The sequence below is a fragment of the Lactuca saligna genome, chromosome 6, assembly GCF_052625555.1.
Source record: "Lactuca saligna cultivar CGN05327 chromosome 6, ASM5262555v1, whole genome shotgun sequence".
Taxonomy (NCBI): domain Eukaryota; kingdom Viridiplantae; phylum Streptophyta; class Magnoliopsida; order Asterales; family Asteraceae; genus Lactuca; species Lactuca saligna.
The window spans coordinates 10,017,799-10,088,114 of record NC_136422.1 but is presented as its reverse complement, the minus strand read 5'-3'; the positions used below and the strand labels follow the sequence as shown (position 1 = coordinate 10,088,114).

At 36.3% G+C, this 70,316-nt stretch overlaps 6 protein-coding genes, 2 long non-coding RNA genes and 1 pseudogene across 16 annotated transcripts; 5 read left to right on the top strand and 4 right to left on the bottom strand.

The window, feature by feature from the left end:
* Positions 1-16,847: 16,847 nt before the first annotated feature.
* On the top strand, positions 16,848-19,144 carry LOC145001801 (uncharacterized). The gene is made up of 2 exons (XR_013661720.1): positions 16,848-17,120; positions 18,954-19,144. It is a non-coding gene; the product is annotated as an uncharacterized LOC145001801 (long non-coding RNA).
* Positions 19,145-28,369: 9,225 nt separating this feature from the next.
* LOC145000887 (UDP-glucuronate 4-epimerase 5 pseudogene) lies at positions 28,370-30,122 on the top strand (annotated as a pseudogene).
* A 1,890-nt stretch (positions 30,123-32,012) lies between these two features.
* Positions 32,013-34,530, top strand: LOC145001931 (alpha/beta-Hydrolases superfamily protein). 2 transcript variants are annotated; one of them, XM_078961261.1, is made up of 8 exons: positions 32,013-32,365; positions 32,744-32,869; positions 32,967-33,065; positions 33,140-33,282; positions 33,377-33,485; positions 33,589-33,696; positions 33,804-33,926; positions 34,052-34,530. In XM_078961261.1, the coding sequence occupies exons 1-8, from the start codon at positions 32,294-32,296 to the stop codon at positions 34,457-34,459; spliced, it is 1,188 nt and encodes a 395-aa protein (XP_078817387.1). In that variant the 5' UTR covers positions 32,013-32,293; the 3' UTR covers positions 34,460-34,530. The 2 variants fall into 2 exon arrangements, with proteins under 2 accessions (XP_078817387.1, XP_078817386.1); XM_078961260.1 differs by having other exon boundaries at positions 32,020-32,365; positions 33,804-33,944.
* A 4,046-nt stretch (positions 34,531-38,576) lies between these two features.
* Positions 38,577-41,218, bottom strand: LOC144999974 (uncharacterized). 3 transcript variants are annotated; one of them, XR_013661069.1, is made up of 7 exons: positions 40,912-41,218; positions 40,601-40,835; positions 40,299-40,401; positions 39,726-39,983; positions 39,464-39,576; positions 38,958-39,031; positions 38,577-38,796 (listed from the first exon to the last, which is right to left on the bottom strand). It is a non-coding gene; the product is annotated as an uncharacterized LOC144999974 (long non-coding RNA). The 3 variants fall into 3 exon arrangements; XR_013661071.1 differs by having other exon boundaries at positions 40,613-40,835; positions 40,912-41,217; XR_013661070.1 differs by lacking the exon at positions 38,958-39,031.
* Positions 41,219-43,954: 2,736 nt separating this feature from the next.
* LOC145000788 (uncharacterized) lies at positions 43,955-48,865 on the bottom strand. 5 transcript variants are annotated; one of them, XM_078960067.1, is made up of 8 exons: positions 48,295-48,747; positions 47,980-48,039; positions 47,784-47,866; positions 47,626-47,690; positions 47,495-47,528; positions 47,350-47,420; positions 47,178-47,278; positions 43,955-44,213 (listed from the first exon to the last, which is right to left on the bottom strand). In XM_078960067.1, the coding sequence occupies exons 1-7, from the start codon at positions 48,572-48,574 to the stop codon at positions 47,188-47,190; spliced, it is 684 nt and encodes a 227-aa protein (XP_078816193.1). In that variant the 5' UTR covers positions 48,575-48,747; the 3' UTR covers positions 43,955-44,213; positions 47,178-47,187. The 5 variants fall into 5 exon arrangements, with proteins under 5 accessions (XP_078816193.1, XP_078816194.1, XP_078816192.1 ...); XM_078960068.1 differs by having other exon boundaries at positions 43,955-44,204; XM_078960066.1 differs by lacking the exon at positions 43,955-44,213 and adding an exon at positions 44,808-45,010.
* Positions 45,216-47,106, top strand: LOC145000790 (beta-amyrin 6-beta-monooxygenase-like). The gene is made up of 3 exons (XM_078960070.1): positions 45,216-46,246; positions 46,443-46,630; positions 46,777-47,106. Exons 1-3 carry the CDS (start codon positions 45,298-45,300, stop codon positions 47,104-47,106), a joined length of 1,467 nt encoding a protein of 488 aa, XP_078816196.1. The 5' UTR covers positions 45,216-45,297.
* A 2,339-nt stretch (positions 48,866-51,204) lies between the features above and the next one.
* Positions 51,205-53,618, bottom strand: LOC145002127 (uncharacterized). The gene is made up of 6 exons (XM_078961420.1): positions 53,420-53,618; positions 52,367-52,983; positions 52,200-52,280; positions 52,023-52,098; positions 51,797-51,883; positions 51,205-51,707 (listed from the first exon to the last, which is right to left on the bottom strand). The coding sequence occupies exons 2-6, from the start codon at positions 52,964-52,966 to the stop codon at positions 51,562-51,564; spliced, it is 990 nt and encodes a 329-aa protein (XP_078817546.1). The 5' UTR covers positions 52,967-52,983; positions 53,420-53,618; the 3' UTR covers positions 51,205-51,561.
* Positions 53,619-60,379: 6,761 nt separating this feature from the next.
* LOC145000401 (SNARE-interacting protein KEULE-like) lies at positions 60,380-65,573 on the top strand. Of its 2 annotated transcripts, XM_078959622.1 has the most exons (21): positions 60,380-60,628; positions 61,007-61,068; positions 61,144-61,225; positions 61,412-61,490; positions 61,576-61,626; positions 61,733-61,829; positions 61,917-61,949; positions 62,028-62,153; positions 62,444-62,632; positions 62,730-62,813; positions 62,899-62,997; positions 63,088-63,158; positions 63,408-63,504; positions 63,614-63,736; positions 63,827-63,922; positions 64,038-64,154; positions 64,229-64,306; positions 64,399-64,592; positions 64,671-64,764; positions 64,854-64,943; positions 65,446-65,573. In XM_078959622.1, the coding sequence occupies exons 1-21, from the start codon at positions 60,556-60,558 to the stop codon at positions 65,515-65,517; spliced, it is 2,007 nt and encodes a 668-aa protein (XP_078815748.1). In that variant the 5' UTR covers positions 60,380-60,555; the 3' UTR covers positions 65,518-65,573. The 2 variants fall into 2 exon arrangements, with proteins under 2 accessions (XP_078815748.1, XP_078815749.1); XM_078959623.1 differs by lacking the exons at positions 60,380-60,628; positions 61,007-61,068 and having other exon boundaries at positions 61,165-61,254.
* A 15-nt stretch (positions 65,574-65,588) lies between these two features.
* On the bottom strand, positions 65,589-67,828 carry LOC145000402 (photolyase 1). The gene is made up of 8 exons (XM_078959624.1): positions 67,406-67,828; positions 66,756-67,340; positions 66,524-66,681; positions 66,418-66,454; positions 66,258-66,316; positions 66,091-66,172; positions 65,941-66,012; positions 65,589-65,850 (listed from the first exon to the last, which is right to left on the bottom strand). The coding sequence occupies exons 1-8, from the start codon at positions 67,763-67,765 to the stop codon at positions 65,677-65,679; spliced, it is 1,527 nt and encodes a 508-aa protein (XP_078815750.1). The 5' UTR covers positions 67,766-67,828; the 3' UTR covers positions 65,589-65,676.
* Positions 67,829-70,316: the final 2,488 nt, after the last annotated feature.

Genomic DNA, 70,316 nt, shown 5'->3' with positions numbered 1-70,316 from the left:
GTTATGATCTGTTAGATCGTATCCTGGTAGATAGGATGATGTTATGCTTCGTTATCTGTTAGATTTGCTTGTTATCTGTTCTGGCTATATGTTTCTAGTAGCATGTGTTGATGTAGTGTGGTTGGGTTGAGACTGTGCTGCTAGTCAACAAACCCGATAATGTTTATATCGATACTCATGTGTAACACCCAAAGTTTTAAAGGCCAAAAAGGGAAAGAAAAGCCCTAATTTTAAGGGTCGACTCGGAGAGTCTAGGGAGGGACTCGGCGAGTCCGAGCGGGATCCGGGTCAAGGTGTAAGTGGCCAACTCAGCGAGTCGGCCAAGTGGACTCGGCGAGTATGGTCTGTGCGAGGAAAACCCTAAATCCGGTACTTTGGGCGCTATGTAAGCTTCTTATTCTCTCCATTAGGGTTCCTTAGAGCCTCCCTTGTTCAGAAAACAAAGCCTAAGCCTCCATTGTTGTACATTCAAGCTTCCAAGCCATTTCTGGGTAATTTGAAGGAAGAAGAAGGAAGGGAATCAGTAAAGCTTCAAGGATTGCTTCAGATCTGGAGTTTGTGGAACCTTTCTGAAGTATTGAAGGTATTAAGTCATTTCCTTCCCTTAGATTAAATCTTGGTTGTGAGTTTTGGGGCTTTTAAGCCATGATTAGCCACCCTTATGGGTTAGAAGCCGGATCTGGAGTTGCTACTTCAGATCCAAGTGTGTTATGCTCTGGAGAAGCATAAAGTAACAGCCATTGAGTTGATCTTGAAGCCCCTTGGCCTTAAACCCTAGTTTATGGCATATTTTGCCTATATCTCCTTCTCTACACGTAAAGTTTGCAACTTTACGTGTGGAATAGGCTTGGGAAGGGTAGATCTACAGTTTGGAGTCCATGCATGACTCTAAAATCCTCTGCATGTAAGGAGAACTGAAGGGACTCTTCGAGTCCTTTGAGTGGACTCGGCGAGTAGCATGAAGTTGTGGAGAAACTCGACGAGTGGGATGAACAACTCGTCGAGTCGTATGAAGATTGCCTTGTACTCGGCGAGTCTGTTCTTGGACTCGGCGAGTCTGTTCTTGGACTCGGCGAGTCATGTCGCGAAACCCCAAACCCCTTCGAGTTGAGACTCGAATCAGTGAGTCAGGTGGAGACTCGGTGAATTGGACAGGTCTGGACTCAAAAATCGGTAGACTCGGCGAGTCATGGACTGACTCGGCGAGTCGAGTCGCGAATGGAAGGAATCTGATCATTTTGAACTCGGCGAGTCAGTAGGGTGACTCGACGAGTAGGGTTGACCTGGTAGGTTGACTTTGACCTTGGACCAGGGTTGACTTGGTTGTCTTTCGGGGGTTAGTTAGGCTTAGTGTTGCATTGATATTGGTAGTTCGGGGGGCAAGGGGAGCAGGAGTTTCGTGAGTTGTCGGGCAGCAACTAGTGAGATCATCAGCAAGTTCAGCCAGTGCAGGTGAGTTTCCCTTTGTGTGAATGGGTCTAAGGCCACAATGTCGGCCCATGTAGTTATGAGTAGAAGACCCGGGGGTTAGCCCTAGGCACAATATGCTAGTATTATTTTTAGGACAAGGTCCAGTAATAGCGGGTGGGTGCCCAAGGAATTGTTTATATGATAGTTTATACCTATTGTCTGTGTGATACATGTATGTGCCTGGTAGGGAGGTGAGTGTGGGCGAGGTCCCGTATCTCACCAATAGCAGAGTGTGGATGGGGTTCCATATCTCATTAGTAGCAGAGTAGGGGCGAGGCCCGAATTAGAACAGGAGTGAGAGTGGGCTAGGCCCGTACCTCACTACCATTAGGAGCATGGACGGGGTCCCATGACTCATCTATAGCAGGACATGGGCGCGGCCCAGAATAGGCGAGGCCTTATGACAGAACCAGTTGTATGTGTTAGTTATGTGTTGTGAAATGTTTATGTGTTATTATTTGTTGGCGGGCGAGGGCCTGTGACAGGCGAGGCCTAAGTAAACAGATCTGTATCCGAGCGGGGCTCGAAGCCAGGCGGGGCCGTTGTAGCGGGCGAGGCCCGAGGTAGGGGGCGATGCCCAAGATAGTAGGCGTGGCCCAGTATGTGCAGTATGTGGTTATGCTTGGTATGTGGTAGGGTAGGGAACTCACTAAGCTTCGTGCTTACGGTTTTCAGTTTTGGTTTCAGGTACTTCCTATAGCGGAGGGAAGAGCTCGGGGTGATCGCATGGCACACACCATAGATTAGACAGCCTAGGAATGTTTACTCTGATAATGAACATGTGTTTTGAAAACTTATACTCATATTATGTTTTGGAATGATGACTTTACTTTAAGTAATGATTTATTAAAAGAAATTTTTGGTCTTAAATTTTGGGTCGTTACATTATGTGTGTGCTTATATGTTATATGTCGACATGGCTTGTGTGTGTGGTTGGGTTGAGGCGATCCTGCTTTGTGTTGAAGGCTAACAGACCCAGGGCGGCCCGGATAGACTAAAGGCCCTGCGAGGCGGTCTAGTCAGGCCGAAGGCCCGACGAGCGGTCCGAATAGGCTATAGGCCCTATGAGGTGGTCCAGACGTGCTGAAGGCTCGGGAGCAGTCTGGATAGGCTGTAGGCCTTGCGAGGTGGTCCACTCAGGCTGGTGGCTCAATATGCATCATGTTATTTGTATATGTGCTACTTTTTGTGTGTTAGTACTTTGGGGGAATTTACTAAGCTTTGTGGTTATGGTTTCAGTTTATTGTTTCAGGTGCTTCAGATGTTTTGGCAAGACAAAGGCATGACTATACACATCCTCGCGTTTTGGACTTACGAATTTCTAGGAAACTCTGGTAATGTGAATGTTTTGAAAGCTATGTATAAATGATTCCGGTTTAAAATAAATGTTTTGGAGATAACAGTTTTGTAAACAATTCTATAGAAAAAGGATTGTTTTGGAAAGTTTAAATTTTACTGAAATTTTATGGATGTTACAAGTTGGTATCAGAGCCTTGGTTTGAGTGAATTGGAGGAACACTCGTGTGAATCCACTTTCATTGTGGATCCACCTTACCCACTTCTTACTTTTTTTAACTTTAGAAACTCACCCTTTAATTTTATTTTATATTATTTTTTTAAAACCCATTTATTTTCAAGTTTTTTTATTATAACCAATTTACTCCTTTATTTTTTTTAAACCAATTAATTTTACTTAACACCCATTATTTTTTTAAACCAATTATTTTTATTAAAACCAATTATTTTTTTAACACTAATTTTAGCCCCATGGTTAAAGGCTTCATTCTTCTTGCTGATTATGAGTGACGACACAGTTGGTTTAGCGATTACTACTTTTGTGTCTCACTTGTACCGATCTACTTGCATTTTTACACCCTTCGGACAATTTACATATAGTCTCGGACCATCATTTGGGAGTTCGGGTTTGCATTTTGGTTTTCGGCATTACTTCAGTTCAGCATTATGATTTATCAGCAGCGGTTTATCATACATATTCTACAGTGTTTGTTCAGTTGGGAAATACATCACCATGTCTACCCATGACCGAAATATAATATCCTCGTTTTTATAGGTATATGTTTACATCAAGGGGGAGCGTGCGATGCTCCATCATATCTGACATATTCACTTGCCCAGTTTCATGATTATTTTTTTATCTTTATTGCATGGTCGATCAAAAATAGGGGGAGAATCATGAACATCCATTCTGGTTTATTATTGGAGTTTTGATGTTAGAGACATTTGAAGACGAAGATTCATTTTGTAGTGCGATGTGGCACTGATTTTTGGTCTTCACAGATCGAATTTTTGGCATTACTTGATGTTCTTTGGATTATAATTATTTATCTTCAGACTCTACATTTTGGGATGTATCATTTGTGTTTGCATCCGGTTCAGATATTATGATTGCTTGAGTTTGGATTTGCGATATTTTGAAGACGATGATTATTTTAGCGATGTGGCATGACACTTATTTTTGATCTTACGATCAAATTTTTGGCATTGCTAGACCATGTCTTCGGATTCACATTATTTATCATTCGGACTTTATTTTTGGATGCTTCACATTTTCATCAGGTTATTCTTCAGAGATTATTTGGTGCATTATCATTCAATTTCGGAATATTAAATAAGTTATGTGATTCAACATTGCGCTCTTCGATTCTACAGTCGAGGGGGAGACTGTGAACATGATTAATTGTTGGGGACTGATCACATTCGAAGATTGAGATTTCATACTTTTATTCATTGATTGGGGTTTCTATGTTTGTTCTTTGATGCTAGAGATTCCATTGCCAGATTCCGAGATCACGACAGCTTCAGCTTTTCCGAAACGCTTTAGCACCAGACCCACCGGACCTGCCTGTCGGATGTTTTGCCTTTTATCACTGCTTTACCCTCACCATTTCTGAGAATTTAGGGGGAGATTGTTGGAGAATGAAAATCCTCTACAATGTTGAGTGTTTATTAGGTTGGAATATTCCCCTGTATGAAAAGCATATTCCCTCTACTAGTATATAAAGTAGAGGTGATGGTCATTTTATTTGTAAGAGTGCACTATGTAGACATTTAGAGTAGAGAGAGTGTGGTGGGATCTCCCCCACCATGGGAGAGTTATCTCTCCCAATCCATGAGTATTCTTGTAATATTTTATCTATCTATTTATATACTACAGTCTTACTCACATATCTTGTTCATCATGTTCATACACGATTATCTTCTTGGTAATATCTTCTGCACTGATCCAAATGATAAAATGGGAACCTACAATATTAGCCACTCTCGAGAGAGTGTGTGTAACAGCCCGAAATTTCCAGGTATTTATTATTGGTATATTTTTAGAGAATTGTGAGTGGACTCGGCGAGTGGGAGCTCAAACTCGCCGAGTAGGATCGCGATTTTGGACGCGGGTTCGTGTCTGGACTCGGCGAGTCCACGCTGTGTAATGAAACCCTAATTCCCAGGGTGTGAGACCTATTTAAAGGGCCTTATGGCCGTCATTTGTGCTCACCAATCCATAGAGAGAAACCCTAGAGTGATTAAGCGTTTTGAGAGAGAAAGGAAGCCATTCTTGACCTTTGTGGTGTTGTTTAGCAAGAAGAAGTATGTCCTAACCAAGAGGAAGCAAAGGAGGTTGCTATACTGTGGATTTGAAGCTTATATCGTCGCACTTGAGGTATTAATTCAGCTCATCTTCTGTTTTATGAAGTATATTTGGATTTAGGGTTTCTTGTGGCCTTTGTTGGGTTGATTTGATGCCCAAATCGTCCCTTTCTAGTGATGAAGCTTTGGATCTGGATCCATAGAGGTCTAGAGAGCCTCACTCATCAAGCTTTATAAAGAGCAATGGAGGTTATGACCTTGAGTTGTGGTATTTGGGGCTAAATCATCATATATTGTCATATAGATGTTGTATGTACATCAAGATAGCGACTTTACATGATAAATAAGCTTGGAAGGACTGGATCTATGAGTTAGTGGAACAGATCTGACCTCAGGAGTGAGTATGAGTCGTTGCATGGCATGGACTCGCCGAGTCCGAAGAATGGACTCGGCGAGTAGCATGAAGATTTCCCAGCACCACTCAGCGAGTGGTCTTGCCAAGTTGAGGGATTGACTCAGTAAGTCAGGGAGAGTCAGAGTGGGTTGATAGGTGGACTAAGTCAAGCTGGGACTCGGCGAGTTGTTCTTGAGACTCGGCGAGTTGAGTCGTGGAGGCCCCACAACTCATGCCAGGTGGAACTCGTCGAGTTAGGAGAATACTCGTCGTGTCAAGTGAGGATCCCAGGGAAATCAGTGTATGCGTATAGACTCGCCGAGTAGCTATAGTGCACTCGCCGAGTCCGATCAAAGTTGACCGTTGACCATTGACCAGTGTTGACCTATGTTGACTTGTTAAGGGATAGTCAACCTTAGTTGGGAAAGTGTTAATTAGAGATGTATTATGTTATAGGAGGACTATAGCTCGGGAGATCGAGCACTAGTGATTTCAGGGATTTACGAATTACCGAGATACGTGAGGTGAGTTTTCTCACTATACTTTACCTTGAATAGGTGAACAGAGTTATGTGATACAGTGCTTGTATGCTATATTTATATGTTATGTGTTGCGCTGCATTATTCTTTGTGATTTATGTTGTGCATGTTTACAGAGTTAGAACCTGAGGGTTCACAGAGTTTGGGTGCACAGACCCACAGAGTTATAGCCTCGAGTGGCTAATATGTGTTATATGTGGTATTTTGGGGAACTCACTAAGCTTTGTGCTTACAGTGTTTTGTGTTATTTGTTTCAGGTACTAGTGACGACCGTGGGAAGGCGCCGGCTTGATCAGTACACACGCATGGGATTTATGATTTTAAGATCTTGGGATTTTTGTATTACTTGGATTGAATGTTCAAATATGGTTGTTTTATGAATATTAAGTGAATTATGTTTTATAAAATTTTAAAAATTTGTTTTGAAATTTATGGTATTACAGAGTGAAGGCAGGGCGAAGATGCAAGCGAGATGTTGGGAGTCTGAGATCGAGGATTTCATAAGAGGATATGTCTGATTTTATTGCATCTTAGTGCTAGTTGGCTTCTCTACTCAAATGTTGCTTACTTTGTGCTTTGCGGGACCCATGTTGATGAGAGATAACCATCAAACGAATACATTAAATTACATTTTATGAGGGTTAAATAATCTTAGGATAAAGGACATTGATCTATTGCCCAACTCTTGTATGAGTCCAATCGTTGTAGGGTTGGGTCCTTTAGTTGAAGAATTATTTAAGCCCGGTTGCATGTAATTGTATTCGTGAAGTGGTTAGCTGGCGTTGGTAGGGGTTCTTCAGTAGCTGATGGCAGAGGAGGTGTGATGAGTCCTAGGATAGCCTAGGAAGTATGTTAGTGCGGGTGTTTTACGGTTGAGCATGTTTCAGGATTATTTTATGACTAAGACTTAGAGGACCCGAGATGATTCGTGGGGAAAGTATGGATAGGTGTGGAAGGTAGTATTGGGCCTGTACTATTGAAAGCACAAGGTCCATACGCGAATCAAGGAAAATATCATGGATTCTAAGGGCTGGCCAGGTAAGGTAGCATGGTTAGATACCATGGTTTGCGACAGTGGTTCTGTTCCTGCCAATCTTTTAGTTGTGGCTGCTCAGACATGAGGATGAACCTAGTATGTGTTTTGAGCCCAGTGGCATCTTGGATTTTGGGTTATGTGGTGTAGATCTAGTGAGTTTTGGTTTAAGTCCTCGGGGGCTTTTCTCGAGGCCGGGAATATGAGTCACATGACTCAGGAAGGGAGTGATGATTATGATCGGCTGGAGTTTTGCAGCTGAAAGCGGAATGGTCGATTGATGGATTGGAATGTTGTTCTCCAGGGCAAGGGTAATACCCTTCCGTTGTTTTCCAAGTTCTAAGGGGTGAGTAGGTTTGTGATCTCTAGGGTTAGGTTGTATTTTTAGCTTGGGGACTGTTGGTCGCAGTGATTGGTGACAGTATGTCAGCGCTGGTGTGCACCAGTGGATCGATGTGGGGTGAGTATTTTGCGATGCATGTTAGGTACCATATTCTCGGGTAGGTCGGGTGTCGGAGTATCATTGGGATCCCGGTTAGGGACTAGTTCATGTCAGAGGTGGATCGAATGGGAGTTTTCATGCGTGCCCTCAGGTTGGTCAGGGTAACTCGGGAAGAAGAGGTCAAAATTTCTTCGGATGTTTTGAGGGTGTGCCATCCCCTGTATTCTTTGGGGTTGTATCAGGAATTATTTTATGTTGGAATTATTCAGGTTTGGGTAAGTTATATCCCAGGTTAACTTTCTGCCATTTTTGGGTTATTGGGGGTCGTTGTATGTCATTCTGCATGACCAGAAGTCTTCAGCTGAAATTCAGGTTTCTTTTGGGTTCCGATTGATCTGTAGCAGAAGGATCATTTTGCGTACATTATTTATTCCATGGTCTGGGATGATCGTACTTGGTCGAGCCAGTTTAAGTTGTGAGTTGATTTCTAACTATTGGGTGGTAGTTAGAACCCTAAGTGGGGGAGAATTTGGAATTCCCGGGTTGAGTTTCAGGCATTGAAGGTTTTGTCAGTTGCGGTTCGGACTGCTGTTTTCAAGTTTGTGGGGCAGAAGTTGATCGGTGAACCTCTCCAGAAGCGGGCATGTCCAGCTCCAGGAGGGTTTGTGATTCTCTGGTTTAGGTGTCAGGATGCCCTCGACCATTAGTCATAGAGTTCACCCTCATTGGGAGAGTAAAATTTCTTACTCATATTAGACTCGGGTTTGGCAACTTTTAAGATCGCCTTGGAAGTCTTCCCAGGCTAGTTTCGTGTGGATAGGATCTATGCAATCTCGATCAAGTATGGGATCTTGTTTTGATCGGTGATATGGACATATTCTGTTATTGATGGAGGTAGTGTGTTGCTTTACCTCATGAAATCTTTCTGTTTTGGATGGGGTTTGGGTTTCCCAAAAAATGTGCATGGTTCTGTTGGATTATAGCCTTCGAATTGGGTCAAGAGTTCGACCATCATCCTATCGTAGTGTAGGGTTGCAGCATAGCGGTGTACGTTTAGTGTTGCGTGGGATGGTAATTATGTCCCCTTAAGGTGGTGAAAGGAGGAGAGTATATGTATGACCCATAAGGTTGGGCAAGCAATGTAATAAAGTCAAGGTCAGTATGAGATTGGGAGCATTCCAGTCGTGGACTGTAGGCATAATGGTCAGGTTTATTCATTTATTCTATTTACTCTCGGTAGCGACACATTGATGGGGATCGAAGAACCCATAAATCAGTTATTTTGGTTTAGGAACGGTTAAGGGCCATTGGGAATTCCATTCGGGTATCATAATGAATCTGTAGAATGCTTGCTCCGTATTTTTGTTTGGTCGCAAGTTGTTGTTAGGGATCGAATGAAATGCGGAAGTTCTCGGTTTGATCATCTTCTTTCGTTGGTTCGGAGGTTGGTAACGACATGGCAGAATGTGAAAGGTTATACTAAGGTTTTGGTGTATCATATCGATTCGAATTGGGAGAGGTTCGCTATCAACCTATTTGAGGACCTCTTTTGCATGATTTGTGGTGTCTTAAGTTAGAAACTTGGGGTGGATTCATGGATGTCCATTTCGGGATGGCTTAAAGCGAAAACTTACATTGGGAATTGCAGGTGTATCCATTTGAGGCATCCATTCTGGAGGTCAGTAAGGTAAGTGGGGAATCTTTTGGTTTGTGGTGCGAGTAGCAAGTTCAAGCGAAAGGTGTGATGTCATCGATGGGAAATCGAGGGTTGTTGGGTTAGAATGTCCCTGTCTTTCAAGTTCTAGGAAACGGGTTAGATCTTTCTCCTAATTGTCTATGGCGACACGTTGTGTTTGGGCAGGTTGAGGCGATCCTGATCTATTCAGTATGCCAAGATACCCGGTGCGGGCCGACTGTAATTCGTAGGCACGGAGGATCAGGGGGAGCGGTAGGGTTGAGGCGGTAGGCCAACAAACCCCAAGAATTTCAACCCTATGGTTGATTGGATTCGACATGTTGGTATTCTATCCCGAAGCTGATCGGGCTGGTCATGGGTGGTTGTGGTTATGAGCTAGCAGTGAAGTGTATATTGGTCCGAGAGTTAAAGGAAACATTGTAGTGCGGCACAAAAAGGTTCATCTCTCAGTTGTCTCCCACTGTTCGTCATATCCTTGGAAATATTTTCAGCGGAATTAGTTTTCTCTTGAAGGATTATCGATTCTATTTTGTCTAGTAAAGAGTTATCGGCGACAGAGTATGATCTGTGGTTCTGTTTTCTGGTAGGAACCTCAGGTTTCCAGGGTTGAGTAGTCCGTTTAAGGATTTAGCGATGGTTAGTATGGGCGAACTGTCGGGGAGTAAGACCAAATTCAAGTTTCCAGATTACAGATTTTCAGGAAGTAGGGCTGTTTGTTGAATGGGATTATGGATTCATCTTCCTCAGGTTGAAAAGATTTATTTTGGGTTTAGTCTCCTTCGAAGGTCATCGAATGTCATGGTTATGGATGTGCCCCTCAGGATGTTGGGTTCCCGGGGATGGTAAGGAATGATTTCGAGGACGAAATCAAATTTAAGTGGTTGAGAGTTGTAACACCTCATTTTTCAAGTAACTTGTATCAACCCAAATTTCCAAATAAAATTTTCATTTTTAATTAATCAAAATATTCCCATAAAACATTATATCTCAATGAAAATTGTTTTCAAAATCCAAAACATCAAAATTGTATTTCAAATATTAGAGTGTCCCTAAGTGAAATGCCAGAGAGTGCATGTCGCCTCCATCAAACATTGCCCTTGCCCTTAGGCTCTGAAGTACCTTAAACAAATCTACAAAACTGTAAGTTAATGCTTAGTGAGTTCCCCAAAGCATACCCCACACAATCCACATAATCACATAATCCGTATTAGCTACATAACCACATAAGTCACATCAATCCCATCTGTAACATAAGCCATGAAAATAAACATATAAGGATGCCCTTGTAGAGTCAGGGAAGTTCTTGAGGAAAGTACGGATAGATGTGGAAGGTAGTATGGGCCCGTACTACTGAAAGCAGAGGATCCGTATTACGAATCAAGGAAGGTTGAGATAAGACCAGGGAACTTGTAGTGTGTAATATACCTCGATTTTTGATGAGTATTGTGATGTTAGTGATGGTATATTACCGAGTATAGTGACGCTATGTGGTAGACCAGATGGTAGTTCTGGTGTCGACGAGGGATCAAGCTCAAACTCTGTAGCCGGGCAACTCGATGATTAGATGAGGGAGTTCATTCCATCTGAGATTACACGCAGTATCATTGACCAGACTCTTGTGATCCTCAGTATGATCAAGGGTGGCATTATAGAGATTTGTGATGAGAGGTCGAGTGCAATCTGTACTAAGATAACAGTCATGATAGGGACCCGTACGTTGATGTTTCAGGAATTTACAGTTTGCGAGGCTTCAGATTGTCATGGGGGTTAGGGACCCCATCCTTAGCAGCGGATGGTTGGTAGATGTCACCAACACTTTTCGTACCAGATGTTATCTCGAAAGGAGACAAGATCCGACTTATTTCCTGTCTCCTGAGGGCCAGAGCACGAGATTGATAGGAAGATGTTGGTAAAAGATTGAGTGATGATGCGGTTGATGCTATGTCATGGGATGACTTTTAGACCAGATTATGGGCAGAGTGTGACCAGGCGATTGAGGCGCAACAATTGGTGCAAGAGTTGTTAGCTTTCCACCAGACGACTGAGACTGTGGCAGAGATCATTGCCATGTGTCGGGAAAGAGCTTATATGGTACCACAATATGTAGCAGATGAGGAAATGAAGAAGGTAAGTTATCAGAACATACTGTAGAATAATAGCAGGGAGATTGTGAGTATCTTGGGGTGCAAGACCCTGGATGATATGACTTCTAGAGCTTGAGAACGGGATATGGACTTGGAGCACATTAGTAATAGGGAACCAGATCAGTTGCTTATATTGAAGGGTCTAGGGAGGAGAACCTAGATTTAGGATTAGCTTTCGAGAGACTAGTAGGACCAGGTTCGGTGCAGCACTTGCAGGAAACTGCACAATTGAGCCTTTCGTTCCGAGGGTTCGAGTAAGTGTGACTCTGGGTTATCCTATGTTTGTGTTTGAATTATACTTCCAAGAAATGGCATATGCCAATTGCATACCAAGATTTATTAGCGGATAGCAAAAGATCATTTCCTAAATTAGGGGATTAAGAGAGTACAGTGTTGTCTTGGTTTATTCCAAGACTGAGGAGCAGCACGAGAAGCATCTGGGGGAGGTGCTAGAGACTTTGAGGAGGGAGAGACTTTTTGCAAGTTACTCCAAATGTGAGTTCTGGTTGCGCGAGGTGCAATTTATTAGGCACCTTGTCAATCAGAAAGGGTATTCTAGTCGATCCGGCCAAGATAGAGGCCGTGATGCAGTCGGATATTCCAAGGTCTCCAATTGAGATTCGGAGCTTCCTGGGTCTAGTGGGTTATTACCTGAGATTTATTCGGGTTCTTGGAGGTGGTGTGATCTTTTGGACTGGCTAGTATTGAAACACTAGCAATGGTAAACGTGGTTTTCAACAGATTGGGCATAGAATGGTAAGAAGGATTGAGAATCCTTCCAGTATTGTGTGCTGTAAGACGTTAGTTGAATCAAAGTGGGGGAGAATTGTAACATCCCAAAAATACAGGCTAAAAATTTCATTTTTAAATATGTCATTATAAAACCAACAGTGTAATAAAGCATTTGTAATATCATGTCATGTCAAAACCAAAGTAGAAATAATTAAACATGTTATCATAAAACAATATCAGAATGTAATCCCAAAGATCTCATGTGCGGAAAACCATAGTGTGATGCGTTGCGATCAAGTCGACTCCTTTCCTTTAGACACGAAGTACCTGAAACCAAAACTGAAAATCATAAGTACGGAGCTTAGTGAGTTCCCCTATCATACCAGATACCATATAATCACATAACATACATATATTGTCAGGCGTATCCGGGTGCCCGACCTACCCCTTCGGTCCTCACGACCGGATACTGAATAGCATATCTGGGTGCTGGTCTCCCCTTCGGTCCTCTCGACCGGATACTGACTAGCATATCTGGGTGCTAGTCTCCCCTTCAGTCCTCTCGACCGGATGCTGGGGACTATTTCACCCCTACCACTACCACATAACACGTATCACATAATCTGTTTAACATGGTTGGGCATGACTGCTCCTTCGGCCCTATCGACCGGTAACCTGGGGACTATCTCCCCTACTATCACTAGCACATAGCATCATATCATACAAACACATAAACATAACACAAGTAGTAGCAACCCTAGATGAATATCACAGAGACAATCATCTAATCATACAATTCCTACTAGTGGGACGGCATTGTGGCCTTAGACCCACTGCTACTAGAAGGTAACTCACCTCACACTGCTAAAGTCTCGAAGACACAATCCCACACTTGCTGAAGTCCCGCAGACTCGACCCCAGCTGCTAGCTGACAGATTCCCGAACTGTCAACACCTAGATAACACCCAATTAATAATTGGGTCCCAACACATAATCATAGATACTCACTTGGATAATTACTACATTACCCCAAGGTTGACTTTATGCAAGCCCAAGGCCCAATCCTTAGGCCCAAATTCCACTAGGAAATCAAAGCCCAATATATGGCCCAATTTTCCAAATTGGACCCAGGCCTATACATGGTCTTATTCTAAGGCCCAACATCATATAATCATTAAGGCCCAACTATGGCCTAATTTTACAAATTGGGCCCAACCCCCTTACATGGGCCTTACCCTAGGGCCATTAAATTATTTTAGTCCATATGGTTATTCTTGGATGACCTATTAATAATCCAATCATCAAGGCCCAAAATAAAGACCCAACAATAAACCCAAGTGAAATTAGGGTTCACATAAAATGATGATTAGGGTTAAGTTTCCTACTTAACCCATTAAGGACTTAATCCATTAAGTCCAATATTACTTAGATTAATCTTTGCCAATGATTATTATTTAATATCTTAAGTTATTAAATAATTCTCGTGTGTGTGACCCGATTGATTCTTAAAGTTAGGGTTTCATTGGCATTAGGGTTTTCCAATCCAAATATTAGCCGATTTATCAGTTTGTTGGCCTTTTATGTCAATCAAGGCTTTATTGGGCCTATTAAGCCCACTAAAATATTATTAAGCCCATTAGGGTTTTATTGGGTCCATTAAAGTCCATTAAGCTTCATTGGGCCCATTAGAGCTCCTTTGAGCCCATTAGGGTTTCTAGCACCCCAAACGAATCAATCACAAGAGGCAAAGCGCACCGCCACCCTACACCGCAGCCGGTGGCGGCAGCCACCACCCAAAGGTGGTGGTTTTCAAGTTCTTTTCATTATTCCTTTTTTTTGTTACAATTACAATGTGAAATATCGAATTTATCCACACACACATACACTAAAATACACAAACTAATAACATAAACACATAAAATAGGGGTTCATGGCGGCAGCCACCACCTCAAGGTGGTGGCAGTGGCGGCTCTTACGATTTCCGGCCAAACAAACCACCCCATTTCACTGAAATAAACACACTTTTCCCCGAAATAGTAGTACAACCACCCACCCGGTGGCATACGAGGCGGAGAAGGCGCTATATGGCAGCAGTTTGCGAAGGCAGCGGCGGTTAACGGTGGTAGGCGGCAGCATACAACGAAAGGTGGCCTTCAGAAGCTCGTTTTCGGTGGCAGCAAGCTAGCAGCCACACGAGTCCTGAAGCGACATCAGACACCCACACGAGCTCACAGCCACCACTCATGGTGGATGGTGCTAACGAGATAAAGCAATGACGGCAGGCAGAGTAAGTAGAAGAAGAAGTCATGGAGGGACGATGGCACTTCAACGAACCGAGGGAGAAGAAAGGATGGAGTGAAGCAGCAGTGACGGAGACGAACTGCTCCTCCGTCTCTGGTTGACACGGCATCGGCAACAGTCGCAACTTCCACGATCCTGCTTTCCCGCTCCTCCCGAATAACATGACAACAACGTATGGCTCTTTGTCTTTGCTGGTAACGGAAGGGTTAGCGGTTTCCGGTTTCAACAATGGCGGCAAAAGGAGCATCCATGAACGGTGGTGGCTGTAGATGATATGAAAAGGAGAGGTGACGGCTGGAGGGTTTTTGTCTTAGGGTTAGGGTTTCATAACCCTTTATACCCGATACCTCTTAAACATTTTGCCATAATGACATAATCAGCCCCTCCCCATAGAATCTTCTTTAAAATTCAGCCCCAATATCTTAATCATGACATATTCAACCCCTCCACCTCATTTCCTTTTAAATTAAATCTAAATAATTACAATGGAACCCCTAACTTCATAATTATTTATAAAATGAATGAGTCCCAAATACACACTATTAAACCCCGACATCTAGAAATGTGGCAATTAACTCCTCGAACCCGACACCCTGCATATATAATTATTTATTTTAGGCCACCATTCGTTCATTAACTTATTTATTTAACTAATAAATAAATGAGTGTTACAAGAATCATCCAAGGATTCAAAAGTAGGAGCAGTTTTGAAACTGAGATAAGTTTCGCATCCTTGTCTGGAAGGAAGACAGCCCAAGCAACTGTAAGGTTTAAGGATAGTGTAAGATGGAAGCTCGGAAAAAACTTGCCAATAAAGAGATCGCGTTCCCGTAATGTTTGCTAGCAAGCCTTAGGGAATCAGGTTAGGGATTCCAGTCAAGACATGAGTTCAGTTGAGTGTAGGTCAAGCGCGTATTCGGCCCAGTGTGGAGAGTGTTTTAAGTCTATGAGTGTAGCCGTAGCATTCACTAGGTTTGTAGATAGCGTGAGTGCGTTCTAAGGGCGTTGAAAGAACAGTGGTACCCACCAGTTCGGGTGTAGCAGTGAGGATATGGCAATCCACGAATTGGATTTCGGAATGACCCAAACGGGTTAAACCTAGTTAAGCCAGTGCTAAGACTGTAGAAGCGCCACTACAACTATGAGAGCAAGGAAGCAGTGGACTGCTTAAGGTCATTCATGACATAACGCTACCAATGGTCATATAGCAATTACTTTAAGCCTTGGGTTTGGTGACGCCAGGATTCGACGCATGGAACCAATCGATTAGATTGGAAAGTTGTTAGAGTTACAGTGGCATGATAACTAGTTGAAACTAGTTCCAGACAAGGATTTCGTACGAAAGTCATGTGAGGTGACTATGTGGGAGCCCTTTGGTTCCACGGTAGGGCTAGAACTCGGTATTTCAGATGACTGACAAATGAATTGAGACCAGGAATGTCTCGATAGATGTTGGAAAGCAACCATGTAGCAACATGTTGTTTCAGGTAGTTCAGTATTTCAGGCAGTTTAGTGTTTCAGGCAGTTCAATGTTCAGGCGGTTCAGTGTTTCAGGCAGTTCAATGTTTTAGGCAGTCGGTGTTTCAGGCAGTTCAGTATTTTCAGGCAGATCAGTGTTTCAGACAGTTTTGGGTCTCCAATAGTAATGGTATTTGAGGATCTCATGTATGGTAAGCGTACTATATTGCTGAGTAATGCTTAGTCACCCACCGTGGGGTTCATCTATAATGATTTAGTACGAGTGGTCTGTCAGGGATTCAGATCATCTAGAGACAACAAATTTCAGATAGAGTACATGTGATCTTGTTGCGAGGAATTCGTTCACCTGTGGATTTTAGGGCTTTGAGAATATTGGCCATGGCTACCCTAGGAGGGCTAGGGTGTTCCCATGATGGTGACCATTTTACTAGAGTGGGTGGGTGTGTAAGCAATGATAATGAATGATTCCGAGGACGAAATCTAATTTAAGTGGGGGAGAGTTGTAACACCCTGTTTCTTTATTTAGTAAATAAATTAATTAATGAATGTATAGTAACCTTAAAATCAATAATTATATAGTAAGGTGTTGGTTTCGAGGAGTTAATTGGCATAATTTTGAAGTTGAGGGTTAGAAGTGTAAGTTTCAGACTCAGTTTATAATTATTTATGAATTCAGGGGCTCCATGGTAATTATTTTGATTTAATTTAAAAGGAAAAGAGGTGGAAGGGCTGATTATGTCATAATTAAGATATCAAGGTGTGTTTGGTAACTAATGGACTTAAATTGAAAAGATTTGAAGGCTTAGGGGGTTAATTGGTATTTTCGAGACTTATTATGAAAAGAATTATGGAAGAAAGGGTTAAAAGATAATTTTCGGATTACTTTTGCAAATAATTCACAAAGTGGAGGAATGTATGGTAAATTTTGGACTTCAATTGAAAAGGAACTGATGGGGAGGGATCATAATGGGATTATAGCGCACAAGTTTGAAATGGATACGGGATGAACCCGTCACTTCATTCCTCCCGTTATTTTGGAGACATGAAACCCTAAACCTACAAAAAAAATGTTCCAGCCGTCATTTGAGATCTTCAGCCGCCACTCCTGCTTCCCTCTCGTTTTCCGACCGATGAACTGTCAATCGACCACCGCCTGCTGAGTCGTCACCGCAACATCACCGTGCTACCCTCCCGTCGGATGTTGTGGATCACCGGAAGAGTCACCGAGACAGGTGGTAGTAGCCATTTTCACCATTGATAAGGTCATGCGTGACCTGAGGGTTCTCGGTAAGGATCATCACCGCCACTTCTTCTTCCTCTCATCTGTTCGTCGTCGGGTGTGTTGTAGTCGCCACCGGTGGCTGTTGGCCACTGATCTCGTTGTTCTGACAGTGCCAGCTACTTAGGAGGTGGTTGGATGTTTATTGGTTCGAGTATATATGTTTCTTATTGTGTTTTTATGGTTGTTGTGCATTATAGGGCCGGAAAACCCACCACCACCTCAAGGTGGTGGCTGCCGCCACTGTCATCATTTTTTGCCGCCACCAGCCACCGTGAAGGGTGGTTGTGTGTGTGTTTATGTTAGTTAGTGTGTGTGTGCGTGTGTTTATTTTGGATTAAAGCTTTGTAATTGTATTTAGCAAAATAATAATGAAAAGGAACTAAAAACAACCACCGTAAGGTGGTGGCGGCCACTGTGAGCCGCCGTTGACCACCACTACCCGAGGTGGTAGTGAGTGGTTCCCCACTAGCAAAACCCTAAATGACCTACTGAAACCTTAATGTCTTAAAGATTATTTTTGGGCCTATTGGGCCATGTTTGGGTGGAAATCCCTATTTAGGGTTTAGAAAACCCTAATTGTGAGTATTTGGGCCTTGGACTTATTAGGACCCACCTTTGGGCCATTGGGATTAGATTGTGTATTAAACCTAAATTATTCTATATCATTTATCTAGTAGAGTAAAGGATTTAATTGATTAAGTCCTTAGTGGGTTAAGTGAGAAACACTTAACCCTAATTGTCATTTTATGTGAAACCCTAATTTCACTTAGACTTTGAGTTGGGCCTTCCTATTGGGCCTTGGTGATTGGGATAATAATGGACCATCCAAGAGCAAGCAAATAGACTAGAACATTTAGATGGGCTTTATGGTAAGGCCTATATGTAAGGGTTTGGACCTAATTTGAAAAATTGGGCCATAGATGGCTCATAGTGTGGGCCTTAATGATTATATGATATTGGGTCATTAGAATGTCAAATGTTAGACTGCACTAAATGGTTGGGCCTTTAATCAAGACCATGTAAAGTTTTGGGCCCAATTTGGAAAATTGGGCAATAGTGGGCCTTGGTTCATTATTAGACTTTTGGGCCTTTGGATTGGGCCTTGAGTTGAATCAAGCTAAGATTAGGATAAAGCAATCTTTTACCCCAAGCATGGACTTTTGAGTATATGTGATGGAACCCAATTATTAATTGGGTGTTGTTTTGATGTTGATAGATTCCAGAATCTGTCATCCTGCAGTTAGGGTTTTGTCAGCAGGACTTCAACAGTGTGAGGTGGGTTTTCCTCCAGTAGGAATGACTCTAAGGTACCAATTCCGACCCGTTTATGTAGTTACAGTATGCCGGTGATAGCCCAATGCAATTTATAAGTTCAATTTATTCCAGACTTTGTTCTGATGCCGGGGTGGTCCCGAGAAGTAGTTTTGTATGCTTGATGTCTTTATGATTCATGCATGTTTATGTTATGTGTTATCTGTTCTGGACTCCGGTCCGATGCCGAGCAAGCCCGATGCAGTTTATGTATGTTATATGTTTGATTTTATGTTATGATTCAGTTTATATCGGACTTTGGTCAGATGTCGGGCGGGGCCCAAGTTATTCCGGACTCTGATCCGATGTCGGGTGGGCCCCAAGTTATTCTGGACATAGGTCTGATGCCGGGAGGGGCCCGATGCAGTGGGCGGCGCCCAAGCTAGTCCGGACTTCGGTCCAATTACAGGCGGGACCCGATGCAGTCGGCAAGCCCCAATATGTGTTATATGAGTTATTGTATGGTATGTGGTCGTTTGGGGAGACTCAATAAGCTTCATGCTTACAGTTTTCAATTTTGGTGTCAGGTACTTCAAGTTTCAAAAGAGGAGCTCGGGAAGGTTACAGTGCACACACCATTTGTTCAGCTTGGGATGTTTATACTCTGATATATATGACAATTGTTATATTATTCTGAGATACATTGTTTATGATTTTTCTATGACGTATGATGACTATGGTTTTTATTATTAAATTAAAAAATGAAATGTTTAGACCGTGTTTTTGGGAAGTTTTACACAAAGCTCAGATTTAACCATTTTAGTCTCTGGAGTTGCTCAACTCTCAAGAGAAGATCCAAAACCAACTAAATGGACAATATTGAAAACCCTAGCTAGATCTAATGAATAAGATGACAAGAATGAGACTTTATACCTCCAGAAGCTCTTCAAGGTGATCTAGATGCAAATTATTGGAACATAATGCCCCTACTAAGCTTTCTCACTAGCTTCTTCTTCTCAAGTAAGCTCCAAAATGGCCACCAACACACTTCTATGCTCCATAATCACACTCTCAAAGGAAAACTGAGGTAAACGGACGAAATGAGGCTCAAGATGCGGATTACGGTTTAGTCCCAATGACTTAAGGATGTTTAAAGAGGTGTCAAGTCCGAAAATTAGGTTTTTGGTCCTTTGTCGTGTACACGACACTCCTCCTTGATCCTTCCTCCATAGTATGCTAAGCCTACCCTTAGGTACGCCCAACGTACAAAATGGGACCATTGTTGCCAACTAAATCATTTAAAAGGGTTAGAAAGGTTTACCTAATTTGGAGTGTTACATAACTTCAAATTCATTCAATGGACTTTGAATTATGTCCTTTTTGACCCTTAGTTTGGAAAGAAGTGGCAAAGGGATGCCCTAGTGGCAAAATGGTGATTTTGGGGACTTGAGTAGTACGATGGGTGTACATATGAGTATGTTAAGCATACTAGGGCGTGACCTAGTACGTTGGGCGTACGAGTGCCAGGGTGAAACCCTAAAATTTATGGTTTGTGGAGTATTTAAGCATCTTATAGACCATTTTCTCTCATCTTTTCCGGCCTCCAAGTCTTCAAACCGTTCTTAGCAAACCCTAATCCATAAGAGAGTTTTGGAGCCTAAAGTGTTTTGTTGGTGTGATTGAATGAGAAGAAAGAGCATCAAGGAGTCAAGGAAGGAATCAAGCTTGTAGATCTAGGGTTTTCACCATCTCGGGGAGCTCTAGAAGGTATAAAGATTCTACCTTTATGCTTGAAATGTGTAGATCTTGTTTTGGTTACTTTTTAGTATCCTTCTTGTCCCAAGAGTCCCAATATTGTGCATGCTTTGCTTTGGTCGAGTTAAGCTATCCTTTCAGACCTTAGGATGGGTCATAATGTATAAAAATTAGATCCCTTGAGCTAGTTTGGTCCCTAGTTATTTATAGGAGGTGTTAACGGGTTAAGACCATGTATTAAGCCCCTTTTAGTCTACAAAAGTCTTAAAGTTTGAGACTTTATGGTTCTAGAGCATATTTGAGTAGTGGATCTGAAGTTTGAGCTCAAGTGCTTAATCCATTAAGCACTTATGGAAGTTTTAAGTCATGCACGGGTACGCCCCACACTTGGAGTCAACCCCCTATAATGGGTCAATGCAAGGCAAGGTACGCCCAACGTACCGAAGGGTACGCCCCGTGTACGTCTCCTGTTTGATTTTTGGACTTTTGGATTCGAGTATTGGTCCATCTTTTGGGCTTTGATACTTAGGTCCTAATGGTTTATTTAGATGGGTGTGTCTTGGGCTAAGTAGAGGATCAGACCTTTGGATAAGGCCTAATAAGGAGTTGGGCCAAGTAGAGGATCAGACCTTTGGATAAGGCCTAATAAGGAGTTGGGCCCAATTTGGAAAATTGGGCCAAGTGTGGGCTTGAAGTGGTTTGGGCCTTTGGATCAAGATTTGGGCCTTTAGCAGTTGGATCTTCTTGAGTGAAGGCCATTAGGCCCAATTTGGAAAATTGGGCCATAATTGGACTTAAGGAGTTTATTTTGATATTGGACCTTTTGTCACCTAGTTTGGGCCTTGGCTTTAGGTCAAGCTTGAGGAAGGATAAAACGGTCTTTTACCCTGATTTGGACTCATTATATAAGTCAGTGAGTAAATGCTGATGGTTGTCATTTTGGTATCTGTTGGCGGATCTGCAGCTAGAGAATATTCATGGAATCAACTATTGTTGGGGTGTTGTCTTGATGATGATGGTTCGGGATCTGATATTCAGCTGTCAAGGATCGTCTACGTGTTTCGGCAACGCGAGCTGAGTTTTCCTCACTATACTAAATGGTCGAAGGCACCAAGGCTGACCCTTTGGATTGTTATCCTAGTTATAGTATACTTGTATGTTGTTATAATCTGTTAGATCGGTATCCTGGTAAATAGGAGCTTGTTATGCTGTTATGATCTGTTTGATCGGTATCTTGGTAGATAGGATGATGTTATGCTTCGTGATCTGTTAGATTTGCATGTTATCTGTTCTGGCTATATGTTTCCAGTAGTGTGGTTGGGTTGAGACTGTGCTGCTTTGTGTTGCGAGTCAACAAACTCGGTAATGTTTCTATTTGTACATTATATGTATGCTTATCTGTTATATGTCGACATAGCTTGTATGTGTGGTTGGGTTGAGGTGGTCCTGCTTTGTGCTAAAGGCCAATAGACCTAGGGCGGCGTGGATAGACTAAAGGCCATGCGAGGTTGTCTCACCGTAAATTTTCAAACCAAAATTTCAATTTAAAATCACATTTGGTTCAATACACATTTCACAAAATCTCATTTATTTAATTTAAAATCGCAACTCCATAAATGTTTGATTAAAATCCAGGATCCTCAAAACATAACTCTTTTGTTTGTGTGTACAATCAAGCCGGTGCCTCCCTGTGATCCTGAGAAAAACCTGAAACACATAACACATAACACGATAAGCACGAAGCTTAGTGAGTCCCCTAAAATACCGCATACAACTCTGTAGCCACTCGAGGCTATAACATAGTAAGACCCTCCGGTCAATGTGTCTCATTGGAACCATCCGGCCCTACAACTTTGATGGACCATTTGGTCCCCCACTCTGTAAGCTCTGAAATAATACACAACATAAATCACAAAAAAAATAATGCAGGATATAACAATACACAATGTAAGCACATAATACATCTCAATCACACAAAGTTACCACTCTAGGTAAAGTATAGTGAGAAGAATCACCTTGAAACAAGCAAGCAATTACACCTCGTACTCGATTCTCGAACTAGCCTCCGCCTAACACAAAGGATGAATATCTCTAATTAATACTCGTTTCACAACTCTAATAACCAAAGGTTATTCTTTCTCTCTCTAACTCTTGAAGTGGATAAAAGACCATTTTACCCCTCCACAGTCTCCATTACTCATGATTGACCCAACCCTAAAGTCAATAGAAGTCAAACTCGAGTCAACAGCTATGTTTGACCCGACTCGTCGAGTGCACCCATGTGACTCGTCGAGTCCACTCGTTTATTCAGAAGTCTCGTCAAGGTCCAGCTCAACTCGTCGAGTTGACCCCCAACTTGCCGAGTTATCGTGATCAAGCTCATCGGGACAAACCCTCACCGACTCATCGAATCGACTCATTAACTCGGCGAGTCCATTCAAACTCAATCCTCATTCAGACGTATCTCATCAGATCTATAGCCCCACACTCCATATCTATCCTCCTAAGGCTCGAATAGCACGTCAAGCTGCAAGATTTATGTTCATACATGGCATATAAGGCTCATGATGCCAATACATGCACCAACAAGGGCTAGATGCATAAGAGCTTTCCTCCAGCTCAATAAAACTCGAGTCTATGGACTGAAAAGGCCACTTATAGTCCAGATCTGAGGTTCCAACCTCAAGCCATGCACAAATCACTCCATGACACAAGATAGATGGAAGAAAACCCTAAAAGTTCCTTAAAACAAGATCTCATAAGGAAATGATCAAGCTAGCATCTTTTTACCTCCAACTGATGCAAAACTCTGAAGAATCTCTAGATCCGAAAGCCTCCTCTTGATCCAAGCTTTGATGCTCTCCACTTCTTCCTCCAAAAGGTCACAACATGCCCAAAATTATGTCTATTCTCTCTATTAGCTCACTCTAAGCAAATAGGGTTTCTCTCTAGAAGTAAGGAGGCTAATGAGGCCGCTTAAGGTCCTTTAAATAGGACCCTACCCACAAGAAATTAGGGTTTCTCTACCCGTTACCTACTCGGTGAGTTGACTCTCTGACTCGTTGTTAGGTGAATTTCATGTACCCATTTTGTAGCTTTATTTCATAAAAGTACATTGCATATAGGCTTAAAGTCATGCATTTTGCATGTTTTTCGGGATTTTTCACGAGGCAATTTCATTCGAATACTTTTGTGATATTTTAGGGACTTTTGGAGGTAGGATATTGTTGGAGGAGGTAAATAAAAATTGCGGACATAATGTCAGGACTTGTGGAGCACCAAGGACCAAGATATCAAAGAAATGAAGATTTTGGCTTTACAGAGATTTACACGGCTGTGTAAATGTAAGCCTTGCGTTTACGTGGGCCGTGTAAATGTAGATTTATGTGCAGTATATTTTTGCGTTTACTCGGGTCGTGTAAATGACAATATTAATTTATGCGGGCTGTGTAAACGTAAACGTGGGTTTTAAAGCAGTTTTTCACCATTCTTAAAGGGGGGAACCGACTTTTTACTTAAGGGGGTCGACTTTTGGAGTGGAGAAGGCGAATTTCTTGAGGATTTTGAAGTTGATTAACACTTGGGAACATTTGATTTCATTTTGTAAGAACTTTAATTTCATTTTCTAGATTTGTGATCTTGTTCTAGTCATGAGAACCCTAGATTCTCCAACTTTATGTCTTGACTTCTAGTTGTGATTTCAATCATATGACTTGATGTTTTCTTTCAATTTTCTATCTACTGAATTTGATTTTGTTTCGATCGAATGTTTGATTCTAATTGTGATTTTTATTGGCCATTTGAATTAGGGTTAGATCATTCAAGTTATTTAATTGCAAAATCCGTAATTGTTTTGTAAATTGGACTAGGTAACAAGCACTAAACTGATTTCTATTGAATGAATTTAGTGTAAATCTTATTCACACATTATTATGCTCCCGAGCTTATGAGGAGTATTGAGTGTTGTTGGGAACATTCACATAAAGTTTAATGCAATCTTTCAACCTAATTCTAAGAGCTTGTTTAGATTAGATTGGTAAGGTTAGGATTAATCAAAGAGCTTATTTTGGTTAATCAATGTGGTGAATGGGAGGTGCTAGATCTTGTTAGCATTTCCATGTACCAATTTAGATAGAATTGAACAAATATCATTTCATCCTTGGAATCACATTGCTAATTTGTCTTGCATGGAGTTGGAGTCCTTATAAATCTTGAATCTACTTCATTAAATCAATCATTTACTTATTGCTTTATTTTATAGTTTAAATAATTGCTTATAAATTCCTCCCATTTTGTGACCATTTTTGTACCTTACACAAAAAGGTATAAACACTTGTCCTGTGTCTCTGTGGATCGACCCTACTTACCTTGTACTACATTATTAGTGCATAGTAGTAGTGTTTAAGGAGTCATTTGTACCCTTTATTTGTTGGGTTTGACACGCCCAACACTCATCGAGTCCATTCATGAATATCATGCGGACAACTTGACTCTACTCGACGAGTTGGACTCAAAACTTGCCGAGTCACTCCACAAATCTCAAAGTTAAACACTTTAATGCACCTGAAAGTCTGGATGTTACAATTCTCCCCAATTGAATTAGATTTCGCCCTCGAAATCGCTTCTCAACAACACATAGATCGAATCCAATAACCCGAGAAGCACCACCGAAAGGATCTCATACCACACAACTATCTTTCTCCCTGGACACGTGAATCCGAACTGGAACTTCCAAACCCATAAAAGGTCATACCCTCTGCCGTCACGATCCCCCTTCTGACTCTCCAGAATCTGGAAACCCTAGTGGCCTGTCTCACTGCCAGACCGCCCTCTCAAGATATCACTATGTTATTCGCTCCTCGAATAACAGACCCCAATAACTCACTGCCCCTCTGATTCTTTCGTTGCGACTGATAAAACAAGTCAATGCCCGAAAGTTGGCTACCGATCACTTATACCAGATATATTAAACAATCGAGATCCTACTCCAAGGAATGGAATGATCACCTCACACCAGGGAACTCACCAACTGCAATCAAAACTCATCTGAATAGTGAACAATCAACACTCTGTCCTCAAACACAAGAAAATGGTCACGCTTGCTCAAAAGTGTTCGTTGACATCTAACATGCATAAGCCTTATCTCTCTTCTGAAATATTCCTTTCAACACTGAGCACCGGGTCAACCCCCGACCCCACAGTTGAATCTCCAAAGGTTACCCATTGCATACCTCAAAACATCTCACTGACTCCTTTATCACATTAACTACCTCGGCCCAGTGCGACACACAAGTCATGGAGAGTCTCACCCTTGACCTATGTCGTCTATTGCTCATTAGCTCCATATGTCTCGCGGTCATTTACATACAATCGAACTGACCCACACAGGACTAAGACATCAAATGACACACAATACCCCTTAAATGGAATCCACATCTAAGTACAAAATCTCATCGAAACTTCTCAATACACCACCAGAGCCAAACTCAAACTCGAGAGTCTGGTCCGACATAGAAGTGGAACCGCTCGTCCCAATGAAGCACTCAACTCATGACCCATGACCCGCAACCCACGTGTGCATCACTTCTCCAATTCATTTCGATTGCGATAACCACAACTTAATTCAGAATATAACGATTCCCGACAAATATGGAGACCCTAGTCTCCCCCCTGGTCCGACCACCAGGTTCCCAAAACTCAAAGAATAAGGCTACCCAAGTCCAAAAACTCTTCCGCGTCATGCTCTGACTAGCGAATACTATGGCTCCCCGTAGTATCATAACATTCCCTCTCACTAACCCGTGAAGGCTATGACTCCCTTCAGGCCTACGATACTCTCGCACTGACTCATGAATACTATGCCTCCCTGCAATATCATAACACTATCTCGCTGACTGGTGAATACGACGACTCCACGTAGTACCACAACACTCTCTTTCACTGACTCGCTATGGGCTCACTCCATGGTTTTCCCCTGATAATCTGAAGTGATTACTCCCGCTCGAATCCACTCACCCTCTTATCACCCCGTAGTCTCCTCCTCGAGTCATCACCCCCACTGAGTTCACTATCAAATACTCCACGACTTAACATAGATAGGTACACACACCCACCCAGATTAAGCATCACCACTCCTGATGACAACCGTCGTGACCAACACTTTTTTTTCTTGCTGCAACTCACATTCTTGGGTACTCCCGTTTGATGAAAATTAGCTGAAGAGCTCACGTTGGAACCATAGTCACTTGCTACTCCACTTGCCATCTCATAACTCAAGTCTCAAATAATCTGAACTTCAGGGAATCATACTTAAATACCTCGGTACATCATCATAGAACCTCATGATGTCTTGTTTCAACCACTAATCTCTACTTACGTCATCGTACTCAGATACCACAATGCATCCTTTCAGAATCCCACATCTGATCTTCCTCTCACACAACTCGTATCTTCGGAATATTCCAAATCTCAATTGAAACACGGAGGAATCGTCAATGACTCAGAACACGTTGACGACAATCCGAAACTCTCTCCTCTATTGATCAAAACTCATGCAGGAATACTCATACCGAACCTGAAGTTGGTTGCCCAATCAACTTCTACCCTTCCCAAAGTGCATATAACAACCCATACATGGAACCATAAATTCTTAACCGCCAAAACTATCTTTACGGGCCAACCACCTTAAATCTACCATTACAACCTCGAAGAATTCCTAACCACCACAAGGACTCCGACCAACGGCCACCTGCCGTGAAGACACTTATCCTTTCCTGAACACGTACAACATGCGTTATCTCACTTTGCACCTCGCCTCGACCACCAATAACCCTGGTCTCATGTATCTGTACCGTAGGTCTCTATATCCAGTTCTCTAACCACTCTTGAACAAATCTCTGATACTCCCAAGCTTTGAAACCACTGACTTTGAGTATTCAACCAAACCCCATGAAACTTCCTTTTGTAATATTGAAAAAAAATCAAACCTAACCTTATTTGGTTGCATGATCCATTCATCATCAATATGTATTCCTTTTTATAGTCTTGTGTCGCCTCTTATTCTTCAAAATTCAATGAAAAAACTTCATATTTTGATCTCCTTTCATGGGTTATTTAATTTTACATTTTAAGCCAAATCACTACATTCAATCTTGTTCATTATATACAACTGATCAAAAGCTTTTTTTCCTCTCCATTTATAACTCTATGAACTGAGCCTAGCTTCCAAAAGTTTATCAATCTCCATTAATATGTTTTCAATCATCGTTTTGTCGATCTTTTATAAATCAAGAAACCCAACCTTAACTCTCTACCCACCAACTTCCTTTATTTTTCTCTTAAGAGACATATATGATGTCAACCACCACCAAACTCTTCTTTCTCTCTAAGGACTAACCACCATCAACCTTATTCTACCTATCGTTGTTGTGCTACCATCATTCTTCCCTCCTCATTTACCCTGTCCACAACGCTACCTACACAAAGTCACCCCTCCACAACCTCCTCCCTCGTAACATGTCTCAGTCAGAAACATCATCACCACATATTAAGGTTTTTTTTTGTGCAATTTAGGGCTTTCACATAAGCACTACCACCACATATATCCCATAATTAAACACTTAGTAAGCGTTTTCGTTCGATTTTCAGACCATGTAGATATATGTGTGTTGAAGACCAAAAACTATGTCCAAACTAGGTGAATGTATCGGTTTAGAAAGGGTTTTCTAGATTTTTTTAGATGAAGGGTTTGTTGGTTTTAGACATCTTGAGGTTTTTTTTTTTTTTTTTTTTTTTTTTTTTTTTTTTTTTGAAGTGGTTTCTAGGTTTTTATAAATTTGGAGCATTTTCAAAGGGATTTATAGGTTGTTATATTTGGTTTTATGTGTTTCCTGGATTTGATTGTTATTATGTGTTTGAATGCGTGTTGTGTGTTTTGGTTTTAATCATGAACACTCATTCTAATGGGTGATGATGATGGTGGTGGTAGTGATGGTTGTGTGGAACCATGGTGATGACATTGGACTGTGACGGTGTTGCTGTTGGAGGTAGGGCATTTTTGATTAAATAAAATATAAATTATTGTCAAAATTAAATAAAATAATAAAGAGAAAAAGTCTTTCAATCATGTAATTTTGTAATTAATAAATAAATAAATAAATAAAAAGACAATTGTTCATTTAATTCAATTAGTTTAAAGTTTTGTTGGGAAGGGTGTTGATACATATGTTATGAAATAAAGCCCTTCCATTTTAATTCTCTTCCTCAACATGCAACATTCGCCCTCTGTGAGCAAAGGAACAGATCACATCGCTTCCCGCGTACAAGAACCCTAATTTTAATCAATTCTCCAGATTCTGTGTAAAACCCTACAACTATTTTGACATTCAATTTCTGGGTTTTGTTTTTTCTACAAAAAATCGTGAAAAAATGACCCAACTGAAGCCCATTCTCTCTCACGTCGATAACATCCCGTCGGCCGGAAAATTCAAACCGGACAAATCATCTCTTTACTACATCCACCATCGTCTCCGTTACCAAACTTCTCTCCCCAAACTTACAATTTGGTCGACCATTTTTCTCTCATTGATCGTTTTTTTCTTCTTCTTATCCCCTCCTGCCACCCCCGCCCCTCGCCGTGGCCTCCGTACAACCACTTCCTACGGCGGATCAGGATGGGAGAGCCGAATCAAGCTATCTGCTAAACCCCGTTCCGGCACTGGTCATACAGTCCTTGTTACAGGCGCCGCCGGTTTCATCGGCGCTCATGCTTCGGTTGCTCTTAAACGGCGTGGAGACGGTGTGGTTGGACTCGATAACTTCAATCATTACTACGACATCACCCTAAAAAAATCACGGAAATCGAAACTCCTGGACCGCGCCGGTGTGTTCGTCGTTGAAGGTGACATCAACGACGTAGTTTTGCTCCGGAAACTCTTCGGTTTAGTGCACTTCACTCACGTCCTCCACCTCGCTGCACAGGCCGGCGTAAGGTACGCAATGGTAAATCCCAATTCATACATCAGATCCAACATAGATGGCCTCGTTAACCTCCTAGAAGTTGTGAAATCGTCGATCGCGCAACCGGCAATCGTCTGGGCATCTTCCAGTTCGGTTTACGGCCTCAATTCAAAAGTATCCTTCTCGGAAAAAGACCGAACAGATCAACCGGCGAGCCTTTACGCCGCCACGAAGAAAGCCGGTGAGGAAATCGCCCATGCTTACAATCATATCTACGGTCTATCTATCACTGGTTTGCGATTTTTCACTGTTTATGGACCTTGGGGTAGACCTGACATGGCATATTTCTTTTTCACCAAAGATATCTTGAATCGAAAGCAGATTTCTATCTTTGAAGGGCCTAATCATGGAACTATCGCTAGGGATTTCACCTACATTGATGACATTGTAAAGGGTTGTTTATCAGCAATAGACACAGCAAAAAAGAGCACCGGAAATGGAGGGAAGAAGAAGGGTGAAGCTCAATTCAGGATCATTAATTTGGGGAATACTTCCCCTGTTTCAGTTCATAAGTTAGTAAGCATTTTGGAGAAGTTGTTGAAGGTGAAAGCTAAGAAGAAGGTGGTGTTGATGCCTAGAAATGGGGATGTGCCAATAACGCATGCCAATATAAGCTTGGCACGTATGGAGCTTGGGTATAAACGCACCATGGATTTGGAGATGGGATTGAAGAAATTTGTTAAATGGTATCTTGATTATTATGATGTTAAGAAGAAGAGTTCTTGGTGAAGTGAAGAAAACCAGGTTTACATATAAACCTTTTTTCAGTAATAATCTTTATGATCAATGCTACTTTTTAAAACTACTAAATGGTTTGTAGGTTCGAGATTAAACATTAACATGACTGTGTTCTTTTACATCTTTCTAGTTTCCCTCGAAATAACTTAGCAGTGGAAGAATATGGATTGATGTATCGGGTTTAGATTGATGATTATACGATAATGACAAGTTATTTAGAGAATAATAGTTGAATACTATACTTTAAATGTATAAAATAATGTGTCTTGTGATTGCTGTAATCATCATAGAAAGAGGAGCCATGCGAGTCTGGTTCTCTGTTTTTTATTTATGAAAGTTGTTGGGATTCCATTCATTCCATTGTGGATTTGGATTTTCTTTAGGTAAATTGTTTGGTGAATCTCATTCACTCATTAATGTTAAACCGAATGATTTCCACCTTTTAACAGTTAAAAGATGGTAAGATTGTTCAGTGGTTGGCTTTTGATTCATTCAGAGGTGATTTTTATGTCACTTCTTAGTGGTTTTGTGTAGAGATTATCAAACAACCTCTAAGATAAATAAAAATGATACATTTTTAGCTTAAATAATTTGATCTAAAACATAATTTGGACTTCCAAACAAATTGTTCTCGTGTAAAATATAAATTACAAAAATTTTGGGACTTTATTTTAACTTTCAAAACTTTAAAATCAACACAGTTATTCGTATTTTGCAAAACTGGAAAATCAACACATTAGTTTTGAAAATTAATAAAAAAGAAAAAAGGAAAAAAAAAAATCCGAAAGTGAAAAGTAAATGTGGAGGACTTTGGCAATCGTTTATAGGACCAAGGTCGAGGCCTGAGCCGGCTACCATCCTGTCTACCACCTGCGTCCAAGGCAGGTCGACTTTGGAAGTAATAGCCAAAATTCAACACAATTTGTCAATTTCCACCTTATTTATACTTTTGGTCCTTCTACTTTCATGCTTCTTTCAGTTTCATCTCATACTGAGCTAACAAACCAATTCCAAACTAAAAGCTAACAAATTGACATAAGTTAGCCCTAAGCACAAATAAGCTTGATTTGAGAAGCATTATCCCCATGTCGAGTCTGCCCAAACTAATCGGGGTTAGCTTAAGCGCTCTCTCTAAACTGACTCTTTGCAGTGATAAGTCGATTTATATCTTTCTTGGGATGTAAATTGGTCTGGAATCGAAATAACTAAAAACCGATTAAGGAGTGAACGAGGAACCAATAACTAGATCGAATACCACTAATCGGTTCCAGTTCGGTTCTACTAGAAAGCGTGCTATCTAAAATGGTGATCGGTACTGAAACTGGAATTGAAAATAAAAAAATGATGAATTTGGGGAATCGAACCGAATACCACTAATCGATTCCAAACGGTTTAAAAAGTTCATACCTATATCGTTCTACATAAGTTTGCTACTTAGAGGTGTCACCGACTATGCCTCTTGACCCTTTAAATTGCTGGTGCTTAGTTCATACGTGTCATTCATCATTTTCAAGATCTAGTTCGTCTTATCGAATTGGGCTTTTCGTACCACTTGAGTTATACTAAATCATAGTAATCATAGTAACCTTTGACACTAGTATAAATTACATACCGAACAAAACAAACACTTGACTCCAAAATTATCAACAATAAATTAGTAAGAAATTTAACTTGTTACTTAAATCCTTGAAAACTTTAAATATGGTTAATAACTTATAAGGGTAATAAACTTTATCTCATATACATATTTAGTAGCATATTTTTTTACATATTTAGTTATTTGTTTTACTTTTCATTTTGGACATATGACCATAAAACCTTTTTTATTCATATATAATCACCAAATTTAATACTCATATTGTATAAAAACATAAGTGACTAAATATATATATAAAAAAATAATAATAAAAAAATTTAATTAAATATATACACAGTTAAATAGTTTATAAGTCAATAACCATTTGAAATAAAAACTATATAAATGGGTTGAGATAAATTGATAAGAACATATAAGTTCGATGTTTTTAAAAGTCATTAAGCCTAAAATATAAGCTCTAAATTGAAACTAAACCAAGGTATCTAAAAACAAAGGAAATACGTATATTCGTAAAAGAGGATTTTGAGTTTGGATGAAGAAAATTATATAAGAGAAATGGTGTGATGCAATTAGGTTTAAGGCTGTGCTTATCTGTCAGCCTGCTCTATAGTCTGTACATTAATCTTCGGGTACCCGATCACGTGGTTCAGCTTTTCCCTGCTCAATCATGTACACAAAAAGATTCTGCCAAGAAAAACGATGACCAAAACCCCAACCCCAACCCCAACCCACCTACGATCAACAATTAATAACATGAATCTCTCTGTTAATGGCCACCAATTTTAGTCACCCTCTTCACGATCATCATCAATTCCAGCAATGAAAGGCGGCTTTTCAGCGCCCGGTGATTACATCTACTTCAAGTCCCAAGTCCCTCTCCACAAGATCCCTGTAAGTTTTTCTTGTCTTAGATTCCGTCGATCTTTCACTTGATTATACATCTACTGACTTACCCAATTCGATAAACCACTGGTTTCGATTGTTACTTTCATTATGTCAAAACCCTATTTACAGTTTCGATTCAGCATCAATCGTTCGATGTTTACTCCCAATGAACCTAATATTATTAAAATTCACATTAAACTAGAGCTATACTTCAACTTTTGAGATTAAATTGGCTAATCTGCACCTTCCAATTGCTATATTACTTGCAAGCATTAAACTTTATCGCAAGTTCTGTAAACAGAAAAAATGTTGATATTAGGTTTTATATCCAAATTGATGTAAGAATAACATATATGGAGATTAATTTTGACATAAATTTTACAGATTGGCACAAAGCAATGGAGATATTATGATTTTGGCCCTAAAGTAGTGCCTCCATTGATATGTCTTCCTGGAACTGCTGGAACAGCAGATGTTTACTACAAACAAATCATGGCACTCTCCATGAAGGTAACAATAACATTGTTAAAGCAAAAAACCAAGTTGAAGGATTCTTTTTCATAACAAAGTTTTCAGAAATCTTTTTTTTTTTTTGTTTCTTTTTCAGGGTTATCGAGTGATTTCTGTTGATATTCCTCGTGTTTGGAACAATCAAGAATGGGTTCAAGCATTCGAGAAGTTTTTGGATGTTATTGATGTCCACCATGTAAGATTATCTGATTCCATTTTTGAGTTTATTGTTATTTATTTAAATCTAATGAATCTTTTTTTTTTTAACAGATACATCTTTATGGAACATCACTTGGTGGATTTTTAGCACTACTTTTTGCTCAACATAGACCAAGAAGAGTAAAATCTTTGGTCCTTTCCAATGCATTTTTGGATACAAAATATTTCTCGTCTGCAATGCCTTGGGCTCCTGTGTATGTATCATTAAAAAAAAGGGCACTTTCTTTTTTTTTTTGGACTGAATGAACTGTGAGTAAATGACGATTTTACCCTTGTGTAACATAACAGTGTAAGTTGGACCCCTTCTTTCCTGCTGAAACGGTATGTCCTAACAGGAATCCCGAATGGTCCACATGAACCATTTATTGCTGATTCTGTGGACTTTGTTGTTGCACAGGTGAGTTTTAAATCTAAAACTTGAATTATTTCCTAATGATTTTATAAAAGTTTAAAGTAATTATTATCTCATAATAAATATGTTAAAAATAAAAAACCTGCAGGTTGAGACCATGACAAGGGAGGATTTGGCTTCCAGATTGACTTTAACAAGTGATGCTGCATCAGTGGGACCCCTTCTGCTTTCCAATTCTTTAATCACTATTATGGATGTATGCTTCCACAACTCATAAGTCATAATCATATTACAAATAGCAACCTACTTTAATTTATTATTAATGATTTAAATGGGATGTGTGTTTTTATTTTATTTTTAAAGACAAATGATAAAGGTGCAACTCCTCGGGAACTTAAAGATGAAGTAAGTGAAAGGTTTCCGGAAGCAAGAAGAGCATTGATCAAAAGTGGTGGTGATTTTCCATTTCTTTCACGCCCAGATGAAGTTAATCTCCATCTTAATGTAAAAATTAAAAAATATATATATATATATATTCCACAACTTCTTTTTTTTTATATAATTTTTATATATTTTGTCTCTTTTATAAGTTTTAATCAACATGGTGACAGTTACACCTGAGACGCGTCGGTGTAGAAGCTCGTGAAGACCTGGTTCCCGGAGTCCCAAAGGGCGGCGACAGTGGCAGCAATGGTGGTGGTGGTGGTGGTGATGGTGGTGGCTCGGGTGGACCAAAAGAAGATGGAGAAGAGGAGGGGCCGAGCCCTGATGGACCTTCTGGTGAGGTGGCTCAGCCTGTAATTGGTCCGGAAAGCAATGTTTCCGGTGATGTAGACATTCAGGTGGTTGGCGGCACCACCACCGCCATGAGTGTCGGCTCTCTACCGCCGCTGATACTTGAAGCGTACTTGAAGCAATTGATGGTTGGGTGTTTGGTTGTTTATTGTCGGATTCCTGTTAGTTTGTTAACATTGTACATGAGGGATCAGGATTATTCTAAGATTCATTTGTTTGTGTAAATGGCGACTTTTTTGTTTGTAAAATATTGTTTGGTCCTAGTTTTTTATACAACATTTTTTGTTAAATTCAAGTTGAGTGTATTTTGTTCCTAAAAATCAAATTTCCAACTTTATGTTATAAATGTTTTGACTTCTCTTGCAGAATGTTATAGGGTAGGTAGGCTGGTGTTCATTCATGATATCTAAACACAAACACACATTAACACATGTTTAGATTATGTTTGACATTTTCGTCATTTAGCAAAGCATGTTTAGATCGATTTTTTTTCACTGGAATCCGATGTTAGTATAGGCCCCCAAATAAGCTTTCCGTGGATTGGGTATGGCAGAATGTACAAAAAAGAATTGCATACTATATTTTAAAACCAAATGACCTTATTAATAATATATTTTTGTGGTTTTAAACTTTGGTCACAAAGTACTTTTGCCACAAAACTTTTTTATATTGACAGATATGCTTCCTAAACTTTTGTATGTTGGTACTTTTCATTCTATACTTTGTAGAATATTATTTTTCATCCCTCCACTTTGTAAAATATCACTTTTCACCCCTCCACTTTGTAAAATATTTCACACCTTCAAATTTAAATAATGATATTTTCCACTGGTATAACTTTCATATATTGGCAGATTTGCAGGTTTGGTCTCTACACTTTCGTATGTTTCGTCCCCCACGCAAAGCATCGATAATATCATTATAGTTATTATTAATTATAAAGTATTATTTGTTATAATAACCGGAAAAAAAATGAGTAATTTATATATGTCCAAACATGACATTTTCAATGACACAATATTGCAAATGTTGTTGGCACTTGCAACATTTGCAACGAAAACATTTCTACTACACAAAATAATCTCTTTTTATACGAACATATAATATACTAAATCAGTGGTGGTTGAATATGGAATTACATAAGAGTAAATTAACCAATTAAGCATTATTTGTGGAATTGTCATATAAAACTAATATGATCATTAAAGTTACAATCATAAATAAATGGGTGGTCAAGTGTGTTTTAAATTTATAAGAATAATATGGGGTTAAATTAACAAATTAATTATCACATGGTTTTGGTTTGTAGCAGTATGGTGGGGTACTAAAATATCTCAAAAAAAATTGTTTTATATATATATTCTATGTTATGATACCCCCAATTAAATGAATTGTATCATGTTTTTTAAAACTTGTGATACGATAACTACATAAAATATATATAATATATATTGATAATGTTTGTATCACGTATCAAAATTTTTAGCTCCGCTACTGAGTTGTATGTAAAATCATAATTTTTTAAAATATAATTACGGTTATATGTATTAGTTGAAAAGCTAGTTTTTAGTTTATAAGTCAGCTTATCAATAAGTTATTTCAAACTAACTTATCAAAAAATTAACCTATAAGCTATGATAAACTACTTTATAATCTGTGATAAACTACTTTATGATCTTACCGAATAAAAAATTACAATAAACTAAACTTATTATACCAAACAGGACCAAAGTCTAATTAATACCACCAATAAAATTCCCATTATATTTTAATTAATCATTTAAGTATCATAATTGAAAGAGATTTTTAAGTTGCAATAACTAAAAGATAAGATGAAAAGTTATGATAGTTACAAATAAATATGATTCAACATAAATATGGTTCAAAGATAAATTGAACCAAATGAAATGAAACTATTGTTATAAACGAAATAGATATAGATACTTGATATTAGATATAGAAGTGATTACTACATGTGTGTGTGTGGCACGTTATAGAAGATGATTCAAGTTTGTGAGCATTAATTAGGGAAATTTGCATAAAAGTCATTATATTTTCGTTCTATTGACAAAAAAAGTCACATTATTTATTATTATTATTATTATTATTATTATTTTGCAATTTAACTATTGAAACCGGTAAACACTTGCAAAAGAACCTTTATACCTAGTTAACGACGGTTTTAATGGTTAGATTGCAAAAAAAAATGTTAATAAGATTAAAGTTTAAAGACTTCTCTGGAGATTTTTTTTTATATATATTAAACTTATTTGAAGAAAATTTATATTTATTTATTAAAAAGATTCCAAATAAAGAGTGTATAAAAAAAAACACAATAATGATAATTTATATATCATTTTTGGAATTTTTGTGATTTTTTTAATAAATATCATTACTACAATCACAAAGATATTATCTATATTCTATATAACTTAAGATGACTTTGTTGATTTGTCGTAAGAAGTGCATTTCTAAGTCAAATACTACTTCATTGTTGAATTTTTATAATTTGGATGTAAAATGTTTGGCATAAAACTACAACTTACCAAATGTTCTTTCACAATTGAACAACACCTTAAGAAATGCTTATTAGTTGTTATTATTCCTAAAAGCTTATCAAAGATTGTTAATCGTTTATTAGGTTTTATATCCTCTTAGTCGGTCACCATTGCCATAAAAGACCGCATATTTACACATCACCACCAACACCACACTCTGTCGCCACCACGACCATTTGTCACCAACAACACCGTCTACTACCACTAGTCTCTACCACCACCATCACACTCTCTTACCACCACCTGTCACCACAACCACCACCACCACCAATAACAAAACCATCATCTTCACCATCTTAACACCACCCTTATTCAGAAGATCATTATCGCTCAGATTTCTAAGCCCTGAAACGTCAATATTCTTCTTCTGATGAAAATACATAACTGTTCCATTTTAGCCACCAAGGTTACCCTTATATTTACATAAAAACTCTCAGGTGACTGATTATTTGGTTACAACCTGATAAAATACAACCTGGTAAAATGTCCAAAATGATTTTTTTTTACCTAAATGTGATGCATTAATGAACACAAATTTGAACTTAGGATATAACCATACATTTCATATAAATATGAGGGTTTTTATGACAATAACATTAATATAAGAGGTACAATGATTATAAAAACACATCATAAATACAATTAATAGGACTTTTGTTGATTTGTCGCAAGGAGTGTGTTTCTAGGTCGCATATATCATGGTGTTCTTTTTAAGAATTGTATTTAGATGGTATCTTTATAATTGTAATAACGATATTTATTATGTATTAAAAAGAATCATAGAAAAATCCCAAATATAATATATAAATAATTGTTATTATGTTTTTCAATGAAATAGATATATTAGTTTGTTAGTAAACGGGACTTAAATGATATCTTTGTTGTATGTTTTTAATAAATAAATATATGTTTTCTTCAAATAACTTTAGTATAAATTAAAAAAGAAATTTCAAGCAAAGTACTTAAACTTTAACCTATTAACAAAAAAATCATCCATGATTTTCCAATTTAACTCTTAAAACTGGCCTTAACTAGGTACAAAGTTTTTTTTTTAAATATTTACCGATTTTAATGGTTAAACTGTAAAAAAAAATTAATAATTAATAATAATAATAATAATAAAATTAATGATGACTCTTTTGTCAATGGAGCGAAACATATTACAAGGATTTATGTATACTAGGTTACAACCCGTGGAATCCACGGGTTACAAAATAATATAACATATAAACTATAAGAATAATAATTATTAATGAAAACATTAAATTTTTTTATAAAGTTTGAAGCGTTACATTATTAAAAACACATGTTTCATCATTTACCATACTTAGTTTATCAAATACTAATTTTGGATCTTTTATTTTGTTAACAAGTATTTTTAAGAAATAAGCAAAAATAGATAAACCAAATAAATTATATCTTTTTCCCTTACTTCCAACTCGTCTTATTATCATTTCACGCAAACCTTATAGGAATTTTGAACATATTAAATTGTTATATTTTATTTCATCCATTAAGTGAAATGCAACATATTTGCATTATTATATTAATTAAATTCTTTAATTTTTCTTAATGCCAAATTTCCAAATTTTATTATCTTGTACTTAATGATATAAATAGCTTTATTTATAAGAAAAACATATTAAATTGTTATATTTTATTTCATCTATGGAGCGAAATACAACATATTTTTACTATTATATTGATTAAATTCTTTAATTTTTTAATGACCAAACTTTCAATCTTTATTATCTTTTAGTTAATGATACAAAATATGGTTATATTATGAAAAACAACTCAAAATCTCACTATGATGAGACCTTGTCTTCATGGAACTATTGAATATGTATAACAACCAACATGGAATTATTGAATGTGTATAATAACCGAATGATGGTGTCTATTGCGTAATGAGCTATGACTTCATGATTCCACAAAAGAACAAATGTGTGGCCATTCACTTGTTTCACAGGTATGCCATTTTCAGTTTCTTTAGAATGAAGCTGAAACACCAAGTTCAAAAAACAAAGATCAAATACATAATTAGAAATTAAATGAAGGAAAATCTCACCCAAAAACATGAAGATCTCATGATTAATGTTTTTATGCAACTTTGACTAACAGTAAAAGTAACTCATGATAACAACTGCTGAAAGAATCTTACAGCCAAAATTACAAAATTGTCTTCCTCGGTAATGAAGTTGACTATTAATAAAGAAGCTTTTGTCATCAATGGCACTGCGACAATCATGAAGGTCATACATAGTCAAATATAACAGTCGATTGGTAAAAATTTCAGATAAAGATAAAACTATCAACTATAATGGATCATTTTCTACACATTACAACATAAAAGACATGAAATTTTTCACGGTGGGCTTGTCTCTTTTGAAGATATAGTTTTAGGACCAAAAATGCAATCCAGGAAGAAATAAGTAAAGAATCAAAACTCCATCTTTCTAAAAAAAGATTATCAAGAATCTGCTACTTACCATATGCAAGGAATAGATGTGGATCTTGATTTTTTTAAGAAAAACTTCATCTATCTAACCATATAAATAGACAGCTAAAAAAAGAAGTAACGAATAAAAGCTTAATGTTTTTTAAGCTGAATCATTTCATGAAAAATAAAAGTAAAAATATATAAAATGGGGCGTTTGATTTCGCTACCTAATAATATGGTTGACCAGGAACATGAGTCAACTGGTTAATATTTGCATTTTCCGTCCACAACCTTGTTTCACAGCATACACGATCCATTCTACAAACCATAACTTTGTGTCCTATCACCACCACAATAATTTTTCAGAACATCAAAAGCTTTTAAAAAATCTACAAAGTTAGAACAATGTGATCCAAATGCAAAGCAAGTGTCAATGATGTACTTGCTGCGTATCAGATTATCAAAATTGAAATTGTAATGGATACTTACCATCTTGATAAAAAAATTACGGTGATTAGATAGTAGGGCAATAGTTGGATGATGATTTATACTCTTTAAATAAGAGGAGGAATACGAATTATATGCCCCATTAAAATGATTTGAATATGGATGATTGATTTTGAAGGATGCGGTTTTAAAGGCTATATTTTGTTTCTGCAATTGCAAATTGCAAATCATATTTTTTTTTTTTTTTCAATTCCACCGTCACATATGCACTCTTCATCATCTCCTTCTCGATCTTGGAACCTAAACGTAAAATAATGCAGAAACAAAATTAAAATAAGATGTTTTGTACATACATGAACATGAATTAAAAAGCTATGGTGATGGATACCCAAATACGTTAGAGTTTGATTCGATTTATCTGTTTCCAGTGGTTGCTTAGCAAATATATTTTTAGGTTGTACGATGCAACATAGTAACAAAAGATAGCTTTTTACAGTATGTACAATTTCAGAATTTTACTTGCAAATATAAGCTTATTATTATGACATCCTTTGAACAAAATGAGAAACTTCATGTGAGAAAAAACATTACCAATAACAAAATCATGATACATACCTGATTCTAAACACAACATGCCACAAAATGCCATCTTACCAGCAACATAGAGAGGTAAGATGACACTATCAGCAACATAGTAATGTAGTGTCACACTGTTAACCTTCATTTCAAAGAAGAAAAACACTAAGATTCAGTAAAAAGACATAAATATTCGTATAAAATGAAGAAAGGACTTCGTATATATATAAAAAAACTAATGAAATTAGACAAAATCAAACATTAGATTAGCAAAAACAGAGAATGATGAAGTTACGGCAATGGTGGTGTAGGTCAATTTCAAAAGAGCAAGATATTTATACATTTACATATACCCGATATGCCGCTTCCTGCTGCGGTGCTGCCATTAGGGTATCTGGATATTTCATACAGAAAGAGATGGTGAGATGGTTATGGGGTTACATGGTGTGCTAGGGTGTAGTGGTGGGTACGGTATCTAGCCGGTGGTGATTGTCGATTTAGGATTGTAAGATTTAGAGTTTTCGTTGGAGATGATGGAGACGGTGGTATGGAGACCAGCAGTTCAACTTAACCCATCTGTAGTTTTGTTGGGTTTAATCAACAATCAATTCAAAATGAAAACCAAAATTGCAAACTATTAAAGAAAACATACCTATCTTCGATGTATCTGCTTCAAATCTTTGAGGAAGCAACATTCGTCGTTGCTTCATCCTGTAAACGAAGAGGCGCGGAAGGGAAGAAAGGGAGACGACTAATGTTTTTTTTGATGTGATTTTATTGAATACCATAAAAAGCTGCTAGTAATCGGGTATGTATTTCAAATAGGGCGCCCTTTCAAATATGGACAACTGTTATGTCTTAATTTAATGACGTGATTTTATAGAATAAGTAGCTGAAACAAAATAGGGGCAAAAAAGGTATTTAACTTTGGAAGAAATGAATGTTTTTTAAGGGACACGTAGCAAATTGGTTTTGTTTATTAGATAGTAAGATTTCCCTTTCAATTAAGGGTACTCTTCGTGTAACAATTGGGCACCTTATAGAGGATGATTCAAGTTTGTGAGCTTTAATTAGGGAAATTTGCATAAAAGTCATTATATTTTGATTCTATTGATAAAAAGAAAAGTCACATTATTTATTATTATTATTATTATTATTATTATTCAATTTAACCATTGAAACCGGTAAACACTTGCAAAAGAATCTTTATATCTAGTTAACGACGGTTTTAATGGTTAGATTGCAAAAAAAAATGTTAATAAGATTAAAGTTTAAAGACTTCTCTGGAGATTTTTTTTATATATATTAAACTTATTTGAAGAAAATTTATATTTATTTATTAAAAAGATTCCACATAAAGAGTGTATCAAAAAAAACACAATAATGATAATTTATATATCATTTTTGGAATTTTTGTGATTTTTTTTAATAAATATCATTACTACAATCACAAAGATATTATCTATATTCTATATAACTTAAGATGACTTTGTTGATTTGTCGTAAGAAGTGCATTTCTAAATCAAATACTACTTCATTGTTGAATTTTTATAATTTGGATGTAAAATGTTTACCATAAAACTACAACTTACCAAATGTTCTTTCACAATTGAACAATACCTTAAGAAAGGCTTATTAGTGGTTATTATTCCTAAAGGCTTATCAAAGATTGTTAATCATTTATTAGGTTTTATATCCTCTTAGTCGGTCACCATTGCCATAAAAGACCGCATATTTACACATCACCACCAACACCACACTCTGTCGCCACCACGACCATTTGTCACCAACAACACCGTCTACTACCATTAGTCTCTACCACCACCATCACACTCTCTTACCACCATCTGTCACCACAACCACCACCACCACCAATAACAAAACCATCATCTTCACCATCTTAACACCACCCTTATTCAGAAGATCATTATCGCTCAGATTTCTAAGCCTTGAAACGTCAATATTCTTCTTCTGATGAAAATACATAAGTGTCCCATTTTAGCCACCAAGGTTACCCTTATATTTACATAAAAACTCTCAGGTGACTGACTATTTGGTCACAACCTGATAAAATACAACCTGGTAAAATGCCCAAAATGATTCTTTTTACCTAAATGTGATGCATTAATGAACATAAATTTGAACTTAGGACATAACCATACATTTCATATAAATATGAGAGTTTTTATGGCAATAACATTAATATAAGAGGTACAATGATTATAAAAACACATCATAAATACAATTAATAGGACTTTCGTTGATTTTTCGTAAGGAGTGTGTTTCTAGATCGCATATATCATGATGTTCTTTTTAAGAATTGTATTTAGATGGTATCTTTATAATTGTAATGACGATATTTATTATGTATTAAAAAGAATCACAGAAAAATCCCAAATATAATATATAAATAATTGTTATTGTGTTTTTTAATGAAATAGATATATTAGTTTTTTAGTAAACGGGACTTAAATAATATCTTTGTTGTATGTTTTTAATAAATAAATATATGTTTTTCTTCAAATAACTTTAGTATAAATTAAAAAAGAAATTTCAAGCAAAGTACTTAAACTTTAATCTATTAACAAAAAAATCATCCATGATTTTCCAATTTAACTCTTAAAAGTGGCATTAACTAGGTACAAAGTTTTTTTTGCAAATGTTTACCGGTTTTAATGGTTAAACTATAAAAAAAAAAAAATTAATAATAATAATAATAATAAAATTAATGATGACTCTTTTGTCAATAGAGCCAAACATATTACAAGGATTTTATGTATATTTCCCTTTCAATTAAGGGTTGGCCATGAGAAAAGTGTCCACAACAGTTCCGAAATTTTTTGTTTAATATATCGTCAAATACGAACCCTCTCCCTTAAATCTCGAAGTTGTAGTGGGAGGTAGGAATTGATTTCAAATAATTATTAAAAGAAACATACTTTGAACAAGATTTAACCCATTTGACGTACTTTTAGCTAAGTTTTTTAGTTTCATTTTTTGGACTTTTAGAAATAAATTAAAAGATATTCATCTCATTGACTAGTTTTTTAGAAAAGTTCATAGAAAATAATCAATTTTTTTTGTCAATTAGAAAATGTTTTTCTAACAATATTTTCATTTTCAAATGTTTTTTTTCTCTTGTTTCTTTCCATCATTTTGAAAAATCTTGATATTTTATCGAAAAAGATTGGGTTTTTTCCATTTCACATTTCTATTATATTATTTCAAAGTATATATGACATAATAAATAATTTGAAAGTTTAAAATTTTCGAATAATCTATTGTTTTTCAAAAATATTAAAAAAAGAAATAGCAAGTTCAAGAACAAAAAAAAACAATTTTTAAACCTATTTTTTGTCTAAAAAAAAGGAACCATCACTACAACCATTCTATTGGGTTGCGGAAGTGGAAAATTCAATGAAGAGAATGGAGAGAGAGTGGGTTGTGAGTGATGCTATGTAGGGCCTATTAATTTTTTTTTAATATTTAAAAAATAAATACATAAATAAAAAAATAAATTAAAAATGACACAATAGTCTTTTGAGGTAAGACAATGAATAACGCACAATAAAAATAAATAGTAGGGATCATCCGAGTTACAAGGTAAGTTAGGGACTAAATGTACAAATTACCATAACCACGAAGACCATTTGTGTAATTTACTCTTACTTCTGGGTAACTTTTTTTTGTACATATTTGAACATTTTTAAAAAGTTCATTACTTAGATATGTAAAAAAAAAAATAGTTATGGGTGTGAACAAACTGAAAACTTAATTAACTTAACAAGTCTATTTCCCAAAAAAAAATAATAATAAATAAAGTTGCACTTTTCAAATTCATGGTTAATTTTTAACGTGATGAAGCTCTTCCTCTCATCGGTACAAATCAGGCAAAGCATGGATGATCCACCCTCTTTCACTTTGACACTAGGTTGGGCCTGGCTCCTGTAAAAACTTGAGTTTGAAAATATACAAAGAATACATGAGTTTCTTAAAATTTAAATCCCAAGAAAGTTAAGTCATTCTTCATACAAAACTGACACAATTAAGCTCCTTTTCTTCTTATTTGACATTATATTCATTAAAAACCTTTATTTTCACCACTTTTGTTTATCAAAACAATTAAATCATTTCAACGCTGTCCAATTTAGGGTCATCAATATTAATCATTGAGAAAGTGGAATTGGCCTATTTTCACCATACCCATCGTTCTCTCTTGATTCTCATTACAATTTACAATGCTGTCCAATTTAGGGTCATCAATATTAACAATGGTGGGTATCCAACCCGGCAACCCGAGATCTCCCTAACCTAAATATGGAATACATGATGCTTCTTTCAAAATAAGAGACGTAATTTTGGTTTTAATACAAATCCGGTCACTAGAAATGTTGTATGCTTTATCATATTTATAAATGGTATGTATATATGTTTTATGTTCTTTTGTATTTTGTATGTATACCTACTTAACGTTTTTCTGTATACATGTTTTATGCTTTATTTCATGTATACATGTTGAACTCTTTCTTGCTTTTATATCTGCTTGCATTATTGCTTGTAGACCTACTTTAAGCTTTATTATATGCATACATGCATAACGCTTTATTGCTTGTATACAGAACTCGAATACCAGCTTTAGGCTTTACTACATATACATGTGTAACAATTCCCCTCTTTCAGATTCACTGTAGTGTACATCTATAGAAACATATTCACGATGCATGAAGAGTTGTATTTTCAGTTGAAGCATCCTGCATACCCACGATGAGAAAAACGAATTTCAGTTTTTATTTTATACCTTTATCATTCAACGTATTATTTTGTCTTTCTCCCTTAACTTTTAATATCTGAACTTTGATGGGAATGCCAAATTTTGTCAACATACAAGTTGCTGAAATATAGAAATTATAAAATTAATTACAATTAATATTCTTTTTCTTGTCTTATAATGTGCTGATTTGTGAATAAAGCACCTTCATGAAGAGTTGTATTCACATGTTCATCTTCTTCTTGGTGATCATCACAAGAAAAATAAATAATGGAAACCTTGACAACATATCTACTTCCCCTTTTAATTCTTCCAATTTCCATCTTTCTTTTTCTTCAAATCCATCAAAAAACCACAAAAAAACAAGAAACAAATCTACCCGGGTCAAGTGGATGGCCATTCATCGGTGAAAACATGGATTTTGCAATGTTGGGTGCTCAAACATACGTTTCACAAAGAATGAAAAAATACTCACAAGACGTTTTCCAAACATCTCTATTAGGAGAAAAAATGGCGGTGTTTTGCGGGGCCCACGGCCATAAATTCCTCTTCACAAACGAGACCAAGCTCCTCACATCATGGTGGCCGGAATCCATGAAAAAGGCATTACTCTTCCCGGAGTTTGTTAATAATCCGGTGAAGGAGGTGACATCACTCCAACGTAACTTTATCCGTGATATCTTAAAGCCCGAAGCTTTAAAACGGTACATATCTGAAATGGATTGTATGACACGCAGTCACTTGGAAAATGACTGGGTGCCATACAGGGAAGTTAGTATCTTCCCTTTGTCTAAAAAGTATACATTCGCGTTAGCGTGTAAACTTTTCATGAGCATAGAGGATGAAAAACACGTTGAAAAGCTGGCGGACCATTTTACCCTTATCACAAATGGGATGTTTTCAATGCCTATAAATTTCCCGGGGACCGCTTATAACGGTGCAATTAAAGGTGGGAAGTTGGTACGCGATGAGCTTATGAATATTATTGTGGAAAGAAAGAAGAAAATAATGAAAAATGAAGATATAAATTTGAAGGGAGATTTGTTATCTCAAATGTTAGTTATGAAGGATGAAAATGGCGAGTTTACGACCGATATGGAGATTTCAAATAGTATTATTGGTTTGTTAGTCGCGAGCTATGAGACCACAAGCAGTATGGTTACTTTCGTCTTGAAGTATCTCGCAGAAATTCCCGAAGTCTATGAGAAAGTTTTAAAAGGTAATCCTCAATTTCAAAAAAGCAAATTGAGAATCAATAACTTCAGTACGAGAGTTTCAATTCCAATGTGGATTGGATTGATGTGATGATTTATAACTCTTTTGTGAAATTTGCAAAAACCACTTTCATTGATTTGTTTATTATAGCGTTCTATTTGCACTTTTTTCATGTTACAAAATTATACGTTGAAATGTAGAACAAATGTCGATTGTGGAATCAAAAGCTCCGGGTGAGTTGTTAAGTTGGGAAGATATAGAAAAGATGAAGTATTCATGGAATATGGCACGAGAAGCACTTAGGCTTATACCACCTGCTCAAGGCTCTTTTAGAGAGGTTATCACTGATTTCACCTATGCGGGTTACACTATTCCAAAGGGATGGAAGGTAATGTAACATTCACCTTCTTTTCACCAGTTAAATGCAAGAAATAGCAATGTATTTCATTGACTTCTTTATTATAGCATCCAACTTTACACCTTATTCTCCATATTCTTATTATAATATCAATAATTTTTTGGAACCTTTTTCAGACATTTTGGATGGTGCATACAACACACAAAAATCCAAAGTATTTCCCGGATCCGGAAAGATTTGACCCGTCAAGATTTGAAGGAAGCGGGCCCGCTCCATACACGTTTGTGCCTTTTGGAGGGGGCCCACGGATGTGCCCGGGTAAAGAGTATGCCCGATTAGAAGTACTTGTGTTTATGCATAATGTTGTAACAAGATTTAGGTTAGAAAAACTCATGCCAAATGAAAAGATAATCTTCCATTCATCTCCTACCCCGAGTAATGGTCTACCAGTTCGCCTAATTCCTCACAATGAAAGTGTTCGATTAGCAAATACGCTTTCTATGTGAAGTTTTTTTTGTATTCTTTTCAATAATCTTTAGATACCTAAAATAGTAATTTATGGGAGTAGTAATCTTACATAATAATTTTTAGTCATAACTGTCTTTGCTTCTTCTAAATGCTTTCTTTTGTGAAAGGACCTTCTTACTCTGCAACCTTTTTGCCTCTGATATAGCAGCTCTATATGAAAAAACGAAAAAGAAACTTGAAGCTCTTTGTAAAATATAATACAAGAAAAATAAAAGACTTACATTTTGTTGATTTTCTTTACTTGTTCTTGTGATGGGGGTGGTGGGACGTAAGATGCAGCATTAATGATTTCCTATTGTAATCATTTTTGTTAAACAAAGAATTTATATTTAAAGAAAGATTTTAAAGCATATTGATATTTAATACCTGAAGTTTCTCCAATGCATCCTGGATATTACCCCTGAAGAAGCAATTTGTTTTAACTTTTAAGTATGTAATAATGTTTGGTTTATGAACACATTAAGAACATATTGAAAGTGTAGTGGAAAGAATTTAACTTTTGTGTTCTGGTTTTTGTTGAAGAAATCACAAGCTCCCCATCTTTGTTGATTCGATTCTTTTCCTGATTAAAGAACATGTTTCCTTTTAAGACATCATAACCAAAGTATAAAAAAAATAAAAGAGGGAGAGAGATTAAAAGTAGTAGCAAACTAACCATCTGCAAGATCTTATCTCTCACTCTCTCACTTAACCAATATGCATCTTTAATGTTAAACCTCATATCAACCTTGGTGTTCACTGCAAGTGAGAAGATTATATAAAACAATAATGTTGGCATTCTAAAGGTAAAGGATGTAGTAAGTTTGCAAAGGTAAATGTAATTGATTTGAAAGATATGGAAGATAGTACACCTTTGTTAACATTTTGACCTCCAGGCCCACCACTCCTAGCAAAGCTTACACTGACATGATCTAGATCACAGAGTTGAAAGTAATGAAGTTAGGTATAGGGTTTAAATGGAGCGAGCATCGAAGAACTCGAAACATCATTGGGATTATTCAAATCTCAAAATTCAATGATAAGGCAATGCGAAATTGCAACATACTCATCCTGCGGGTATATCGATACATTCAATTGAATTCACGACACAAACGGAGAAGACAGAAAACCATTTATTCAAGTGTTAACTGAAATTTTGAGGTTTTGATGTTATTGTTAAGTTATACCTAAAGTAATCGTTGGGATAGGTTCATTGTGGCCGGCAGCTCTCTCCTCAGCTTCGTGCAAGAGTTGATGAACCTGAGACATCCGTGCCGAAGCCTTCTTATGGCCACCGCCGCCGGAATCTGACGCTGCCGCACATCGGATTGGAGCGTAGCTGATTGGACGGGTAATAAAGCAGATGGGAGGACGGATGCGCGGACCATGTGTGCTACAGGTACGAATGAAGGTTGATAACGATGAAGACTGGAAGAAACTTGTGGCGATGGTTCTGATTGCCGCCATCGAGCGCTCTTGAGGAAGCTAAACGTTCATGTTCCTAAATTCAACAGCAATACCGAATTTTAATACAAAGTCGATTTTATTTTTATTTTTCTTATATATCGCAACCATAGACGATAGTGATGATTTAATTATTTTCATTCTTAATCAAACGAGGTTCCTCCGCAGGACAGGGATAAAAAAATATGATGAGCATTAAACGAAATCGTCGCACTTATAAAGGGAGTGCCCACATGTAGTTTGTAAGTGGTGAAGTGAAAGGACGTTAAGGGAGAATCTTAGAAATATGGGTAGAGTTTATAACGGAGTTCTAGATACCCCTTCGATAATCTCAAAGGACAATTACGAATCTAGGTACAGAAAAACGTAAACCAAATCGCTAGAGAATTCTAGTTCGGATGAAGAAAAACGAGAGAAAAAAAGTGATCTCTTATCCTCAAAGATGATAACCATTTATATAGAAAACGAGATGTAGGGTTTCGTTTTAGGGTTAGCCGCCATGGGTTCCTTTGGTAACAAGTCAAAGGAATCCGGAATTAATGAGGAAATTAATGGTTTTCAAAATTGACTTAGTTAGTTTTACCATAATCACCCTTACGAATCCGATTTTTCCACTATGTACCTATAAGTAAAATCTGAAGACATTTTGGGGCGTTGCCCCAAAACCCGCGGGGACGTTGCCCCTCAACCTTGCCCGCTGACCTGCCAGGCGTTGTGCCCCTTGGACCCCGCTAGGAGTGTTGCCCCTAGACCCCGAACCCGGGGTTGCTACCCCAAACCTTTGACTTGTCGTCAAACTAGTTTCTAATTCGATCTTATATATGTGTGCACTCCGCACATACCCAACCAAACATATATTAAAGTACAAATTTCAAAGTCTCTTAACTCACATGTAAGTTCCAATTATACAAAATGTCCCGATACACTAAAATCACCAATAGAGAATGGAGAGACAAAGTCATTGGCCCATATAAAAGTCTTATCTCTTGTTGTTGTGCTTAGGAAGAAAAGGTATAGTTACTCATGTATCTTGTTAACATTATCTTGTATCTTGTTAACATTATCTAAAAGCCGCTCAAGATATCGTATGAGTACAAATCCGGTACTATGATACCGATATCTAAAAAAATGTTATGTCCAAAGCTATAGCAACCATAGACGTATCAAACTACTTAGTCATATACCATGAAGTGTAAAAGACTCATCAAAGGTAGGCTAAAAATGAAACAACACTTTCTCGAAATCAAAATTTCATGTTTCATGCACCGAAGGTTGACCATAGAGACAATCTGCATATTGATACACCAAATGGATAAATATAGAGAAAGAGAAGGATCTCGACATGATGTCCATCGACATGGGGAAGGACTATAATATCAGTCATAAGGAAACGATTGGGGACCGCCTCGTATTTGTTTTATTCGTTCCTAGCAGAAATCGTGTTTCATCAAAAATCAATCTCCTAGTCATTATATATTTTCTTTGATTATGGATGAGATCTCTCGTAAAATCTATGGAGGATACCTTGGTGTATGTTTTTTGCCCACAACATTGTATTGATGACAGAGTCTAAGACTAAGTTAAATATTAGGTTGGTACATGGAAGAGGTCATCGGAAGAAAAAGGGTCACGACGAACATATTTTAGACAAAGTATTTATTATTCAATTTCATTGAGCAAAATGGTGAAGTAGTAGAAGTAGATAAGGATAGGCATCTTTGTTGTATAGATCCAAATGTTGCACAATCAAGAAGGAGCACTAGATGACGATGGAGGTCATGAAAATAAGGATGTTGCATCAACCGACAACCAGTGGCGAACCTTATTGTGAGCAAAATGGAGGTCATGGAAATTCTTCGATTTTTTTTTTTTTTTTGCATAGTGCAATTTTTCCGACATGCTTCCCGTTACATTTTGTCTACTGTTGGTGGTAGAACTTTGTTGCAAATGATATCGAACCTGACAATCATTAGAAGTGACACTAATCACCTGAAAATTACAATGGTTCGAACATGTTCATCCGAGAAAACACACAACTGGGGTGAGGAAGATGGAGACAGTCAATTTTGATATTGTGATTACAAAAAGACACTTAAGAAATAAGTGAGGAGATATTGTGCGGTTAGACTTGAAAAAGGTTTGTTTTTACTAGGATGTGACCCCAAATAAGAGGTGGTGGAGGCTTAGATTAGAGTACTCCATATTTAGTGGTCCAATGTCCCACCTATACATTTTGCTTATATTGGTAGACTGGCCCATTGCACTCTCTGCTTTTGCAATGCTGAGAGAAGACTGGCCCTTTGGGATATGCTTAGACACCAAAGTATATCACATACATACCTCCTCCTGATCAACTCTACACGCTAAAGCTTGAACATTGAATGCCTTACCCTATAGGCCACTAAGGTAGTCGGTTGCTAGTATGTATGTCGTGTTTTATTGGTAATACACGTTTTCAATGTTTGCGTTACGTGCAATATTTACTAGCTTATAATCGCTTCTTTTTTCTTTACATCCATATGGCATGTTTCTTTTCCCACATTTACCTTGAAGGAGATCATTCAGTGATGAGCTTCTTCTATGCAATGTTGGAACCTAGAAGCCAAATATCTTTTACTAAGTAATAATATATATACCGATATTTCTAGAAATTAACAAGAAAAATTGTAATATCCACATTACACATTCTAACCTGCCATTGCTCATACAACTTTTGTTGGGAGGCGAGTACTGTGAATATCCTTGTAAGTTATTTTAAAAAAAAAAAAATCAAACTTCCCTTTCTCAATATGCAAAACTAAAAAAACATTTTTTTTTCCTAAATTTCTATAGCATATTTTCATTCAACGTTTTTGAGCCCAACAGATGAAAAGCCACAAACATTCATGCCATAATACACATAAAATACAAATGTTGGCTCTCTTAATAATCTCAGTCTTGGAAAGTAGTGTAACAGTTGAGCTAATATTAGCTCAACTATTACATTCGTCTCATTGTCTTCTGATCTTTGAAGACTGTGCATGTTCAGCAGCATCTGGTTTCCTTCTGACACCCACTACAGAGGAGCTTACCTCATGTCCCCTTGTGCCCTCTGTTGAAGGCAGTGCCCTTCTGCTTCTGCTTCCCTCACCCAACCCTAAAAGTCAATTAGTCAAACACCACTCATCTTATATAATAAACTGGAAATAAACTCATCTTGAAAGAAAAAATTACATATTCAGTTACCTTCATTAATACTCGGTCCACCAATCCAGCCAGGTAAATGCTTCCTAGCTTTTCCTTTCCAAGCCTCTTCAAACCCATCAACCTCATCTACCAACACATGCCCAAAGAAAAATACATTTTTACCCTTGGTACATTTACATTGCTAATTTACAAAATATATATATATATATATATATATATATATATATATATATATATATATATAAATCATATATCATATATGTACCTTCATTGATGTTGTGCAAAACCTGCATTGTATCCACCTTACCATCTGATTTCAGATTCCTTGCTAGCGTATGGCCCTACCCATCATAAAAATTTTGTTCATCAAAATAAACAAAAGAATTCATTACAGCATCCTACTTTCATTTCTTCCTATTAAATTTAAAGCAATCAAAATTACCTTGTCATGAATACCCCTAGAAAGCCTATGAGCTGCCTCCCCTGTGACTGAATCAGCTTCTTTATATTCTTCAAATCTCAGCTGAAATACCATAAAAATAAAGAATAAGAATACAAAAAGAGAAAGAAATTCAAGAACATGTTTGTGTTGGTGTTGGTGTTACTTACTCCATCACTGCCACTCCTTCTGGTTGTAGAGGAAGTATGGTATGCTCCATTAGAGCCACCATACGTTACAGTAGAGCTCTGAAAGGTGAAACTATGTGTTTGTGGATGATTGTGTGTGTTATTATTCATAATACTGAAATCATTCCCGAATTGTCTCCCCCTTCTTTCTCCACCTTCAAATTCATCATCAGGATGCTCAATGTAAGGTTGTATCTCAGACCTAAAATGTGTTCCAGGATTCTCTTTCTTATTGTGTTCATCATCAGGTTGCTCATTTTCATCATCAGAGTTCAGTTCTTCAATGATTGGTCCCCTTGAGTTGTTTGGGAATGAAGGTCTGGTTTCATGAATTCTGGGTGGTTGTTGATCGATGAAAGGGCTTGCTCTTGGACCAAATAAGCTTGGTCCAAATGGATTCAAGTCCATGAAAGGACTCCCCGGGAAGATTCCACCAAATGGTTGTGTGAAGAAAGGATCATCAAATGGGTCTCTTCCTCCAAATAAGCTAGGCATACCCCCAAAACCAGAAAAAGGATCACCAAAACCAAAGAAAGGATTACCTCTTCCACTTCCTCTTCCTCTTCCTCTTCCACCTTGCATCTTCTTCAAACTATTCTCTGAACAATTCAAACAAGTAAATAATATGAACACCAAACATGAAATTAAAGTACTAGCATAACCATTCCCCTACCATTAGTATTTAGCAACATGAATTGTTTCTTATTCTAATCGGAAGATCTGACAATTAAGCAAAGCGAACAAGCGGATTTAATGATTAAGAAAGAACAGTTACCAATTTCTGATTAACAAAAACTAAAACCAAGCCTCTGTTTCCTAAAATGGATCGATATGAAGTCATAAACACGAAGATCACCAACATGATTTTTTACGTAAAAAGCAGTAATAAGCATATAAGAATCCAAACGGATATGAAATCGTGCAACAGGCCGTAATAAATAGAAAATCAAAACCCAGTCGAACTAGAACCGACATAAAGGCATACAGGAAAGTGGAAACATCGTCGTATATCAAATTAAAACCCTAGAGAGATACCTTTCGCAGAATTGAACGATTCTAATGAGGAACACCAGAATTCGGAGTTTAGTTTTGGGGTTTCAGACTTGATTAATCTGCGTTCAATGGGTGCGTGGTGAGCAAATCGAGCGATAACCAAAAACTACGATGTTACAACTTACAACTTAAAAGAGGTTTCTAGAATTATATTACCGACATCGGCCATACGGGTTGTATTGTAGAGATCATGACATGTTAATATATGATGTGATTTTGATACGAAATAAACGTATTTTAATAAGAGATATTTCGATCGGGTTAATACCATATTATATGAAAATTAAACATGTAAAATTAGAGTTGAAATTCAATTTAAATCAAACCAAAATTATTTTGCATCACGACTTAACCGTTTAGGTCAAAACTTCATTTTCAATTTTTCTGTTTTCTTTCAAACTACATTCCTCTCCATTAATCTTTTTTCTTCATCATTTCATCTAAACTTACTATGAATTTACATTATTCCACATCTGAACAATTACTTTTTCCATCTTGCTCACCTAGATTCTAGTCTTTCAGCATATTTAATGTTTCGACCTCACATGTTTAATATTTCAACCTCACATGACATGACAAATTTCAAGGTATACCCTTAACCTGAAATCTAACACGAAAATAAACGGGTTAACACGCCACGTTAATTAAACGAGTCAAAATTAGGATCAAGTATCTCAATTTGTTTATTATTATGACACGACACAACACATTTGTCAAGACCATCAAGCCTCCCTTAAGGAGAGAAGTGAAAAGAAGTTGATGGAATCTAGAAAAAATCAGTAACTTGTTTATGTCTTAATATATATATATATATATATATATATATATATATATATATATATATATATATATATATATATATATATATATATATATCTTTGTGTGTGTGAAAAGTGAGTACTTTAGGTATGTGACTTTTGTGTAGGTATGTTAAATATAATTAGACATTAATTAATCGATTTTTTTTTGTTGAAATGACAAACAAATCTACTCCTAACTATCGTTATCAATGTCTTAAGGGAGACTTGAACTAATAAACTTTCAAATGAAAGAGTCACTCTTTATCACTTTATCACTAGGTCAAAAACTACTTGATTATTAATTGAATTCATGTTAAATATGTGTCGTTATGAGTTAAGTGGTGTACCTACATTCATCCAAGAATATATGTTCCTAACTTACTAAATATATGTTGCTAAGTTACTTTAATTTAATGATTCCAATCACCTTTTTAGTATGATCTATTTTATATATATATATATATATGCTATGTGAATACTAAAGTTATGTTTGGCATACTAGCTGAAAAGCTAGCTGATAACTGAAAATCTAGCTGGTAAAAAATGACGTTTGGTAAAATTAGTTGAAATATATAAAATTACATAAAATGACATGTAAAAGTATGTGTTTCTATGATTAATTAAGGGGTGTATTTGGAAATTTTTAAAAAAACTCCTAAAAAGCTAGTCTAAGTAGCTTTTCAAAAAGCTAGCTTATCAGCTAGTTTTTGGCTTACCAAACACAACAACATAAAAAAGCTCGAAAAATAAGCTAGTTTATCAGCTAGCTGTGGCGCGCCAAACACAGCCTATATGTATACATTAATCAAATGTGTTTTCAAATGAGATTTTTTGAAATTGTGAAATTATTATTATTTTGAAAAGAGATTTTGACTTGTAAATGTGCATCCATTACGATGGGTTGACTTGTATAGACTTAGGATCCCAAAAGTTTTGTAGAATACTCGACTAGAAGATTGTGAATCGTGATATCATTCTATAATACCTCACGTATATGTGCAGATTTGATACCCGATATGTGTTATGCGCTAACTATACATGAACTTAGATTGTAGCAATCATTGAGAGTTTTCATATATGATTTGACTTAGGTATGAGATTTAGAAGCATATGTATTGCGGATTTGTAAGTATATGTTTTAATTTAATTTCCTCGTCCAAAGCTTTGTATTATGTATATGTATAATGTGAACTAGGTGAGTGACCCCGCGATATGTGATTTTTATTATTTTGTTGACTATTTGTTGATTGTTTGAACATTTGAACGACGGGCATTAGATAGTCGATATTGGCAAAAAAACGGACACTTACTGTCCTACATATGTTTAGCAACGTTAATAGAAACATACGAAAGATTACATAGTCGATATTAGTAAAAAACAGACACTTACTATCCTATGTATGTTTCTTAGATTTTATATGTGGAGAAGATCTTTCAGGATCTTGGAATACGCTTCTATGACGATGTTGAATCTTTCATGCATCAATTCGAAGGAGTCCATCATCATAGCTGTTTATTTATCGATGTATTTGATGAATTCCCTTATGATGATGTAGTGGCTATATGGCAGAAATGCTAGTGATTCTTTGAGAAGATCTTGTCTCATGGTCGAGATGGTGGCGTAAGTTCTTTTTACTATAGTGATGTTGTTCTTCATGGTGTTCGCCTGGTAGATAAGTTGTGTCATGATGTTTTTCATCTTTTCTTTGTTGGTGACTTAAAGAAAATAGTGTTTTATATAGAATGTTAGATAGGTATATGATGGCCTACGTATTTGGATAAATCGTGGCGTGTTTAATATAGTTGTCAGTTTCTTTTGATGCATGGCCTTAAAAGAAGCGTTATATATTTTGTTTATTCAACATGTTAGTAATATACCGATGTATGGTGAGTATCGGAAAGCAAACGTAAGCAGAACATTTATTCAACGTGTTTAATATACGATGTATGGTGTTTGCCGAGTTGGTACCAAGGTTACACCATCCAACCTAAGTTGTGTTATGAATGTTACTCATATGAAATCTCATCATACATTGTGGTTAACTTCTCAATGATATATTTATACAACATCGAATAACATTCGAGAATGGCTGGAATGTTTGACCTACTTCAATGGCTTATCTATAGCCGATTCAAAAACCATATCTTCACTAGTGGCGAGTTTACATTATGGCAAGGTGGGTCCTTTGACCCACCTAAATTTCTAAAACATATACAAAATATATATCAACAATATTATGACCTACCCTATAAGTTATGAAAGGCTTGCCTTTTAGTATTTGGCAAAAAAAATAAAGGAAAAAAGATAGACATTAAAAGGGGCGGAGCCAGGATTTTAGAATAAATGAGGCTTATATATATTTAAAAAATATTGAAATAACATAATAGACTTAGTAAAATTGAAAGAGATACTAATAATTTCCTAAATACGAACTACATCGTTTTTTCAAGAGCAAAACTTCAAAACTTATCAAACGACCATAAGAACCGATTCTCATACATTAATATATTTTTTTCATTTTCAAAAAAAAAAAATCGATTATTATTTTCTTACTGATGGTTTACCCTATTATTATAAGAATCAAGAAACCAATTAACCAATCATAATATAGTCACTAATTACAAATTATATTGTTAAAAAATATATTAATAATAAACTAGTGGAAAAACCTGGGCTTCGCCCCGGACATTTTTTGTGTTTTTTATGAAAAAAATGCAAAAGTTTTGATTGTAAGGGTCAAAAGCATCAAAATAGCTAAATAATTAAGTCGGTTGGAATTAGCAAGTTTTTAGAAAAATGACTAAAGTTATCAATTTCTTAAAGTTTTGTGGCCAAACTTTGAATATTAAAAGGTTCTTAAAAAATGTAAATTTTTTTATTGAAATGACCAAAAGTGTCAAAATGGCTAAAAAGTAAGGGCAATGTTGACAAAAAACATATAAATTTACTATTTTTGTAGCTAAAATTTCAATATTAAAAGATTCCTAAAAAATGTGAAATTTTTTATTCCAGTGACCAAAAGTGTGAAAATCAAAAGTGTCAAAATGGCTAAAGAATTAAAGGGGTTAGAATTAGCAAGTTTTTAGAAAATGGACCAAAGTCGTCAATTTCTTAAAGTTTTGTGGCCAAACTTTGAATATTAAAAGACTCATAAAAATGAAAAAAAAAATTGATTCCAATGACTAAAAGTGTCAAAATGGGTAAAAAAGAAGGGGCAAAGTTGACAAAAAAAAAAAGAGACAAGTTTACTATAAGAGGTTGGAATTAGCAAGTTTTTAGAAAATAGATCAAAGTTGTCAATTTCTTAAAGCTTTGTAGCCAAACTTTCAATATTAAAAGGTTCTTAAAAAATATAAAAATTTTAATTGAAATGACAAAAAGTATCAAAATGGCTAAAAAGCAAGAGGCAAAGTTGAGGTGTAAAATAAATGGGCATAAGGACTAAAATTATATAAAAAAAAAAAAGCAAACATATGTGGCCAAAGTCTAAAGGATTCCTAAAAAATATAAAAATTTTAATTGAAATGACCAAAAGTATCAAAATTGTTAATAAGTAAAGGCAAAGTTGAGGTGTAAAAATAAATGGGCATAAAGACTAAAATTGTAAACAAAAAAAACAAAAAACAAACATATGTGGCCAAAGTCTAAACGGAAAAAAAATCATTGTTCCTAAACGAACATACTATTAATATATTATATAATTAAAAAAAAAAAACATAAATACGTATTAACCAATAAGAATCAGAAATGATCATTTCTTCAAATTAGTAATATATTATATAATTAAAAAAAAAAACATAAATACGTATTAACCAATAAGAATTAGAAATGACCGTTTCTTCAAATTGAAGTTTGTAAAAGAGTGACAGGAATATAATTTATAGGAGTCTCTTTGCCAATTGCCGAAGATTTGTGATATTCCATTCTTAATTGCCCGTCAAATTATAATTGATGTGTTTGCTATTGAAATGCAAATTATAATTGTTATAACAACGAAATTAAGGAAACTAGGCTAGGGTGTGTTGGGCTTGGAATTATTTTTTTACTTTGGACTTAAATTAATTAATAGGTTTACAAGTAATAGTACATAAGCAAACTAAAAAATGTTGGAGGGGCAACATACCTGGTTTCTGTGGTGCCTCCGACATTAAGACCTATTTTATAGTGTTGGACAAAAAAAAGAACGGAAAAAAAGTATAAACTATAGAAAATAAAAGACATAATATTTGGTAGCATGAAGGAATCTCACATCAACTCCAAAAAGAAAGCGGTTAGAGGTTTTCCATTACAAATGCACATTTTGTTTTTCACTCTTCCACAACATGAAGCTTGTTGATGTCTGATTCAGATAGACATCACCACTGCAAGTTTAAGTTGGTTTTTTTTTAAGGAATTACTACTTTAGGCTAAGTTTTTTCACCATTAATTTTAAACAAGTTGAACGGTATATTATTTTAGTTGAGTCGGTCCAGATGGACCTGGGTTTCTCTTGAATCGGCCGGGCTGAATGTAAGAATTGGGGTATACAAAAGCTTGGAAATTCTGAGAATTGTGGTTTTCACTTTCAGATTAAACTATTTGGGTGATACTCCCAATCTTTAATCGGATAAGACTCAGAATTTAGAGAAAACATAAGAGATAATGTTTTGATGTTATGAAGAAGAAGAAGTGTATCAACCACACATTCGGATATGATCATATAACAGAAAAAACTTACTGTCTTAAAACTGTCACATGACAGTTTTATGTCTTAAAATTGTCCACAAACGGTCATAAACAACCTTAAATCCGGGTCTAGAATATGGATCACAAAACCGAGTTCATTTATCAAAAATCCGGATTTCTGATGCTATTTTAATATAGTAACATAATATATATATATATATATATATATATATATATATATATATATATATATATATATATATATATATATATATATATATATATATATATAAAATTCGCGCATTCCAGCCAGGGGCTCTGCCCCTTGGACCCCGCTCCCAGGGGCGCTGCCCCCGGACCCCTGTTCGTTTAGGGGTTTCGCCCCTAAATAGCAGTAAGTATACTTTCAACAGAGACAAAATTAAACAAACGTGCACTCCACACCATACTGATTTGTTCAATAATTGTCAAAAGTGACATTGATCAACAAATTAATCTCATTATACTTAAATAACATTAGTGATAAAAAATCACCAACACTGAACCTGATTAGTGAATCACATGGTTTTCTATTCTCGACTTGTCATTCATCTTCACGTGTAAATGACTTTTCCCCTTTGATGACATTTACTCCTACGAAAACAATACAATCAATGTACAACGATGGCAAAGAGCTTCAAAAATTAAAAGGATATTTTAAAACAAAATAATAGGTACAACGACAAATATATATATATATATATATATATATATATATATATATATATATATATATATATATATATATATATATATATATATATATATATATATATATATATATATATATATATATATTATCTAGTGATTTAAGAGTTGATTGCTAGTTAACCATCAAGCTAATTCTGTTCATCATAAAATATTCATCAACTTAGTCAGATAAATAACGAATATCAATTACACTAACTTGGAACAAAATTCTTTTATTCTCTGTTGTTCCAGAAATAACATTAAATTAACTTGAAACAGAATTCTTTTTATATTCTATTGTTCCAGAAATAACAGTAAAAATATATTTTTATATTAAAAATGTCAACTACATATTATCGTTTGCTTAAAATGTTATATTTTGAAATTCAATGTTTTAGCTCTGTATAAAAACAACATCAGTCATATATTTGTTATATTAAATAAATACTATTATTCAGTTTCAATCAAAATATCAAACATATATCACCTACGACAGTCGAAACCATGAACGTAGTTTTCCCTTCTATCTTTTTGTATTTTTTTTTTCCTCCGATCGACTAATAATATTTATCCTAATGGAAATTAAAACAAATACTTTCTTTAAAAGATCAGAAAAATATTGAAATAAAAAATCGTAAAATTCCGATAATTCATAAACATGTTATTTGTCTTATCAAAGAACCTTCGAAAGAACCGGTCTGACCCGGCATGACCGTTATTCAAAACGAAAAACGTTTATGAAATTGCGGGTAACGTTCGGGTTACCCACCGGTCAGCCATTTCCATTTTCCACCCCTTTAATTCATCTCCATCTTCCTTATTCTTCAAAAACATCAAACAACTGTTTAATACGATCTCTTTTTTCTTTTGAATTTCGAGTTTTCTCTTCGATCAATCCAAGTAGTTTGCATTTCCCATCAATTATGTCGATGTTTGATTCGGATACGTCGTCCCAAGGCAACGGGGACAAACATTTCAGACAAATTAGTCGTGATCGTGAGTTTTTCTCTGCAATTTCACTCTCTGTTTTTCTGTTGTATATCAATCTGTATCCATGTATGTAATATGTATGTATGCATGTTTGCCTTTTAGTTTAATTGTGGTCGTCATCAGGTTATTTAAGTGACCTTGAATGCTCTAGTGTTTGATCTTTGTTTGAATTTGAAAAAATTACGTTTATAGAGCTGTGGTTTTCAGTTTAATTACAATTCTCAGAAACAATATCGCCTCTTTGCTTCTAACGTAAAAAATTAAGGGAGCTGTTTACATAATTGATGTGCGAATCAATTTAAATCAGTTGCTTTTGTCCTGGTTATTTGCACATATGCTTCTGATATTATGTTAATTCAATCATTACTTTCATTCATTGTGCAGGATTATTGTATGAAATGATCAGATCTGCAAAAAGACCAGACTCAAAATCATCAAACTGGAAGGTATAGGAAACTTATAGTAAACGCTGCTATTAATTCTTTTTTTATTTGTTAGTAGCTTACACTCAATGTTTTTAGGTACTCATCATGGACAGAGTTACTGTTAAAATCATGTCATGTTCATGCAAAATGGCAGATATCACAGATGAAGGAGTTTCATGTAAGACATAAAGGCCAGTATAACAAAATGTGAATTTCTTTTTTCTTAATCTTATATAATGGTCAACATGTTTTACTCAATATTGGTAATTTTGAGTTAAGAATGACATTGGAATATATCTTGTGAAGTCACTTGATATATTTGTATTTTATTGAGGTGAATAATATGTTAATTTTTTTCTTACAGTGGTGGAACAAATTCACAAGAGAAGACAACCACTGCCCTCCATGGATGCAGTATACTACATCCAACCAACAAAAGAAAAGTAAACCATTTCATCTTTTTTATAAAATCAACATCTGATAGTATCTTAATTGTGTTCTTTTATGCTTCTGTTAAAATACATACAGTGTTGACTTCCTATTGGCTGACATGGCTGGAAAAGCGCCTCTATATAAAGAGTATGTGAAAGATCATCTATCTTTTTTTTTTTTCATGTTATAAATCTTGTATCCAAGACTATTAATATCGTTGATTTTTTACAACTTGATTTCTTTCTTCTTTTAGAGCTTATGTCTTCTTCAGTTCATCTGTTTCAAAAGAATTGGTTGCTGACATAAAAAAGGAGCCAACTATTAAGTGTCGCTTACGTGGCATGAAAGAGGTTTGGCTAAAACATTTTCATTATCCCTTTTTTCTGTGTAATATAAATAAATTCTTTCATTATATTAACATTTGAGGGAATCTGCAGATGAACTTGGAGTACTTTGCCATTGATAACCAGGTATATAATCTCATTTACATAAATTGATTTACCTTTTTAATAACAAGATTTATTTAAGTTAAAATTATACCATAACAGTGTTTTATCACTGATCATGGGAGCGCATTGGAAGAACTTTATGGAGATGAAGAATTTTCCCGAAAAGGAGATGAATGTTTAACTGCCATGGCCAATCGTATTGCAACTGTATTTGCTTCAATGTTGGTATGAGTTTATTTTTTTTACCTATCTATTTATCAAATATAAAGGTAAAAATAGCAATGTGTTTATATTTATTTTCATATAACTAATGTACTTATATTTTGTATTATATGTAAAGAAAATGTAAGTACATTGTTATTGTGAGTTACAGATTGGTATTATTGTTGAAAAATGTGAGCATGTTGTTATTATGGGTAAATAAATGTAAGTATGAGTAAAAAGATAAAGTATATTGTCTATATTTGTAACATGAGTACGTTGCTATTTCTTACAATTTACTGATATTTGTTTAGGAGTTCCCATTTGTGCGCTACAGAGCTGCCAAATCACTTGACCCCACAACAATGACAACATTCTGTGATCTAATCCCTACAAAACTTGCTGCTGCTGTTTGGAATAATCTTATGAAATATAAAACTCTCAACCACTTCCCACAAATTGAAACATGTGATTTGCTCATTCTAGATAGATCCATAGACCAGGTTTTTTCATTTTTCCTTTTTCTGCCACCTGTCATCTTTAATTTGATTTTTTAGTATAGAGTTAGGAACTGACTCTGTTTTTTGTTTTTACTTGTAGATTGCTCCTGTTATTCATGAATGGACATATGATGCAATGTGCCATGATTTACTTGAAATGGAGGGAAATAAATATGTTCACGTGGTTAGTGTAGTGTACCTTATTTATTATTATAAAATCTTGTTAGTGAAATTTTTTATATTATACGTCACGTAATTATACTGCTTAGGTTCCAAGCAAAATAGGTGATGGTTATGAAAGGAAAGAGGTCTTTTTAGAGGATCATGATCCAGTATGGCTGGAGCTCCGACATTCCCATATAGCAGATGTATGTCTTTTCTAGATATATAGATTTTTTTAATTTTGTTTTTAATAAAATATATAATTATATAGTTTTTGATCAATGGTTCATTGTCAGGCTAGTGAACGCTTGCATGACAAGATGACAAATTTTGTGTCCAGAAATAAAGCTGCACAGATGCATGGCAGGTCTGTTTCTTTTATTATTATTATTATTATTTTTCTAGAATGAATAAAATGTCTGAATGAGACCAAATGACCATTTTACCCTTAAAATTCTACAAACATTCGTAATATTCATCAAATTTAACATGAATATTGTTGGTGTATACATAAAGTCTGTTTGTTCTTTTTTCTAGAATGAATAAAGTGTCTGAAAGAGACTAAATGACTATTTTACCCTTGTAATTCAACAAACATTCATAATTGTTTTTCTAGAGATGGTGGGGAGATGTCTACTCGTGACTTGCAAAAGATGGTTCAAGCATTGCCACAGTATAATGAACAAATGGACAAACTATCCCTCCATGTTGATGTAAGTCTCTAAGGTTATTTATTTTATTTTTTTTTAAAAAGAAAAAAAAAATCCAGGGTTGTGTTGATATAATGGTCAACCATGTCTGATATTAGTTTGACTGAAACAGCTTGCTGGAAAGATTAATGGTATTATCAGGGAGATGGGGCTTAGAGAAGTGGGGCAGTTAGAGCAAGACCTTGTCTTTGGAGACGCAGGAACAAAAGATATCATCAAGTTTCTCAAAGAACAAGTGAGCAAACAGCATGAATTAATAATTTGTTGTATCCATTCCACATGTCATGTCCATAATAGTAATCTTGTATGCTGTTGCTTCATTCAGGATGCAACAGATGAACAAAAGATCCGATTATTAATGATATATGTAGCAACTCATCCCGAGAAATTCGAGACTGATAAACTTGCAAAGATATTGGAGGTGAGGATCTTTTTTTTTTTTCTATTACAACATTGTATTTTTGTTATCAAGGCATTGTAGTTTGTAAAATATAGCCAATAACATCATTTTTTTTTAATTATGTTATGTTGTTCAGTTAGCAGATTTGCTTCCTGAAGATATGAAGGCAATTTACAATATGAGATTTCTGGAGTCAGCACCAGATAGTATGAACACCTCAAACAGTGGCTTCCCATTAAAATTTGATAACAAGGTGTAATTATAGTTGTTGATTATAATCATAGCATCCTACTTTCATGTTTGACCGGTCAATCTCTTTGTCTTCAGAAGAGGCGTGGTCTTAGAAAAGATCGTCCTGGTGAAGAAGCGGCTTGGCAGTTATCACGCTTTTATCCTATTATTGAGGTACAGATAAATAGCAATCTACTTTAAAAAAAATTATTTGATATTTTAGTTATATTAGAAGTAGATTGTTACTATATAATAATGTTTTTCAGGAACTGATAGAGAAGCTTAGCAAAAATGAGCTACCCGTGAATGAATACCCATGTATGAATGACCCGAGTCCAACTTTTCACGGGGCATCACATTCTGTGTCAGCAAGAGTACTGGATGCTCCAGCTGCTCACTCCATGAGATCAAGGCGAGCAACATGGGCTAGGCCACGTAATTCTGATGATGGCTATTCAAGGTCTAATATATATATATATATATTTTTAATTCTTTCAAATCGTGGTCACTAAAAAGCAAAAAACAAATGGAAAAACAGTGATTCGATTCTGAGACGCTCAGCTAGCGAGTTTATTAAGAGAAGGGGTAAACGGATTTTTGTTTTTATCGTTGGAGGGGCAACTAGGTCAGAGGTATGAGTTTTCTTCTTCTTTTTTTTTTTTTTTTGGTTAGAAATAATAACTTGTATAATTAAAATCTTGAAGTTATTTTATTCTTTCAGATGCGGGTTATTCACAAGTTAACAGCAAAATTGAGTAGAGAAATAATTCTAGGTTCATCTAGTCTCGATGATCCCGCACAATTTATCGAGGTCAGTAACTTACTTCTATCTTTTTCTTTTTGACTATCTTTAAATAATTACATTTTTGTCTATAAATTTAGCTGATCTTTTTTATTTTGGTCCAAAAAAGTTTCTGATTAATATGCAGTACTTTATTTAATTATTTATCGTAAAAACACGTATTCTCCCAATGCTTAAAAAGTCATTATGTTTATATTTTTGTCCATCAAAACTATTTTATGTTCTGATCCCTTATGGGTCATTGTACTGATTTTAATGGATATTTGAATGAAACAAATTGTTATAATGAAATGTAAATTTGCTATAAAAGGGTGAAGCATTAATTTAAGCAAAGATGGGAACATAAAAGCATTTTAATTGACAAAAATATAACATAATGGTATTTTTTTAAACATTGAGAGATAATACGTTTGTCTTTTCCCTTATAATGATGATGAAAGTGTAATTTACCTTTTTAAATTTAAATTCATTTTCATTGTTGAAGAACCTATTTTTGATTTTGATTTTGCAGAAAGTGAAAGCGCTGACTCCAGATCCACCTCCAACCGAGGAGGAGATTGCCATAGATGATCTTGAAATTTAAAGACTGTATAAATAAACAAACAGGTCGTCTTCACTTTTGATTATTTTTTCCATTATTTTAATTTTTCACCATTCTGTAAAAAACTCTTGTATTCATCGGCATAAAAACCAAACTGAATCTTAAAGTAATTTAAGTGTCTACTCATATTAAACATTAGAATCAACTCACGAGTTGTTTTGCTTTGTTATTTAACAAATTTTCTCCTTTTCGTTTCTTGATATTTCCTACTAATCTCTTCACATATGCAATGTATCCATCAACGTTGAATTTCCTCTTGCAACCCGCATAGTTCATGTATCTTATCTTCCCAAAAACAGGTCGCTCTTGCCAACCCTAAAATAAAAATACATTTATAATAAATTTACAGAAATTCTAGATTTTATGTAAATAATTATAATAAAGAAAATGTAACAAAATATAAACCTGGTCGTGTACCCCACAAATCGACCACATACAACCAACATATCCATTTGGATCTCTCCCATCAATATGATACTGTGAAGGTTGAAGACACAATTATAGCATTGTACTCTGATTAAATATACTTATTGTATTTAACACTATCAAAAGTACCTTGTCATTCAAATAAATCGATATTTCTAGAGCTTCTTGTGGGCTACTAGTCCATTCAAGTATCTTCTTTGCCCAATACATTCTGTTATCAAGTTATTTGTTAGATTTCATAAAGAAGATTTTTCTTGATTCTCTATTTTTCCATTTTTAAAATAATCATACTTTACCTCATAAAACCATGCATCTTCCCATAATGAACCATCTCCAACTGAGAAGCATTCCAAAGCTGAAAAACAAGAAGCCATGGATAAATAAATATACAAACTTGCTAAAAAACAGTTTTACAATGTTCATAAGATCAATCAAGAAAGTGTAGTAGTAGTTTACTGGATCTGTAGTTTGTGCTTTCTCTAGCTCCTCCCTCCTGCATATCATATTTGAGCCATATCAATCAAAGATTAAAACAACCAAAAAAGTCAATGTAGTTACTTACGTGTACAAATGTTCACGTTTGTCTAAAGCATGCTCCATGAGTGAGTTACGAGCCCAATCCCATGCACCCTGTAAAGAGTCGTATTGAGGCTGATAATAGCAGAAATTATCTGATAACTCCCTTCGCACAATCAATTCCTCCAAGAACGCATCAACTGACTTCAAAATGTCAAAAGAAATGATGAAATCTGACTTCAGAGTTCAGATTATGTGAAAACAAAACTCCTAATTACCTGTGGATTAACTTTGCGTACTTTACGTGCCTCAAGAGCACAACGCTGAGCTGAAATCTGACCAAAATGGAGGAAAGGAGAAAGACCAGAAAGTCCTTCGGGTTTCAATGGATTGTTTCGATCTTTGGAGTAGTTCTTCAATCTGCTTGTTAAGAAACCTTTTTCGTTCCCCATCAATGTCTTTAACGCAGAAGCTTCTCCTGGTTTGCACCAATCAATCTCAGGAACTTCATCTCCTTTCTTTACTACATCTGCAATAAGTGTCTCCCAATCGATGGAACTGTTTCCAGAACAACTCCAGTTTGTATTCTGAGACTTTAATGGTGGAAAATCGATCAGATAGTCAGGAAGCAAGTTGTTGATCTTTCGTCTTATGGTTCTAGCGCCGTACTCTAACTTATTTGATGCTATCCATAGAGGTACTATGTTGTGTGCATCAACTTCATGAATCGATACAGAATCAGATACTCTCTTGCTAATTTCTTCTTTCCAGCGACGAACTTGTCTCAGAGGTGAAAAATCTGTAACCAAAAGCGATGCTCCACATTCTTCTAGAAAGCTTGGAATCGTCTCTACTGCTTCTCCCTACATCGTCTCTCGATTGAGTAACGGAAGCGATATCAAAAATGAAATCGTGAATTGTAACTTACCTGGAATAAGAAGAAAGGTATTTGAAGAGTTTGTTCGATTTCGTTATGAAGTTGTTGTAATCCTCGTAGCATAAACCCTAATTGACGAGCTTTTGCGCCTAAGAACTGATCGAACAGATTAAATGCAACCGCAACAGGTACATTGCGTCTGTTGGCCTGATCAACGGCATGAATCAACGCCCAGTTATCTCTCAATCGCTGATCTCTAAACATCCAGTATACAACAGGACCGACATTAGATGACGAAGATGACGGTTGAAGATGTTGGTGGATTCCCTCCTTAAGAACCCTAATTCTGCCTAATTGGACGGCTGTGGATTCGATTAGAGAGGAAGCGGCGGCGGCGGCGGCGGTGCCCATCGAAGAAGATGCCGTCAGGACTAGGAAGGGAGAGACGCATGGCTGTCGCCGGGGAGTTGTGTTAAAAAGATGAAAATGGAGGGAAACTGAAGGGTGGTTGTGGTTTGGAAGTTGACACGTCGTCAACTTTGATTGGCATATGTGTAGTACACGTCATCATCGAAAATATATTAAATTAGATGCGACCGCAGGCGCACACTACCTCTTTCATGAAAGCTTCAACTTCCAAACCTATTTTCGCCGTTAAAATTAATTAAATTTTTATATTAATTTAATCTAATGTTATTAATTTAATATAATTATAGTTAGAAATTTTAAAATGGAAAATCAATTATTAATTTAATGTAATTAGAGTGAAAATTTTAAAATTTGAAATGTATAATCAATAGTTTGACAAGTGGCAATAAATGACATAATATTAATGGAGAATTCTAATACTATTTATACATATCAATAGAAAAATAAAACTATTCTTTTATTAGAATAGGGAGAAACTGAGTGTTCAAGTTAGGGTTCCGTATGGATTTTTGGATCAGATTTGGACTTGAACTAATTTTCTAGAATGTGTTCGGTTTTCGGTTTTTTGAATCAAGTAAAATCAGTTCGGGTATAAAATCGGGTATGTCTGGTCCAACAAGTATGTAGAACAAGGGTCTTAAAGGTACAAGAACATTTTTCATATTTATTTCACCAATTGATCAAGAACTTAAATACATAGATTTACAATACTAGAGATAAGGAAACTGTGAAAAAACACGAAGCTATATATCCTATAACTATGGAATATACAACACCATTAAGAGGGGAATTGAAAAAAATTAATCGCTTATTTAGCTCTCGACAACATTCCCTCTCAATGTGGAGAATGGATATCTATCTTCCCCAACTTGTCAAGAGAGCTATGACAAATCTTCCCACATACACCTTTGTCGGGATGTCCACCGGTTGATCTTTTGAAGGCACCAATGGAAGTTCGACAATACCTTTTTCTAGATGGCCTTTAATGAAATGACGATCAACCTCGACATGCTTCGTTCTATCGTGTTGAATCGGGTTATTTGCTATTTTCACAGCAGCTTGATTATCACAGCTTAACTTCATTGGATTAGTGAGAGTGATCCCTAAGTCTTGCGAAATTCGCTTAATCCACAACAATTCACAGACACATGAACCATTCCTCAAAGTTTAGATTCTGCACTTGATCTAGAAACGACCTTCTGCTTTTTACTTCTCCATTTGACTAGATTACCCCGAACAAATGTGAAATATCCCGATGTTGACTTTCCATATGTTCCGTCTCCAGGCCAATCTGCATCCGTATATCCGCTCACCCCTCTACTTTGATTCTTTGCGAAGTACAATCCTTTTACGAGATAGGACTTCAGGTATCTCAGGATTTGGTACATTGTTTCCATATGGTCTGCACTAGGAGCATGCATAACTGACTCATCACGCTAACAACATATGTTATGTCGAGTCTCGTGTGAGACAAGTAAATCAACTTCCCAAAAAGTCGTTAATATATTTCTTTATTTGTCGGTACTTGATCCGAATGAATCATTAACCCATGATTGACTTCAATCGGTGTATCGATTGGTCGGTAGTCAAGCGTACATGTTTCTGCCAGTCTCGCTTTATATGCCTCGTTTTGATCTTTCAATCGGTGTATCGATTGGTCGGTATCGATTGGTCGGTAGTCGTTAATATATTTCTTTATATGCCTCGTTTTGATCTTTCAAGTTCTATACCCAAGAAGTATTTCAATTCCTCAAGATCCTTTAGTTCGAATTCAGCTGCTAGAACTTTATAAAGACTCGTTATTTCCTTTTGATCATTGCATGTGATTACCATATCGTCTACATATACAATCAATGTTGTTATGTTCTTCTTTTGTCTCTTAACAAAGAGGGTGTGATCGACATCACTTTGTATGTATCCAATATTCTTCATGAAATTCGAAAACCTTCCAAACTATGCTCGAGGAGATTGTTTCAACCCATATAATGCTCTTTTTAGTTTACACACTTTGTCTTTGACATTCATCTCGAGAGGAGGTTCCATGTATACCTCATCTTCAATATGGTCATTTAGGAAGGCATTTTTCACATCAAACTATCTTAACGACCAATCTTGAATCGTTGTTATAGACTTCTAAGGATACCAATGGTATTTATTTTTGCTACTGGAGTAAACGTATCTCCATAATCGATTCCATATTTGTGCGTGTATCCTTTAGCTACAAGTCTCGCTTTATACATGTTGAAGTTCCCATCCAAGTTAAGTTTAACCGTGTATATCCACCTGCATCCCAAAAGTTTCTTTCCGGGAGGAAGAGTCACCAATTCCCAAGTACGATTCTTCTATAAGGCCTTCATTTCATCATTCATAGCTTTCTTCCGTTTTTGGTCCAAAAGTGCTTTGTGGACGTTATTCGGAATGGACACGGATGACAATTGTTCAATCAGAAGGGCTTGAGATTTAGCAAGCTGGTGAGATGATACGTAATATTTTATTAGGTAATTTGCCTTTGCTTTCAGACTGGGATGGTATT

Coding starts and splice junctions, on each gene's coding strand:
- LOC145001931 (XM_078961260.1), top strand. CDS start 32,294: ATGAAAGGCGGCTTTTCAGCGCCCGGTGATTACATCTACTTCAAGTCC. Junction 33,283..33,376: donor GCAATGCCTTGGGCTCCTGT/GTATGTATCATT, acceptor GTAACATAACAG/TGTAAGTTGGACCCCTTCTT. Junction 33,945..34,051: donor AAGTTAATCTCCATCTTAAT/GTAAAAATTAAA, acceptor ACATGGTGACAG/TTACACCTGAGACGCGTCGG.
- LOC145000790 (XM_078960070.1), top strand. CDS start 45,298: ATGGAAACCTTGACAACATATCTACTTCCCCTTTTAATTCTTCCAATT. Junction 46,247..46,442: donor CTATGAGAAAGTTTTAAAAG/GTAATCCTCAAT, acceptor GTTGAAATGTAG/AACAAATGTCGATTGTGGAA. Junction 46,631..46,776: donor CTATTCCAAAGGGATGGAAG/GTAATGTAACAT, acceptor AACCTTTTTCAG/ACATTTTGGATGGTGCATAC.
- LOC145000788 (XM_078960065.1), bottom strand. CDS start 48,574: ATGGCGGCAATCAGAACCATCGCCACAAGTTTCTTCCAGTCTTCATCG. Junction 48,040..48,294: donor TATCCCAACGATTACTTTAG/GTATAACTTAAC, acceptor TCTGTGATCTAG/ATCATGTCAGTGTAAGCTTT. Junction 47,867..47,979: donor AGGTCAAAATGTTAACAAAG/GTGTACTATCTT, acceptor TCTCACTTGCAG/TGAACACCAAGGTTGATATG.
- LOC145002127 (XM_078961420.1), bottom strand. CDS start 52,966: ATGCAAGGTGGAAGAGGAAGAGGAAGAGGAAGTGGAAGAGGTAATCCT. Junction 52,281..52,366: donor GAAGGAGTGGCAGTGATGGA/GTAAGTAACACC, acceptor ATGGTATTTCAG/CTGAGATTTGAAGAATATAA. Junction 51,708..51,796: donor TGGACCGAGTATTAATGAAG/GTAACTGAATAT, acceptor ATTGACTTTTAG/GGTTGGGTGAGGGAAGCAGA.
- LOC145000401 (XM_078959622.1), top strand. CDS start 60,556: ATGTCGATGTTTGATTCGGATACGTCGTCCCAAGGCAACGGGGACAAA. Junction 61,830..61,916: donor GCTTACGTGGCATGAAAGAG/GTTTGGCTAAAA, acceptor GGGAATCTGCAG/ATGAACTTGGAGTACTTTGC. Junction 64,307..64,398: donor GCTTTTATCCTATTATTGAG/GTACAGATAAAT, acceptor AATGTTTTTCAG/GAACTGATAGAGAAGCTTAG.
- LOC145000402 (XM_078959624.1), bottom strand. CDS start 67,765: ATGGGCACCGCCGCCGCCGCCGCCGCTTCCTCTCTAATCGAATCCACA. Junction 67,341..67,405: donor TACCTTTCTTCTTATTCCAG/GTAAGTTACAAT, acceptor GAGACGATGTAG/GGAGAAGCAGTAGAGACGAT. Junction 65,851..65,940: donor TTTGTGGGGTACACGACCAG/GTTTATATTTTG, acceptor TTTTTATTTTAG/GGTTGGCAAGAGCGACCTGT.